The 72089-nt window shown below is 37.3% G+C and overlaps 1 protein-coding gene and 2 long non-coding RNA genes across 4 annotated transcripts; 2 read left to right on the top strand and 1 right to left on the bottom strand.

The window, feature by feature from the left end:
* The first annotated feature begins 3507 nt into the window (after nucleotides 1-3507).
* LOC149640706 (uncharacterized) lies at nucleotides 3508-4701 on the top strand. Of its 2 annotated transcripts, XR_016372220.1 has the most exons (6): nucleotides 3508-3600; nucleotides 3674-3729; nucleotides 3882-3927; nucleotides 3976-4085; nucleotides 4179-4275; nucleotides 4358-4701. It is a non-coding gene; the product is annotated as an uncharacterized LOC149640706 (long non-coding RNA). The 2 variants fall into 2 exon arrangements; XR_016372219.1 differs by having other exon boundaries at nucleotides 3976-4275.
* Nucleotides 4702-40852: 36151 nt separating this feature from the next.
* Nucleotides 40853-41320, bottom strand: LOC149640705 (uncharacterized). Its single transcript, XR_016372231.1, has 2 exons — nucleotides 41265-41320; nucleotides 40853-41198 (listed from the first exon to the last, which is right to left on the bottom strand). It is a non-coding gene; the product is annotated as an uncharacterized LOC149640705 (long non-coding RNA).
* An 11200-nt stretch (nucleotides 41321-52520) lies between these two features.
* LOC149640704 (uncharacterized) lies at nucleotides 52521-57583 on the top strand. The gene is made up of 6 exons (XM_089850690.1): nucleotides 52521-52670; nucleotides 52751-53037; nucleotides 53269-53385; nucleotides 53445-53726; nucleotides 57439-57447; nucleotides 57490-57583. The coding sequence occupies exons 1-6, from the start codon at nucleotides 52521-52523 to the stop codon at nucleotides 57581-57583; spliced, it is 939 nt and encodes a 312-aa protein (XP_089706816.1).
* The last annotated feature ends 14506 nt before the right edge of the window (nucleotides 57584-72089 follow it).

The following is a 72089-nucleotide window of genomic DNA, read 5'->3' as shown; positions in this document are numbered from 1 at the left end:
CACTATTGTTTATCTTCAGTTCGGTAGAACCACATTGCACTCCGTTCAGTTAGCTAGAACCTCTGCCACAAAGATTCAATCTTCGCTATCCACAGTGGATCTAAGGAACGTTGCAAGGATCTGTAACCCAATGAGGTCGCCCTTAGAGAAGTTCTTACTCAAATCGAGGTTTTTATTTTTTTTATGGTTTTTATTTCAAATTTGATTTAGTCAAACGATCCGCACGTGTGTATGTAACTATGGTGTAGTGGTTATTAGTCCAGGGTTCATACAAGCCTGGAAAATTAAGAAAATAAATAGTTGACAAAAAAAACCTCAGTTAAAATTGGAATTTTTCGTAAAATTCAGCGAAATTTGTGAGATTTGAGAAAGTTTGCTCTGATAGGGATTGCTTCATTTATGAAAAAAACCACTCGTGTTCTTATTTCTCCATGGCGAAAAAAAGCCCTTTTAAACTCGGGGATATGAGGGCTGCTTTCAGTAACCGGCATCAAAAACAATTCAAGTAAGATTTAGTCAAACGATGCACACTTGTATATGTTTCTGCTGTGTAGTGGTTATCTCATGCGCTACACACCCGGAAGGGCCTGGGTTCGAGACCCCGTGGGTGTGGATAAGTTCTTTTAAGCTCGTTAGTTTAAATTCACAACTAAATTAGCTCAAAGAAGGTATCATAGCGCAGTTGTTAGCATAGTGCAGTATCAGTGGTGTAGTGCTTTAATCATCCGTTTTACACCCGGCCGGAATGCCTCTGGTTGAAGATGTACTACCTCTAAGCGTTGTTAATTACGCATTTATCTCAACCATTGGTTTGTCTGCCTTGGAGGATTCATACAATTTACACAAGGAGGCCTGGCTTTTGACTACACCAGGGAGTGAGGCCTCCTTGTGTAAATTGTATGAATCCTCCTAGTCTGAAAACTATGTATAAAGAAGAGGGGCTGGCCAAAAATGGATTTCCGATGTGATTTACCCGTTGAAAAATATCATAAAACAGTTTTATTAATACTTTTATTACCGTATCTTTCCATGCATTGACACTGTATGTACTTGTGGTAAAAACCTGTTGAACTGTACACCTTTACTCCATGACGTCTAATTTTTTATAACCCCATAATAGCTTGCCGACGTGATATTGCAAAAATTATTCATTACATCGTAATTTCAATGAAAATGAATTTATTCTATCAAGGTGATTTTTTTAAACTGGAAGCGATCGCTATTTCTATTTTTGGTGACTAAACTCTAATTAGAGTAGAGGGTTTCCTGGGCCACCGTCATTCTCCCGAGGGTTTCATGGGCCACCGTCATTCTCCCGAGGGTTTCATGGGCCACCGTCATTCTCCCGAGGGTTTCCTTTGCCACCGTCATTCTCCCGAGGGTTTCCTGGGCCACCGTCATTCTCCCGAGGGTTTCCTGGGCCACCGTCATTCTCCCGAGGGTTTCCTGGGCCACCGTCATTCTCCCGAGGGTTTCCTGGGCCACCGTCATTCTCCCGAGGGTTTCCTGGGCCACCGTCATTCTCCCGAGGGTTTCCTGGGCCACCGTCATTCTCCCGAGGGTTTCCTGGGCCACCGTCATTCTCCCGAGGGTTTCCTGGGCCACCGTCATTCTCCCGAGGGTTTCCTGGGCCACCGTCATTCTCCCGAGGGTTTCCTGGGCCACCGTCATTCTCCCGAGGGTTTCCTGGGCCACCGTCATTCTCCCGAGGGTTTCCTGGGCCACCGGCATTCTCCCGAGGGTTTCCTGGGCCACCGTCATTCTCCAGCGGGTTTCCTGGGCCACCGTCATTCTCCAGCGGGTTTCCTGGGCCACCGTCATTCTCCAGCGGGTTGCCTGGGCCACCGTCATTCTCCCGAGGGTAGCCTGGGCCACCGTCATTCTCCAGCGGGTTTCCTGGGCCACCGTCATTCTCCCGAGGGTTTCCTGGGCCACCGTCATTCTCCCGAGGGTTTCCTGGGCCACCGTCATTCTCCCGAGGGTTTCCTGGGCCACCGTCATTCTCCCGAGGGTTTCCTGGGCCACCGTCATTCTCCCGAGGGTTTCCTGGGCCACCGTCATTCTCCCGAGGGTTTCCTGGGCCACCTTCATTCTCCCGAGGGTTTCCTGGGCCACCGTCATTCTCCCGAGGGTTTCCTGGGCCACCGTCATTCTCCCGAGCGTTTCCTGGGCCACCGTCATTCTCCAGCGGGTTTCCTGGGCCACCGTCATTCTTCCGCAGCGTGAAGCCGCCGTCGAAGGTCCGCCGCGTGAAGCCGCCGTCGAAGGTCCGCCGCGTGAAGCCGCCGTCGAAGGTCAGCCGCGTGAAGCCGCCGTCGAAGGTCCGCCGCGTGAAGCCGCCGTCGAAGGTCCGCCGCGTGAAGCCGCCGTCGAAGGTCCGCCGCGTGAAGCCGCCGTCGAAGGTCCGCCGCGTGAAGCCGCCGTCGAAGGTCCGCCGCGTGAAGCCGCCGTCGAAGGTCCGCCGCGTGAAGCCGCCGTCGAAGGTCCGCCGCGTGAAGCCGCCGTCGAAGGTCCGCCGCGTGAAGCCGCCGTCGAAGGTCCGCCGCGTGAAGCCGCCGTCGAAGGTCCGCCGCGTGAAGCCGCCGTCGAAGGTCCGCCGCGTGAAGCCGCCGTCGAAGGTCCGCCGCGTGAAGCCGCCGTCGAAGGTCCGCCGAGTGAAGCCGCCGTCGAAGGTCCGCCGCGTGAAGCCGCCGTCGAAGGTCCGCCGCGTGAAGCCGCCGTCGAAGGTCCGCCGCGTGAAGCCGCCGTCGAACTTCCGCTGGGGAAAGAAGCCGCGGCCTTTCGACGTCTCAAAAAATACCTCTGCACCTTCAAAAATATTAGAAAGATTAGTTTTATACAGTATGTAGTCCTTCAGAGGAGACTGTAAGCGTAAAATGGAACATAGTTTCAAACTTATAACAAGAATACGCTGCATTGATTGTATACCTTGACAGCCCATTTCGTGTCATGCTTAATGTCCCCACTTGAAATCTATCATTAAACCTCCTTTTAACTTACCACATTTGTTGGCTCATCTTCATTAAAAGTGCTGAGGTAAAGTTGGAAATCATCAGACTCTGAACTACTGAATGAAAAAGTCATTTCGTGTATAAGAAACAAGAGAACTGAATAAACTAGTGAATGCTTGCAGCTTACTTATACACCCGCCGAAATAGTTTTTTAACCCGTCGAAGTGATTTTTTTAACCTGTCGAAGTAGTTTTTTAATCCATTGAAGTCTGTTTTTTTTCTGCTGTAAGCTGCCGCCGTATTCTGCAGGCTTAGCCTTCCGCGCCCACTTGGATTCTCGTCGCTCATTGGTCCGTAAAGGAACTGGATTCTGGCTTCTTATTGGCGGCTTAGGTTTCGACTTTCAAGACGAAATTGAATTGCGGATGTCCACCAAATTTGAAATACGGTTTTTCGATTGGTAAATCGTTCAGCGTCATCAACCGGTTAACTCACAGGTGCTTTTGCTTTAGTTTCTGATGCTGAACGTAGCAGACTACACTTGATCATTGTTAGAGGCGACTTGGATACACCGGTACGGTTAATATTTTGCTAAGTACGGATGCTTATTTGAAGAAGAGCGATTTACTTAAATCGTCGCATTGGACGGGTATGCTTTTATTTTATCAATTGCAAATTATCTGTGACAGTATAGTTGAATAAAAGTAAAGGTTCATTTATAGTGTAAGACGTTTCAGCTCGTGATCGAAAATTATTTCAACCAAGGCTTAGGTGTTATGTAAGTAAGTCTAATCATTAATGTGACTTCATTTATCGTTCTGCGTCGTTATTAAATAACATGAGCATTGAATGAGCCAACTGACCATTATTAAAGCCATTCAATTCTCATAATAATTATATAATTAATGCAATATAGAATATTAATTATAGTATATAATAACATCCTACTGATATGCTGAAGTGGGTTCACTCAAGGGTAATGAGTCAAAAACGTCATTCAGTATAACCATTCAAAGTATCACAGCCCCATAGGCAATCCTACCCCTATGGGATACCATTGACTGTACGTGTGATATAATCAAAGAAAGACATGATAGATGGGTTTAAAAGTAAATGTTGCAGTACGTTCAACTGGTAAATATGGTTACTGAAGTGTCTAACAATATAAATGTGAATGAGTTTTTGTTGTGCTAAAGATTTGGAATAAAACAGTGGTTTAATTGACAGTGTCACACGAATGGGCTACTACAGTCAATATTGATGACGTCCACACTCCAATCTATAATACAAACTTGAAATTGTTATAATTAACATCAAATACCATGTATTTACCACTTTATTTAGAAAATATAACAAAAATTTAATAATGTTTAAAGGCTTCACAAAAGTTTGATCTTAATATACAGGATTTGCATATCTGGAGGAATCATATCATTTACACCAGGAGGACAGAAACCCGTCTCTTTTTGTCCTCCATGCAGCCCGGCCTTCAGGTGTAAGTTTCATTAATGCTCCATTTGTGTAAACTATCTATATACAGGATTTGCTGAACATCAGCCTGCTTGTGTAAAAGATAAGAGACAATATTTGAAGGTACATTTGGATGAAAAATGTTATAAGCAATTATATGACAACGGCAAAAATTTGCACTCTTGTCATGAGAGTAGCGACAACGTTTCTTCATAAAACTGGTCAAAATAAAGCTAAATGTTCTGAAATATCGTTCTGTATCAATTGATTATAATTATAATTTTAAATTAATTTTTTGGTAGAAAGTATGAATAAAACTGATTGAAACCGATATAATAGAAGAAGCTTCCTGTTTCGACTTTTTCGTTTGCCTAATTGACCATTTCAAACTAAAACATCTTAGATTTAAGTGATAGTAGAGTGTAAGTTTGCCTAATATAGAAGTGTGTCTGGAGAAGCTACAACGTTAGTTGAAAAGCCAAAATGAGTTGAACGCAATCGATAAGATTCGTTTCATTCAAGGTTATACCATAGAGTGTGCGACACTATCGAAACAGGGTGAAGTCTTAATGGTGTCCTTTCGTTCGAGCATTTATATGTCGAATGTCAATTCATGTAATTGGTAATCTTCACGATATGTATCACTTATTATTGGTAAAGTACTTGTATTGATATTCGATCGAGGTACTCGATACCAACAATTAGTACTCATCCAGGCCTAACAGAAATTACAAATGCCAAGATGAAACCCGGGAGTTATAACCAAAATCTATTGTTTTTGGTTTCTTCAACCTACAGCAGCGTTGTTACGCTCGTTTTTCTCAGCTTATTACTTGGTGACATGATACATTCTACTGGAATGGTATAGCAGAGCACTTATGTCTTCAATTTCTGTGAATTGGAATCTCTTTTTCATAAAGACAAATAGGCTCTCCAAAGCCTAACCAGTGTATTGCGCACAATATATCTTAGCCTTGCATGGTGCAGCTACACACGCCCCTTTCAATGATAAAACACCTCTGCTACACTATCGTTACACATTAAATACTTGAATAAACTTCCATTCCAGAGTCATGTTACCGAGATAAAGTGCACTAACCCTAAACATGTGAGAATTGGGGAAAATAGACTGCTGTTTGAAGGTTGAAGAAATAGATGGCGTGAAGAACATAAACATAGAGGTTAAAGGTTATTGCACTGACCTTTGACGATAACCGACACAAAATACTGACATTACACCGTACGTTCAGTGTCAATTGAAAAGCTAACTGAACTGAACCACTATCTTTCCTTGCTTGCATCATCATCCAATCTCAGCCCAGAATCCAATTTCGCCTCGAAACCTAAGCCGCCAATCAAAAGCCAGAATCCAGATATCTATGGACCAATGAGCGACGAGAATCCAAGTGGGCGCGGAAGGCTAAGCCTGCAGAATACGGCGGCTGAACGTGTTTACCTATAAGTAAAAAACAGATTGGGATAAATTCTACTGTTATGAACCATGTTCGACCCCCTCCTTCCCCTTAATGTCATATAACACACACCTGGGTGGCCAAAAGGGAATTTTGTAAACTATAGAGAGTCATTTCACTCCCGAACTCTGCAGAGAAAGGTTGGTGACTGAAATCATGTGTTTCCTCCGATGCACCTTACGTAATATGTAATTCTTGTTTTCGTAAAAATGTCCCTTAAAATGTGTGCTAAATAGAAAAACATATGAGACAGTCTAGCCATATGCGTGTATACTTTACTCAGAAATGTTAAGTTCGGTAAGTTCTTTAGCATAATAAGTAATATTCCGGTATATTTCAATCATCTGACCACATCTCTTACGGTATGGCCGAAAATGTTCATGAAAACCTCAAAAAACTAGGGTATGTCCCCATGCCACGTACGGGTCATCTACACTGCCCTCATTGTGATGGGACTTTAAAAGACGTGCCTGACTGCGGCCAATTAAATTATTTCTGCACATCACGTGACTGTGCGCACTTCAGACGTTGTGTTTTAGTTCAATCCAAAAACCTTATCCGTATGTCGACCCATAAAGAGCGAAGACATCTTCTTGACGAGCGAAACTTTTGTACTCTGTGCGGTGAGTTTAAACACTGGATTAAGGACTTGTGCCCGTGTTACAAATGGACAGATGATTCACCAGAGATTTAAATCAGGTACGGCAGTGATTTTTGAGATGAAATAGAATTGTGGAAGCATTATAGTTAATACAAATCAACTTTTGCTTCTATTGGTTTATACTTGTTACTCCTATGCACCATAATGTGCTATCCACATGCACCATGTTTAGGCTATCCACACGCACCCTATCTATCAGTCCATATCAGTCTGGGAAATAAGGATATTTTTTAAACTAGTCCTTGGGACCAGTGACCCCCTAGTGTCCTAAATAATAAACTGGTCTCCGGACTGGTCCGAGTCCTTGTTCTCCAATAGATTTGAAATTAATAAACTGGTCCTAAGGACCAGTGACCCCCACTTCTTGAATTAAAAAACTAGTCCAAGCAATTAATAAACTGGTTTTGGACCAGAGGAAGTGTGCTATTTCCCAGACTGGTCCATATCAATATATAGTTTATGTAATGTTATACCAGTATTTACTATTGAGATTAAAGTTAGTTCTCTCTAGTCCACCACGATGTAAAGTTAGATAAAGATTTCACGATAGATAGGTTATTAAATTCCTTGAGTTGTTATTTTAACATTAGTTATGTTTTAATACTTGTTAATAAATGGTTATGTTTGATTTTAATTGAGCCTGGTTATTTAAGTAGTATAAGTCAGCCTAAGCCTTGGACATTATGTTAATAGAAAGATACTGCCTACCCCTTCCCTCAACAAGTGGTAGCAAAGCGTGGTTAGGGTTAAGGTCGTGAAAGAGAACACGTGGTGAGACAAAAGAATTCGAAATGGCTGACGGGTATGGCTCAATACCATTTAGAAGACTGAACGGAGAAAATTATGAACAATGGGCGATTGATACAAGAGCATGGTTGTTGGACGGAGGATTATGGAAAATTGTCAGTGGAACAGAAGTTAAACCGGATGCAACTACAGCCAAGGAGGAGAAGATTGAGAGATACGAACAGAGATGCGAACAAGCTTTGTCACGTTTAACGCTAGCAGTGGATGACCAGCACAAGCGGATCATAAGAGAGTACGCCACAGCAAAGGAAGTCCTGGATGGATTGCAAGACCTCTATGAACCTAAATCACTGGCTCGCATAGGATCACTTAGGGCCGAGTTTATTAGCGTACGGCTTACACCACCTGAGATGATGGCGGTTTATTTGGCACGAGTTAAAGAGATTGCGCATCAGTTAGAAAATGCCAAGAAGGACGTGCCTGATGAGGAGATTGCGTTTCAAATGGTACATGATCTTTCGCCCGAATATGAAAACACCGTGCAGTTTCTATTCAACCAAGGACGAGCAAGTTTTACTTCAGCAAAGGTAAAAGATATTTTAATTGCGGAATATGACAGACAGAAGAGGATGCCAGGGCCTAGACCAGTAGAAGATTTAAGCACAAAAGCTATGGTATCACAGAGGGGTTCAAATCAGAAATTTAGAATTACAAGATCTCAAGAACAAGAGAATAGACAAGGCCCTTATTGTACAAATTGTAAGAAGACTGGACATATGAATAGAGATTGCAGGAATAATGATAGATGTCATTACTGTAATAGAAAAGAGCATTGGGCGAAGAATTGTAGAGGAAAGCGTAATAATTATGGGAATAGTCAAAGGCCTAGCAGCCGACCTCAAGAACATACCCTCTTATCGGCATTATCAGGGGGGAATAGAAGATTTTGAAATTCATGGAGTTAATAATGGAAGGGACTTATGTATAGTGCTATGGTTGCTTGTTTATCAAGTAGCAAGGAATTGGACGGATGGGTGTAAGATTCAGCCACCACACACCATTTCTGTAATAAAAGGGAATATTTTTACAACTACTACGAAGAAGAGACAGCGATTACGATAGCTCAAGGTACTGGAAAAGCAGTCGGTAGAGGGGACATAGTTTTAGAGTATAAGAAGATGAATCGTATAACACTGAGAGATGTAGTATATGTTCCTGGATATTGCAGAAACTTGATATCAGCTAGGTTAATTGACGAAACAGGATATAGAGCAGTTATCAATGATGGGAAGAGAGAAGTATTTGCAAGGACGGACAGGACGTTGATGATCTCATATTTAAGCCCAGAAAGTAATTTATATATAGCCAACATCACGGTTAATAACAGTCTACATACAGTGCCAAAGATAACTCACTATCCTGATAATAAGCGTGCAGAAAGTCAGATTAGTCATTTGAGCGAAATAGAGATGTGGCATAAAAGGTTGGGAAATCCGAATATCAGAAAATTACAAGAATTAGAGAAGAAAAACATGGCCATAGGCTTAGCAAATTTTAGAGGGGAGATGGACACATGTATCTCATGCTGGCTTTCAAAGGCAACAAAGTCAGTTTCAAAGGCTATCAAGGATATTAAATCTGATAGAGTACTACAGCTTGTACATTCGGATATATGGGGTCCCGCGCCTAAGAAGACTATGGGAGGATTTTCATACTTCATAACCTTTATTGATGCTTACTCACGAAAAGCAATGCTTTTTTAATGAATTCCAAGAATGATGCATTCAAGAAACATCAAGAATACAAGGCCTGGGCAGAAAGACAAACAGGGGAAAAATTAAAAAACACCTTAGAACTGATAATGGGTTGGAATATACGGCAAGGTATTTTGAAGATAAATGTACAAGGGATGGAGTTCAAGTCGAAAGGTCAAATATTTATTCTCCTGAGATGAATGGAGTAGCTGAAAGATACAATCGTACCCTAATGGATGGGGTTAGAACCTTATTAGAAGATGGGTAGTTACCGCAATCATTATGGAGTGAGGCACTGTGTGCATTTAACTATTTATCAAGTCGACTACCTCATTCAAAGATCAAAGATGAAGTACCGGAAGAAAGATGGTTACGACTAAAACCATCTGTAAGACACCTCAAGCGATATGGATGCTTGGCGTTTACCTATCTACCCAAGCACCATCGTAGTAAGCTGGAAAATCGAGCGAAATTGGGGATCATGGTCGGTTACGCGTTCCGTACTAAAGGTTATCGTATTTGGTTTCCAAGGGAGAGAAGAGTTATTGAAACCAAACACGTATCTTTTATCGAATCTAAATTGGGTGTTGAAGAACTTCGAGAAACTAAGAATGAAGAGTATATTTACAATTTCAACAAGTACTGGCCAGAAATTCATAGTACAGACAAGTCTGATAACGAGGGAACAAATAATGAAGATTCAGATAAGGAGAATATTGCAACGCACAGAACACTAGTACACGAAGACAGAACACTCGCACCAGAAGAACGAAGACCACCAGAAGGACGCAGAGCACCTGAAGAAAGAAGACCAGAAGACGATAGACAAGTTTACATACAAGAGCAGAAGATCAGAAGGAGAATGTTTGTCATAACACAAGATTACGTTCCAAGAAAGAGTTACCAGAAGAACGAAGACCATCTGAAGAAAGAAGACCACAAGTTCACATACAAGAAGCAGAAGACCAGAGGGAGAATATTTGTTATAACACAAGATTACGTTCCAAGAAAGATTTACAGAAATGTAAGAACATAGACAAGAAGTCCTTGTCCAAGTCTAAGGAATCAATAGATATAGAGGCGCCTAGACCCGAAAATATGGAAGCACATTGCATGGAAATTCCAAATTCGTTTGAAGAAGCAATCAGAAGTCCAGAAGAAATGAAATGGAGAGAGGCGATGACTACAGAGATGGATTCAATTACCAAAAGAGACGTTTGGGATGTAGTACCAGCTCCAGAAGGAAGATAGTCGGATGCCGCTGGGTGTATGTAGTTAAGACGAAGGCAACCGGTGAAGTAGCTAGATATAAAGCCCGGTTAGTCGCTCATGGTTCACTCAACAATATGGATATGACTACAATTCTAGGAGAGCGGTAGCTCTCTTAGATAAGACTTCATACTGACTTTAATGTATAAGGATGGTTTTTTGATTGGATATAACTTTTTTTGTATTGTATTAACTGTTTTGAAAAAATTCCGCAGAACTACAATTTGGACCCTGAATATGTGGTTAAAATTTCAAAAAGATTCATTTAATAGTTTATTTTATAAAAAATAAAGTTGCTAAGGGTGGTTTTCATTTCCATAAAACTTTTACGATATTTTGATGAAAAACATAAAATTTTCCCATAGAAATAACATGGGAAAATATTTTACAAATAACCATTCGGTTGTTTGACTTGAAAACGGTTTTAAACGAAAGCCTGGTATTTAAATTTTGTGCTTTCCAATTTTCATTAATTAGATTTAAGTTAAAGTATGTTTAATTTCACATTTTCAAAACCATTCCAATATGCGATATTTTACCATGGATAAGAGTCAGTTTATGATGTTAGCACGGTTAAGGCTATTTGGTCCAATTTTTCGTAGTGGTAAAAAACAAGAGAACCTAAGCTTGTAATAGCTAACAAGTTAAGTTGGAAAAGGACCCCACACATATATATTAAGTTACCAACTGCCTTAGAGACAGTAACAACAAAGGTGATTTAACAAGATTACCTACGACTGGTAATTAAGCTAGATTACCGACGACAGGTAATTAAGCTAGATTACCTACGACTGGTAATTAAGCTAGATCAGCGACGACTGGTAATTAAGCTAGATTACCGCCGACTGGTAATTAAGCTAGATTAGCGACGACTGGTAATTTAGCTACATTACCGACGATTGGTAATTAAGCTAGATTACCGACGACTGGTAATTAAGCTAGATTACCGACGACTGGTAATTAAGCTAGATTAGCGACGACTGGTAATTTAGCTACATTACCGACGACTGGTAATTAAGCTAGATTACCGACGACTGGTAATTAAGCTAGATTGGCGACGACTGGTAATTCTGCTAGATTACCGACGACTGGCAATTAAGCTAGATTACCGACGACTGGTAATTAAGCTAAATTACCGACGACTGGTAATTAAGCCAGATTACCGACGACTGGTAATTAAGCTAGATTACCGACGACTGGTAAATAAGCTAGATTACCGACGACTGGTAATTAAGCTAGATTACCGACGACTGGTAATTAAGCTAGATTAGCGACGACTGGTAATTTAGCTACATTACCGACGATTGGTAATTAAGCTAGATTACCGACGACTGGTAATTAAGCTAGATTACCGACGACTGGTAATTAAGCTAGATTAGCGACGACTGGTAATTTAGCTAAATTACCGACGACTGGTAATTAAGCTAGATTACCGACGACTGGTAATTAAGCTAGATTGGCGACGACTGGTAATTCTGCTAGATTACCGACGACTGGCAATTAAGCTAGATTACCGACGACTGGTAATTAAGCTAAATTACCGACGACTGGTAATTAAGCCAGATTACCGACGACTGGTAATTAAGCTAGATTACCGACGACTGGTAAATAAGCTAGATTACCGACGACTGGTAATTAAGCTAGATTACCGACGACTGGTTATTAAGCTAGATTACCGACGACTGGTAATTAAGCTAGATTACCGACGACTGGTAATTCTGCTAGATTACCGACGACTGGCAATTAAGCTAGATTACCGACGACTGGTAATTAAGCTAGATTACCGACGACTGGTAATTAAGCCAGATTACCGACGACTGGTAATTAAGCTAGATTACTGACGACTGGTAAATAAGCTAGATTACCGACGACTGGTAATTAAGCTAGATTACCGACGACTGGTAATTAAGCTAGATTACCTACGACTGGTAATTAAGCTAGATTGGCGACGACTGGTAATTAAGCTAGATTACCGACGACTGGTAATTAAGCTACATTAGCGACGACTGGTAATTTAGCTAGATTACCGACGACTGGTATTTAAGCTAGATTAGCGACGACTGGCAATTAAGCTAGATTACCGACGACTGGTAATTTAGCTAGATTACCGACGACTGGTAATTTAGCTAGATTACCGACGACTGGTAATTGAACTTGATAAGTATACGACATGTGTTGGTGCTCAGGTATACGGAATCATTTTGTGGTATAACTATGTACAGCTTCCTCTGTATTTGCATGTGAAAATGACGGGAAAGCAATTTGAGTTTGACCGGACGTTCATTGTCAAGTCAAGCAGTCAGGAATGACAGTTTTATAATAGATGGTTGGTTAGTTCAAACGAGTTAACTAATATATGCACAATGCCCTAATACTTTTACTCTCCTAAGGTTTCTGAACAATTTGAATTAATATTAAGACTGAAGTGACAGATATTAATAAAAACTGTCATTTTAGACAAAGACGGAAAAGTGTAAAAGATAAGTGTAGAAAATGAATTGCCTGAAGTAACAGATATTAAAATTTTCACTTTTGAAGACATGATCATAAAACATCGATTATTTGAAAAAAATCTTATCTTAGTTTTTTCACTAAATTTTCATTAAACTCAAAATATTTTTCTACATTATTTATACAAGTATTTTGCTCTAAATAGTAGTCCAGAAAAAATGGTATCTTCAAGTTTTTTGAGGGATACTGGCATGATACTAGGTTACAAATTACAAAGGCCGTTCTACTTTGATGTAGTTATTAATGTTCAAAAGATATTTTGGGAGCTATACATCACGTTAATTTTGATATTTTTAAAACTTTAAAATTAACCAGAGCTGTGCTAATTAATTAGTTAGCTAATTGAATTTCTAATTAATTGGCAACACATACTAATTGAAAATGGTAATTGAATTTTAATTACTTAGTGCTAATTGAGAAGTAATTCTAATTAATTAGTATGAATCGGAAAGGTAATTATCTAATTAAAATTTAATTAGATTTAGGATTAACTAATTAGCCAATTGGATTTTTAATTATTCTTTTACGCCAATTTGTTGTAAAAAAATCGAGGAATTAAATCTTGATTCTTCTATTTGAATATGAAAAAGCCTTATTATATCGATGAGGAAACCTTAGTGCTACTCTAAATTTTTCAGCTCCTCAAATATGAGAGAATACTAGTACTAGTAGAAAATTTCGTTGTTCGCAACTGCCCCATTTCGAAATTTCGACTTTTTTACCTAATCGAATTAATAGTAGTGCGCATGTATTTACTACTCAGGAGTCCATTATAGGAACTGTGGCAAGAAAATGAAGAAATGAGACAAATTTTAACATGACGGAAGGCTCGAGGCTTGTCTCATTTTTGGCTTCCGTACCCGTTTTTCAATGGCATTAAAACATTAAACTTTGCATTACCAAAGTACTAAATCCATGGGCACTTTTAAACTTTTATATTTACTTATGGTTTCTTTTTACCTTAATTAGAAAATGGTAATTCAAATTAATTAGTTTGATAAATAAATGTCTAATTTCTAATTGAATTGAATTAGTTTCTATGTCTAATTGCTAATTGGCTAATTAATTAGTTCATAAATATTTCCCTAATTGCTAATTGGCTAATTAATTAGTTCATAAATATTTCCCTAATTGCTAATTGGCTAATTAATTAGTTCATAAATATTTCCCTAATTGCTAATTCTAATTCAATTAGTTGTCAGCTAATTAGCACAGCTCTGAAATTAACGACTACGATTTTTCAAGATTTCACACAGTTTTTTGATCAACCATTTTCTGACTATTTAATTCTCCTTATGGGACCGAATACTCAAAACTAATTGTAAATTTTTGATATAAAATAAAATGTTCACGCGTACTACTTTTAAAACGATGCTCATGTTTCATGACAAAATATTTTGACTAATTTTGGTGAAAAAAACTAAGATAAGAATTTTTTAAAATAATCGATGTTTTATGATCATGTCTTCAAAAGTGAAAATTTTAATATCTGTTACTTCAGGCAATTCATTTTCTACACTTATCTTTTACACTTTTCCGTCTTTGTCTACAATGACAGTTTTTATTAATCACACTTATGCTTCAGTTGTAAACTTTGCTTTAATTCGATTGATGATCGCACTATTCGTATCGCGTCTTGGATGGCTACATAGACAGTTAGATGTGAAATGTGCTTATTTATATGGTACCTTGGAAGAAGATGTTTACATGCTGCAGCCGAAAGGATATGAAATACCTGGGAAACGGCAGCCGAAAGGATATGAAATACCTGGGAAAACTGATTACGTACTCAAGTTAAAGAAGGCTTTATATGGTCTGAAGCAGAGTGGAAGGCAATGGTTCGCCGAATTGGAAAACTTGCTGATAAAATTAAAGTATACAAGACTACGGGGATGTAATTGCATTTATCGATATAACTCTGATGCACTTATCATTGTATATGTCGATGATATAATCGTATTATCAAGAAATGAAGAAACCCAGACAGAATTAATAAATGAACTGAAAAGGAACATTGAAAGAATTGATTCTTGACCATTACATTATTTCCTGGGAGTACAGTTCGATTTTCAAGAAGACGGGAGAGTAAAGATTCACCAGGAAGCATACCTCGAGAAAATTGCAAAGGAGTTTGACGTATCTTTAGAACAGTCAACTGATATACCACTTCCAACAGGAGTTTTATTAACGAAGAAGGATTTGGCTGTAAACAATAACTTGGAGACTCCATATCGAAAACTGATTGGCACTTTATTGTATTTGGCACAAAGAACGAGACCGGATATAGCTTTTGTCGTATCTGCTTTATCAAGATTCTCAACGAGTCCAGAACAAATACTCTATAAATACTTGACCAACGTGTTGAATTACGTTTGTTCAACAAGATCCTATGGACTACATTATACATCAGCTAAAACACTTCGATTGGAGGTTTTCACTGATGCGTCTTATGGATCCGATCTGGACGATGGTAGATCGACAAGTGGCTACGCAGTTCTGCTAGGGGAAAATGTCATTGATTGGAGATCAACTAAACAAGAATGCGTTGCAAGATCAACGATGGAATCTGAATATATGGCATTAGCTGACGCCGGAAAGGAACTTATCTGGTTGGACCGAATACTAAATGAAATTCTACCGTTATGTTCACAAGTCAATAATCCTGAACTTTTACCAATCATCAAATGTGATAATCAGTCCACCATACATTTTGCTAAAAATAGAATTGAGAACCGCCGATCAAAACACATAGACATTAAATATCATTGGTTAAGAGAATGTGTTGAAAAGAAAATGTTTAAAATAACCTATGTTCGAACGGATGATAATCTGGCAGATGTTTTTACAAAATTGTTAGTTAAAAGAAAATTTGAAGATTTTGTATTTAAGTTACATTTAATAGAATAACATGTTGTAAAGAAAAAATATATGTTGTAAGGGCATAGAAGTATCAAGTAGGGAGAGTATTGGTTTATACTTATTACTCCTATGCACCATGTTCAGGCTATCCACACGCACCCTATCTATCAGTCCATATCAATATATAGTTTATGTAATGTTATACCAGTATTTACTATTGAGATTAAAGTTAGTTCTCTCTAGTCCACCACGATGTAAAGTTAGATAAAGATTTCACGATAGATGAGGAACGTGATGGTAGTAGGTTATTAAATTCCTTGAGTTGTTATTTTAACATTAGTTATGTTTTAATACTAGTTAATAAATGGTTATGTTTGATTTTAATATAGCCTGGTTATTTAAGTAGTATAAGTCAGCCTAAGCCTTGGACATTATGTAAATAGAAAGATACTACCTACCCCTTCCCTCAACAGCTTCAAAAAGGGGTATGTTAATGTTTCACTTTGCATGATAACAATGTTTGTATTTTAGTCCATATTCATGTGTTCTTTAGTATTATTCGTATGAAATTCAGTATTAGTTTCTAATAAGCCACTTGTGCAGGGTAAAATTGGTGTTTTTTAGGTAGTATTATATCAATGCCAGTATTTTAATCAATATTCATGTGTATTTTAGTAGTAGTAGTCAGCTATAACCTTTGCATGTATTTTATATAAATCACGTGTAATTTAGTATTGTTTGCATTAAGTTCAGCATTAGTATATAATAAGGCACTTGTGCATGGTAAAATTGGTGTTTTTTTAAGGTAGTATTATATAAATGCCAGTATTTTAATCAATATTCATTGGTATTTTAGTAGTATTCGAATGAAAAAACTGTAGTAATATTTCTATGATAAATCAGATTTTCGTGCTCATTAAATGTTCTAAACCTAAAAAAAACTCTGATTCTTCCGCCTATACAACTAAAATGACCTATCCTAGACCAATCATTTAGGATCTAACATAGAATAACTTAGCATAAGACTATATTTTTCAGCATTTACCAATTATAAGCCTAGCAAAAGCCTATGCATCAAGCTCTAATATAATATAAACCTACTACGATCTAGCATAGAATAACCTAGCATAAGCATATCTTTAACGATCTACCATAGAATAAGCGAAGCATAACCATATCTTTCACGATCTACCATAGAATAAGCCTGACATAAGCCTATCTTTTCAGGATCTACCATACCATAAGCCTAGCATAAGCCTATCCCTACAGGTATCAGCCACGTGACGTCATCAAAAATTAGCCGTGACATCATCAAGAAAACCACCACCAGGTGGCGCAACAATTCAAATTTCCCACCAACAACATCACGTGACGTCATGAATTCCCCCATCTCCTCCCCCCACCCCAGGGATGTCCCTTTTACACCAAATATTTTACCCCCTCCCCCCTGAAAGGGGGAAGGAAGGGGGGTGAAATTTTTGGTCTTATAGGGACATCCTTACTCTCTAACAAAGATTGGCTATGAAATGATTGAAACTATTTTTAGCTTCATCACATCCTATACGATGGTCCATTAGTTTTACTTGACCTCTGATGAAGTAAGCGGTATGTCTTACAAATTTCGCGCCTTTTTTTAAAGTAGGGCGTATTTTCCGCCATTCGCCATTCTAATTTCGCGTTTTTGACGTCAGAATAGATTACGCTACTCCCCTTCACATTACGTAGAATGTTTTGTAGCCGCGAGTTTCCGGTCACATGTTCTAAAATCTCTCTGTTACAAACGCATCATACCGGAAATCGACCTGCCTAGATAACGTTTAGCAGACGACGTTGCGCTACATTCCAAACCACCCCTTCCACTCCCCTTCTAAATTCTCTCTGGAGCTAGCCGAAGCTGCTGCCCTGCTCGCGCTCCTTCAATCGGGAGAAGGTGGTACGCACAGGGGCATCGTCGGCGTTTTTGTACCGCACGACCCTACCGAAATGCTGGGAGGATTTCGTTCCAACTCCGTCTCACCTCTTTCCTCCAAGGTTTTTTGAATTAGCGGAAACACGACGCGTTACCAATTCCATCCCGCAAAAAATATGACTTTCACGCCTTTTTGGCCTATTGACGCTATTAGGTCTATTTTTCGGTTTGCCCCCTGGCGGTCGATTCCTACAGCTCGTAAGAAATGCCTTATAGAAATTTTATTCTTTCTCGAACGAAAGAAAATATACGTGTATCTTCTTTGCTCGAACGTCTGAACTGGTAAGTACAAGCTTTCTTTGCAACAATATTTTATAATCGTAATTAGGGTAATATTTGTATTTAATTTGAATTTAAACAGTGATTTGGTAGACTTAATTCGTTTATTAGTTGATAAAATACGGAATTCTTAAGGCTTTATTTGTATTTATTATGGGAAAGGTTCTATCGAAATTGGGGGTAATTTTTGAATTTAATTAGTATTTAAACCATGATTTAGGTTAAACCTAATTAGTTTATTAGTTGATAAAATACGGAATTCCTAGGGTTTTATTTGTATTTCTTGGTCTATTCTGGGAAGGATTGTATGGTAAATGTAGTGGCAAGTGGTGAATTGTCGCCTAATTTAAGGTTAGCCTTTTGGCCCATAGTATCGCGATTAGCGCGTATTGGCTTCATTCTTGCCTGGCGGCTCGCCATTTTTACCGTAGCAATCCGGTTCGACCACGTGATTTAGGTTTAGCGTTGGCTTTGGTTTTCCAATTAGCATTCCTACCCAATCATTTGAGACTGAATTGAACTAGCTTCGACGTAACAAAAGGGGGGGTGTAGGCAACCCTCAGCATCGGGACGTACAAGGGGGCTTGATTCATTGGCGTCTCTTCGCACTCTAAAAATCTCTTAGCACAGGCGCTAAAAAGCGAGATGAAAGGTAAATTTTTACCCCCATGTTTTCCCTCTTTATTCCGTCGAAGAGGCTCAACTGTTCCATCTTCAATACGAGTTTATTCTTGTCTATTAGTTGAGTCGGGCTAGTGATATGTCCGCGATGCGCGTCTTAATACGATTGTTGCCGCCTAGCTAGGATTGTCTCCTCGGTTGTGTTCTGTCACTACCTCATAGGAGGTAATGGTTCTGTATATGAACTTTGTCGCTAAGCAGGGTAGTGAGGAGGATCGGTTGCAGTATGTTGGGTGTTAGATATGTTTTTTTTTCTTTTCTAATTTTTTTGCTTAGTCTAAACCTCTCCATCCAGTTTAGTTCTATATTAGCTTTGTCAAATGCAGTTGTTTTTTACAATTCCACCTTTCCTCGATCATATTTAGCGCAAATTCAACTGTCAACTTATTAGATCTGTCCTGTTGATCACGGGTTAGTTTATAGGGGAGGGTTATTCTTTAATTTTGGTCTTTAGTTTATAGTTTGTGTAGTTAGGTACGGCGCGAGTAACTTCTAGAGGATTGATATTTGCGCTATTTTTCATCCACTTTTATACATACGACGGCCTTTTAGTTTCATCTGGGTTGTAGAAGATTTAAAGCAATTTTTTGTTGGCTACTTATAAATACTACTCAGAACAGGGAAAAAAACTTACATTGATAATCAATGTCAATTTTTTTGCCTCTTTTTTATTATGTCGAGCTAGGGCTATAAAAATGTCAAGTGATGATTCAAGTCAAACGCAAAAATATATAATGTATGTACATCTGGGGTAAATAGGGACAGTGACAAGTGGTCTAAAAAGTACAATAATTTCAATTCCTCACGTTTATTAACTTCGTTCACTCAAATTTCAACAAAACGCACGTGGAAATAGGCAAGAATCATTTTTTACAAGCTTATCGGAGGGATTTTACTTTATCTAGCTAACCCAATCAACACTGGTTTCTGACTAATTAGAACACGGGGTGTTAAAAAATAATAGTGAACCAATCCCTCGCGCGTTCAGTAATAGAGAGCTTTCAGTTGGAGGAGGAGCCGAGTCTCGTGACATAATTTACGATGCCATATCGGGGAGGTTTAAAGCGGGAATGAAGCTGAGACCACCCAATATGGCTACCAGAACAGCGATAAGACTTGGAAGGGTGTGACGTACAACTATCCCATCTAAAAGCTCTCTATGAATGGTAATTAATTTTAAATAAGAGATTTTTTTTGACATATTCTTTTATTTTTAGAAAAAGGCCGTTATTTTAAGGGATAATGTTATGTTGCCTGATTTTTTCATTTAGTTTAGAGTTGTTTTCAAGGATATAAGTTTATTATGGAAATCGGGTATTTCTTTTAATCTCCAAGCATTGGAAGGACTAACTTCCGGCCAATGTGCTTGAAAGGAATTCTATTCGGGTAGAAATTTAGAGAAATGTTCGAGTCACGAAGAAAAGGCAAGCTAGATTCGGCTTTGAATGATATATTTGTAGTTTTTTTTCGACTTCGATCCTTCTTAGTGTTCATTTTACTATCCCTTTCATTTCAGTAATAATGGCCTCCACACTTGAAGAGAAATTTAAGTAAAACTCGCTTTCTTGTTACACGATTCGTTTACAAGTCAAAACCAATTTTTTATTTCGAAAAACAGATCCTCTTTTCCAAGAGCCGTTTAAACATTGTAAGAACGTAAACTAATCTAACCTAACTTCTTAACGTTAACTAAACGCTTCTTTATCGTTATATAAAGATTATTGCCGCGAAATATTTGAAAGGAAAGCTTAAGGGCATAAAATTGGAGATGTGTATTACTACACACCCGATGGTGGAAAACTCGTGAGTTCTTGCTCAAACTGTAATTTAAAGGCAGAGTTTCAGCGAAAAGGATTCTAGCTAACTGAGCTTAGAAACAAACAATGGAGCGACCTCTCAGATTTTGCGAGCGAAAGTTGTGAGAGTTCTAGCTGAATAAAAGCCGTGCAGGGCGGCCTTTAGCGAACTGAAGAAAAAAATTGAAACCGGTTTCAATTTTTACTTGCAAATATTTGAATTCCTCTGTAGGAAACTCTCTTTTGTTTATCTTCAATTCGCTAGAACCGCACGGCTTTCAGTCAGCTAAAACCTCTCAAATTTAGCCACAGCAGGGAAACTAAAGTCTGCGCGGTCGCTCCGTTGTTAGTCTCGATGCTTGCTTTTCAGTTCGGAACCCTTTCCGCCGGAACTAGTCCCTTAAAGGCAGAGTTCCAGCAAAATGGGCAAACTGATGGTAAATAATACAATGTTGGAGGGATGCAAAAATTCGAAACGACCAAACAAATTACTGGCTGATCTCCAGTTCTTTAAGACCGAATTTGGTTCCAAAATGGACACGTTCGGGCCGCATTGTTAGTCTCGATTAAGAGTGTGGAAGTCTTTTCACCTCTATCCTCCTAGGTCTCGATGTTCGTTACTCAGTTTGCTTACGTTTTGGAACTCGGCCTTGAATAGTCATTTTACCTCGTCAATAAAAGAGGGATTAAGTTTTGCTTTTCATTATAGCGGTCTATGCCCGAAATTGTAAGACACCGTAAGTTTATATTTAAAGCTGGGATTTAATCGAAATTTCTAATAATTGATCTTTATTTTGCAGTTAAAGAAGTCACAAATGGTCTAAACAAAGAAAATTTTTGCTTTCGGCCGTTTAAGATTTCAAATCACCCATTAGAGTGGTGCCGCCCGGAGGGCACCCAGCGTAGAAGAGAAGCGGTAGGTGTTAATTGGTTCGAACTTATGTAGCTGGCACCTTTGGAAAGAGAAAAGTTTGACCTATCACACCCTGAAGACACTTGTCCAATTATAGCAAGAATATTCCTGAATTTTGTAAATTACTTCTTCGAATATTCTTCTTACTTTCATTATAAGGATGTTGATGTAATTTTTTAGTTAGATTACCTTTACATTGATTCCGTTTGGTCTTATATTAAACCCAGCGAATTGTTTAACAATGCAACTAACGCTGCACGAGGTGTCTGAACGTTTTGTTTTGACAAATTCCCGTATTGCTTTTTATGATCGCTTGTTCGTTGTATCCTCTCTTATCAGAGTTCAGAATCGGAAGGCATTGCTTGCAATGCCTCTTTCGTCTCCCAACGATGAGTTCAACCGTTGCCTACGTTAATAAAGGCCTGTGCGCGGCGCCGATTTTTATTTTTCGTTTGGCAATTTAAGTTGCCAAATTCTCTCACCCGCTTTTACGTCGATTTTTAATCGCTATTACGTCGATTTTTAATCGCTATTACGTCGATTTTTAATCGCTATTACGTCGATTTTTAATCGCTATTACGTCGATTTTTAATCGCTTTTACGTCGGTTTTTAATCGCTTTTACGTCGATTTTTAATCGCTTTATCGCTCATTTAGCCTCCAGTTGATGAATCTTCATCATCCAGTACGTCATGGCCAAAAAACACGTCATCAACAGGCGCGATACAAAAGAAATACAGCCGCCATTTTGTTTGCTCGGCTAATAGTAACGCTATTAATACTGACGGTGCCGCTTCCGAATCATCTCAGGAAGACAGCAGTTCCTCTTAATCGTTAGATCAGCAAGTCAAACAAACCATATTAAACCTAGCTCCCTGCTTGCAAAACCCTCTTCTCGACGAATGCACTTCGCATTTGCAAGCTCAGTTATGCGGAGACGTCGTGAATGCCTTGCAAACTTTACCAGTTGATCAAAAGGTCTAGCGGTTTTTACGTAATCAATTGTTGCAAACGATGCAACAAACCTTGGCTAAGTATTTGGGGAAAACTATTGAGTGCTTATTTTCATAATAGTCTGTTAGATGTTAGAGCCGCAAAAGTGCAATTTCGGCAGCTCCGGCGTTGCATGTTACACCGATCAGTCCCCGTTTTCTTCAGGCTGAAAGTGAAACGCAACCGGAAGATGGATATTTAAATTCATTTTCGCGAGAGAACGAATTACTCCAACAATTTGACGGGGAAGTAGTTAAACTGCGAAATGAAGGGGCACTATTGCAGTTATCGAAGGAAAATGACCAACTTGGACGTAAATGTCAAATTCTGGAGGACGAGAACTCTAATCTTAAAGATAGAGTTGCATTACTCGAAAGTCAATTACGCAAAGTAAAAGTATTTAAAAGTAATTGATGGAGATAAAGACGTACGTTTTAATTTAATTTTTTTCTCAGTGCAATGATGCCTCATCCTCGTCAAATGAGGTCATTTCAAAGCTTACAAACGAAAGAAACGATGCCTTGAGAGGAAATGACCAATTACGGAAATGGAATAATTCTTAAGTTCAAGAGAGTCAAAGAGTTCGAGCAATTCTACTCAATGAAAAAGCCCCATTGGAAGAACGACTAAATGAAATGGAGGAAATTCCCTCGGAAAAAGTACTTATTTTATTTCTAAATCATTTAAAGGTTTTTTAAACCCAAACTTATATATAATAGGATGATTCTGTTAAGGTAACGGTACTTAAACCAAAAGGTCGCTTATCTATTGTTGAAACTGAGATGGTTGGCCTGAAATATAAACCCGTAAAAACCAAAAAGAGATTGAAAATTTGAAAAAACAATTAACGGACAGTGAAAGAATTATGGAGAGATTGCGTCATCAACTTTGGGAAAAGGATGGCTAGTTATAAAATTTCCAAAAATAAATTCACCAAATTATTTCATTTTCTCATAATTTTAATGAATCTTTTTTGTGTTTCAATAAATATTACGTAATATTCTTGAAATTTTCGCAATTGTACCAACTTGTACCAAAAAAATTCAAACTTTTAGCTTCTGCAGTTTTCGGCCTATTATTATTTATTTGCACTAACATTAGACCAGAACAATAGGCAAATAAAGCGTATTTTTGAATAAACAAAAGTTTATGTTTATAGAGATTAAAAGGGTTTGCATTCGTGAGAAAACACATTTCAGTATCAGTTTATTGCTAGAGGGTTCCAATCCCTTTAATATGATTTAGGGGTCATTCATAAATTATCTATAAATTTCAAGGAGGGGTACTCTAGAAATTTTATAAAACCAATCATAAGTGTAGCAAAGGGGTTCGAAAATTCCTGGAGACGTTTGACGTAATTTATGAACGGGCTGTTTTGTGTGTACGCAATGTTTATTACAGCTTTTAACATCATTATGTATACATGGATGGTATATTATATCAATTTTTAAGTGAATTTTATGAGGGTTAAACTTTTACTATATTTTCAGTATTTTTCGCGCGGTGGTCACCAGGCTACTCTCGCGTGATAGGATTACCCATGCGGGGGCTTAGTGTCAAGAAGCGTCTTCGCATCCTAAGAAGTTCTGGAGTTTTGTTAAAGGGAACCTTCGCGAGGATTCCAGATCCATTGCGTTGAAACTAAACAATAAACTGATATCTGACCCGCAGCGCCTGGCTGAAAGATTATATCGTTAAGTGATATCTATCGCGCCATTATGAAACTTCCAAATAAGTTTTCAACTGGGGTGGATCGTGTCCCTGCCTTCATTGTTAAAGGTTGCGGGGATATCTTTCTACCGATCTTGGAGCACATTTACGACTTGCCCATAAACAGGCGTACCTTTCCGAGTTATTGGAAGGGGGCCCTGGTCGCACCTATCTTTTAGTCTGGAGCGGCCTGTGAGCCGGGCAACTACCGTCCAATCTCTCTCTTGTGTGTCTTTGCTAAGGTTTTTGACATGACGATGCACGAGCTTTTGCAGAAATGGTTTGGGTTCTTCAATAACGATTGCCAGCATGGGTTCTCGCCAGGTAAAGGTGTGGATACCAACCATGCTGCCTTTATGAATTATGTGGCTCCGGAGGTTGAGAATCGCGGTCAAGTAAATGTAATTTACTTAGACTTGGCTAAAGCTTTTGATCGCGTACCCCACGGTTTTATGCGCGACAAACTTTGTTCATTGGGCATCAATGGCAACCTTTTGGAATGGTTTTCCGATTACTTAAAGGATAGGGTCAGTGTTCTCAAATGCAACGAAACGGTGACATCTGTAGAATACCTAGTAAACTGCGGGGTTCCTCCAGGGTCGTCTCTCGGACCCTTACTTTTAAATATTTACTTATTTGACCTTCAGTTTCATATTAAATATTCTAATCTTCTTAATTTCGCCGATGATAACAAACTTGGCAAAATCATCACTTCAGATGACGATCGTTCCCTTTTGCAATAGGACATTGACTCCGTATCCAATTGGTGCAATAAAAATAATATTCCAATCAATCTATCCAAATCAGTTCACGTGACCTATACTTGGCGCACCACTCGTATAGTCACACTTCTTACACCATTGGGGAGCAGACCATTGTTTCTGCAACGGGCACCAGGGACCTGGGAACCTTATTTGGCTCTCATTTACTTTTTCAAAATCACATAAGTAAAACGTTTAGTCTTTGCCGCCGTACACACGCTGTTTCTCTCAAAATTTGCCGTATATTAAAAACCCTCAGTCACTTTAGAACTTTCTATCTTAGCCTCGTATGGTCGCGCGTCCTGTTGGTTTGTCTGGGGTGGGTGTAGTAAGTACCTTCTGGATAAGTTGGAACGTGTGCAGCGTAAATTCATTGCATTTTCCCACACATTCTTTATACCTAAAGCTAAATATGACTACCATTTTTTTTTAAAAATTCTTGACCTCCCTACATTGTACAGTTTCTTAAAATTCCACGAGGTGAAATTTCTCTGCAAACTTATTAACAACACTATACGACTCTCGAATCTTCTTTGCCAACTGAACTCCACTTTCTAGTTCCCAAAGGGTTACGCCGTAAAGTAACTTTCTATAACCCTCGTAATAGCATTAATTCAATTATTAGAATGCAAAATACTTGTAATTTATATTCGGACAATTTTGATCTATTCACCATCACTCTAAACGACCTCAAAAAATGTATTCTAAATCAATATTACTAAGAAAAAAGAAAAACCCACCTTATTTAATATCAAATTATTGTTAAAGCCATTTTCATACTTCCCTGCTGGATTTAACTTTTGTATATATTTCATCTGTAACTGTGTATATTCTCGTGAGTCGCCTAAGGGACTTTTTATATGTCACAATAACACAATATTCAATTCTTGTAAAAACTTAAAAGCGAAGGGACGTTTATTATTTTTTTGGTGCTAAGATACTGCTGAATAATTTGTTTACTTTTTTCATTAATAATTATTTAGTACTTTCTTAATATAGTTTATAATTTTTTGTTGTTGTTGACGTGCGTTTAAATTGTCCTGTATGCGCAGTACAGGCATTCATTTATAATACATGTAAGCATTCATTTATATTACATATATGCATTCATTTATATTACATATATGCATTCATTTACATTACGTATATGTATTCATTTATAATACATACATGCATTCATTTATAATACATACATGCAATCATTTATAATGCATACATGCAATCATTTATAATGCATACATGCATTCATTTATAATACATACAAACATTCATTTATAATACATACAAGCATTCATTTATAATATTTAGATTCATCTATTTGTAATACGTCGAACATGGAAATGCTCTTACGAAATGCCTCGACTATACAAACGATGTGGCTTTAATATGGGCCTCTACCATCTTTTTTTTTAAGTTGGTCTTAGAAAAAAGCTCTGTGGGTCAATTTTTAAACGTGAAAATATCTAGATGGACATTTGGACCTGCTTATTGAATTGCATTTAGAGAATGCATTTTTTATGATTGGCTAGTTGCGACTTCAACTTAAGCAGGTGGATATTTTTGGGTAGGTTTTTTGACGGAAATTTTACTACGGATTGATATTAAATGTTGGATGAGTCGCGGTATTTACTTAACAATCTTGTTTTTCGAAAACTAAGACTGGTTTTAGAACATATAACAAGAGAGCTACCTCGAAACGATAAACGGGGCAACGTTTTCAATTGCGTCGTATTTCGGCTTGTGAAGGATCATCTAATTCCAATGTCCATCAGAAAATAATCACACTCATTAGGCGATTCTAATATTTGGTCGTCGCCTTGGTTTCTGTATATGCTAATTTAAGATCTCTATTTTCGTATCGGCAATTTGGTCAAAACTAAGATCCTCAACAAATAATTAAATAGAGCCTGTTTCATTAAGAATGCTGACTTTTTCGCCTTAAATATTGTAGGTTAAAATTTTCCTTACATATTCTATTTGGTTAGCCGGACATTTAGATTTACACTATAATCTAAGTCACCATTTATTTTTTACATATATAGAAAGTTAAATTTGGCAAAGAGTTTTCTGAGACTCCGTGAATGATATGAATATTTCCAAAACTCCTACAGTTGTCCTTTTAGTGGGTTAACCTTTTTTTCACTTGAAATGAATGAAATTGAAGGAATTGAATCAATTATGTCAAATTCAATGATATATAAAAACGTCTTGGTTTGGACCAAGGCCGAAAAAACAAACGATATGTGTGAGGTTTATCAATTGACTGAAGTTTCAGATATTGAAATTTTTTTCTAGCTATTTTTATCCAATCAATCCTTAATCAATATTTAATTCAATCAACTGATTTCATTGTTAATCGATCTAGTCCCTCTAAATAAATTGAAAAAATTACATTTTCCGAAAACATTTTATCATGAAATTAATTATTTTGAATGGAGTACCTGTTGAGGGTACAGTATTGAATATTTGAAATGTTCTACTGGATGTCTAAAAAGAGCAAGCGAACTTTGGCATAACTCGAATGGAAAATGTAAATATTTTATCGTGGATGCCAAACAAGGGTGTTATGCGAATTTATACATTTAATTTCGTATATCGAAATGCTATATTTCTACTGTCGCCTCTATGATGGTAAAGTTGCACTGGAACTTCCATTTCCGTACTTAAGAATTTCTTGGTCATAACTCAGTCTATGGTAATATTGGCTGAGTGTGTTGCGATGGCTCAGATGACCCATACACTGAAACCACTGGTGATTATAAAATGCCATATATTGCGAAAATAGAGGAAGGGAGGGGGTGTCGGAGTTAAATGTGACCTTCTTGGCATAACTAGTAATGAATGATGTGTTTAACCATATTATTTCCGCGGGAAATTAATATAACAAGTACTGAGAAGTATTTCTGTTTATGTGATCTTTACCCTTTCCCACACAGGATAAACTTTGTTGCTTTGTCTTAAGTAGACGACATTCACTGTAAACGACAGTCTTATCAACAACTTAAAACAGATATAAACTTCTTTTGGTGCAAACTTGAAAATTTGTCAAGCCAGCGACAATTAAAACTATGTCGGTCAAGGTGCTCGCAAGTTAGTGTGTATCGACACGAAATCCCTTCAAAATAATTAAATTCATGATAAAATGTTTTCGGAAAATGTAATTGTTCTTGAAAAAGCGTAGATATGTAATTTGTTCAATTAATTTAGAGGGACTAGATCGATTAACAGTAAAATCAGATGATTGAATTAAATATTGATTAAGGATTGAGTGGATAAAAAGAACTAGAAAAAAATTTCAATATCTGAAACTTCAGTCAATTGATAAGCCTCACACATATCGTTTGTTTTTCGGCCTTGGTCCAAACCAAGACGTTTTTATATAATATCTGTCACTTCAGTCTTAATGTAATTAAATTTTGAATAATTATGTTTGCTTTACCGTCATACATTTGCACTCTAAAATATAATGGTGCATTCAAACACCATATATGCTGTTTTTTCCAGTGCCAAAAAAGACATCATTTAGGGTGTACTTTAACCCCATTTCTATGATAAATTCACACCATTTACTAACATTATTTGGAATTATTAAGGAAATATTAGGCATTAAGCACCATTTACAGTGGCTTTTAACATCTTTTTTAAACAATCTGTTGAACTTCTAATATTTTTTAGTTTAATGGTTTTAAAAGTAGGGAAAAAGTACGCTACCTATGTCACATTATTAAACCAAGTGAAGTGAAATAATTGTTAAATATTTATTATAACCACTATACCACAGACACGTGGTAAGTCTAAGTTTTCCAAGAGATCTAGCTAATTATTATGTCCAATCACGATGGTTAAAACATGTATCTACCTGGGCTCGAACCTGGGACTTTCCGCGTGTGAAGCGGACGTGATAACCACCACACTACTAAAATGATGTGTATTTTAAATTTCCAATTTAGCTCGGAGTGTCTTTGTCGTATGCTTACAGTTAACTCGTTTTTAAAATCAACGATGACGTTTTAGATTTGAAAAAGCAATTTTTTATTTGAATGCACTGTTTCAACGAAATTCAAACTCGACATGTATCTTTTTCAATTATCTACCTTTATCTACAACCGTACTGTACTATTTATATTGTATATGTACATTTTAAGTGACGTTCAAGTGAGCCATTTTGTTGTTGGTGTGCTTGATTGAAATTTTTGAGATTTCCGAAACATTCAATTTCGTGTCGTGACGTGTTTAATGTTTAAGCAAATCCCTTGAAGAATATTTTGGTTGTGACCACGGCTACTGTTCCTGACAACAGCATGAGAAGTAAGTAGAAGGGAACGCTGACACTACTCAGGTCCAAATCAGCCGCGCTTTTCAAGGGTGTCCTCCAAGAGACCTGTTCAATTAAGTGACGCATTTCAAAATCCAGATAATCCAACGCTCGTGTTTCGAACAATGGTTCCATGCTGCAATAGAACAACGTTCCTCAAGGACCTTAATAATTTTACGATAAAATTCATACCGACATCAGTTGGATGGTCTCGTGCACAATGGGGCTGCTTTTCATCCAAGACGTGTTGAACATGAGGTGTAAGTATTCAGAGGCAACTTCTTGTTCCGAAAAGTAAAGTCCTCCATTGCTCAGAATGAATTCTTTATTCTCGGGATCAGATGTCAAGAATTGTCCGAAGAACCAAGTCATAAAAGTGTCTTTCGTGATCAGAGCTTTTTCTCCAGAAAGTAAAGGAAAAAATCCATCGAGAGTTAGATATTCCACAGGATTGGTGAAAATTTTGTCCTTGTTGAGTGCGTCTAGCCATTCCTTAACAACTGGGTCCTGCTTTGCCTAAAGATAAGCAACAATGACGTTGGAAAAATAGAATTATTTAGCATTTAAACGCCTATTTACTAATATTTTCAGATAGTCGAGAGTACCGGTTTCTTGGATCATTGTTGGTGCAATTCCCGATTTGATCAAGTCCGAAAGGGTGTCGATGCGATTATAGCTTTCCGCCGTGAACTCCGTCCGCAAATAACAACCCAAGAAAAACAGAACGAAAGTCACTCCGATCAGCCACGAGGCAGCCAGCAGACGACAAGTAATGTGGGGCAAAATGGAGGCAATCGCTGTAGGGACATAATTATGTTTGATTAAGGCGCTAGTCATCGTTCGTTACGGGAATGCAATCTCCGATATAATTGGGTTGTGGAAACTGGCTCGCGCTACGATCTGACGTAATGGGGAATATTATTTTCAAATGTAAGCGAGCACTTAATAGCTTACGTTCGGCGCACAAGAGGGACGCGTTGTCCCAGACATTTTCCAGGGTTTCTTGGGCCAGTTTCTTGACAACTTTCTTGGTGGACACTGATTTGTACTTGTTTGTTACGACGGAGTGAACGACGAGCAAAAGTGACAGAAGGACCAAGGTTAACCCCATTAAAATCACCACCTAATGGAGCGAAGAATATAATGCAATGTTTTGGGTAGTGAGTGGATCGTTATTAAGCAGTGTTTACTGGAGTGTCCATATTTAAGAAGGACAAGGAAGTGGACAAGACTCTCTTCGGGGCGGCGGACACGATAATTATCCTGGCCATTTCGAACACTGGAGACGGAGTGAAATATTCCTGTCGACCATGGAAGTATGAGAGTGGCGCAGAAAACATGATCAAATTTGATTTCTAAAACCGAAGTTACGAAGGATCATTCAAACTGGGTTTAATTTGTGTAATTAATTTCTGATTTCTCTTTCAGTTTGACTTACGTTGAAAGCATCAGGTTCGGTGTATATTTTGGTGAGATCGAAAAAGCTAACTTTATGCTCTTCGTAACATGCTCTAAAAGCATCGATAAAATTAAATAATAATGAGATATTAAAGTGAGTTTATAATTGTTCATAAACTAGCTGATATTTTTCATTTGAAAGTGTAAAAAGATGCACGCTTTTGGGAAGCTAAATTGTGAACTTCAATGATTATTAACAATTATTTTAATGTTGGTTGTGCTTCTCGATTAATGCTTGTCGATAGAAAAAGGCAAATTAAATTTCAATTCTCGAATATTCGTCCATTAATCAGATCGAAGTTCGAACGAGCTAGGTTTACAGCACGGCGCGTCGACGCCGCAAATAATTCTTGCTCAGCCCAATTAATATTTCAATCAAATTAAAAGTAGTATGAAAAATACTTTATGTTGAAGGATCGTTTTACATATTCCTCCATGATTTTGTAAGATGTCCCAGCGCGTTTCAAGTCCCACGTTTCCTGATAAGAAATATTGAAAGTATATTTTCCATTAAGAAATTCCACTCTCCGAGACACGCCACCAAATGAATCTTGACATAAACTCACCGCAATTGTTGACATGTTTATTGGAGTTACTTGGGCGTACCTATTAAAAAAATGTCATTTTTCAAATCGACGACAACATTAAGATCTGAAAATGCAAAAGATTACCTGTATTTAAAATATCGGTTATTTCCAAGATATTCAAATGGGTTCATTGTCATTTTGCGTTCCACTTAAATCCTAGCGAGTATTCAATGCCAAACCTTCGAAATCTATAAACAGTTGCTGATAGATTTGACGATTGTTTACTCTGTCATGCCGCGGAACACGAGTGAGTTTAATCGTAGTAAACTGCAAAGTAAGCGCTAAACTCAAACAGAAATGAAGTAGAAGCTATTTATTTTTTTTGTCACTTTTAATTCTATTCTACCCGGTAAGGTGTTAGTATTTAGCAAGAGGCTATATAATTGTTGGTTTAAGTTAGCGTTGAGAAAAAACCTTAATAGGGCGTGGTTTTAAGCTAAGGGTACTATTGTTGCTGGAAATCTTCGCTACGCTTTCTGCTAACCACTTCTATTCTCTCAAAAATGGATAATATGGCAACTTATAGAAGTCATTAAGTTTGTTTCGTTATAAAATTTAAGTGGAGTCCGACCACGAAAGTCTAATCATAATATTTTTTGTAATGAAATAAACTCAGTTAGAAAAGTCGAGCACGCGAATGTTAAACGTGGAAAACGCGGGTTTTCAACGTGAATATTTATCTTTTCTAAGATTGTATTGTAAACTTTTATTACGTATAGCATTGAAAAGCGCTGTACTCATTATGATTGGCCGGTTCTTCGTCGAGTTTAGAGGCAAATAATATAGGTCAGGTTTTACTTAATGATAAAAAGCCTTGGTATGATTTACTTTTAGAACTTTGAAAAGAATATTGGATAAAATAAAGAAAGGTTTGCTCAGGGAGTGCAATGCGATCCCTTCGAAGACTATAAAGAGTAACTGATAGATTTCCGATGGTTTATTTTGCCACGCAGCGGGAAAAGAGTTTGTTTAATCTTAGTAAATTAGGAAGAAAACGCTTAAACTCTCTTCACTCAAACAGAATGAAGTAAAAGATTTTAGTTCTGATTTTTAATTCAACTTCTACTCGGTTAAGTGTTAGTAGTTTAAAACGCTATAACTGTTGGTTTAAGTTAGCGTTTAGAAATGCTTCGAGGGCACTGTTTTACTCAAGTTTACTATTTCTATTACTAAGTTCTTTATTTGATAGGCGCCAATTAATTTAGCATAAATATAGCCAGAAAGTTAAGGATAAGGTTTGGACAAAAGTAACAAACCTATAATCAAATCTACAATCGAGAGTTGAAAGAATATTGTATACTACTTCTTTTAAGTGCAATCAAGGAATTCTCGACTCGTTCCATGGCTGAGTTTTGGTGCAAGGCGTCATTGAGAGCGCTTGAACCGCTCTCGTTCTTAACCACCGACTCCCGTTTACTAAACTGTTGCTGGGGTTTAGAAGGAATCGCGGAATAATTTGGCGAAATCATGAAGCTTGATACGACATTAAAATATAATTAATTTCTATTATTACATTAAAACGACGCCTTAAACCTGGAAAATCTGTTCAATATTTCTGAAAGTTTTGTGAACCCGAGATTGGGTGCAGTTGGACATGGAAGGGAATTACTTTGCTACGGGTATATTTGCCATTTTCAAGATTGAATTCCATTAGAGGCAGGTTCATATTACACGCCATTTAAATGATATTACGGTTGGATGATTTTTCTAACAAAGTTAGTTAAACACTTCGGCTAATTATTCTCGAAATGGATTTAGTTAGAGCTCGACATATCTTAATGCTTTCAAACCTTCGTTAAAATTTATTGTTTGAACTTTTAAGTGAGAAATTGATTCAAGAAACCAGAACTTTCTTAAGTCGAGCGTTTGTATTCCAATGTTCCCAGCGTTGACTGTTAGGCCAAAGTTTCAAAGAACTTTTTGAAGTTGAGGGGAGGAGGAGGAGGAGACTCAGGAGAGTGGATCTCACTGTGCTTGTGCTCGGATCACAAAATAGACATCTTTGCTGGTCCTCTTTAGATTTACGAAGTCCACTCTTAATTTCTCGTGTCATCTTTAATTAAGACCCAAAATTCCGATATTGATTGAGTATTCTTTCAAGAAAAAAACAAATACCAGGATAGTGAGATAAAAATTGGCAGCTCGATGAGGAAAAAATTAGAATGATAGGGCCATTTGATGTTGTGAAGAAAAATCCATATCAGAAAACTGAAATGTATTTTAAATTCCCAATTTAGCTCGAAATGTCTTTGACGTACGTAATTAACTAGTATTTAAAATCAACGATGACGTTTTAGATTTGAAAAAGCAATTTTTATTTGCATCTACCGGTCTAAAATAAATTAAAATTCAATATGTGCCTTTTTCAATTTCCAACCGGTAAAATACAACTGCTCCTTTTGTCTTCATTTCAAAACTGCCTTAAACACTTCAACCTATTCAATCAGCAAGTTTGTTAAAGAAAAACAACCAAGGCTATTTATATTTTTGACGGTTAAGCCATGTAATTTGTATTGAATTGCTAATTAATTTTACACTCGATTGCAATTGTGTTTATAATTAAGTACATAATTACACCTATAAATTAAAGGGAACATTTGAAGTGACGTTCAAGGGAGCAATTTTTTGTTTTATTGGTGCAAAATATTTTTTAAGATTTTCGAAACATTCAGTTTCGTCTCATGACGCATTTAATGTTTAAGCAAATCCGTTGAAGAATATTTCGGCTAAAGCCACGGCAACTGTTCCTGACAACAGCATGAGAAGTAAGTAAAAGGGAACGCTGACGCTAGTCACGCTACTCATGTCCAAATCAGCCGCGCTTTTCATGGGTCTCTTCCAGATAGCTTGTTCAATTAAGTGCCGCATCTGTAAATCCAGATAGTCCAACGCTTGCGTTTCGAACAATGGTTCCATGCTGCAATAGAACAACATTCCTCAAGATCATTAATAATTTTACGATAAAATTCATACCGACATCAGTTGGAGGAACTCGTGCACTATGGGGCTGCTTTTCATCCAAGAGGTGTTGAACATGACGTGTAAGTATTCCGATTCAAAGAACTTTTTACTCTCGGGATCGGATGTCAATAATTGTCCCATCATCAAAACCAGATATGTGTCTTTCGTGATCAGAGCCTTTTCCCCAGAAAGTAGAGGAACGTATCCATCGAGCGATAGATATTCCACAGGATTGGTGAAAATTTGGTCCTTGTCGAGTGCGTCTAGCCATTCCTTAACAACCGAGTCATGCGTTGCCTATAGATAGGCAATAATGACGTCAGAGGAATTGAGTAACTTGACAAGGAAACTCCTATTTACTAATAATTTCAGATACTCGAAAGTTCCGGTTTCTTTTGCCATTATGTGTGGAATTCCCGATTTGATCAAGTCCGCGAGGGTGTCGATGCGATTGTAGCTTTCCGTCGTGAACTCCGTCCGCAAATAACAACCCAAGAAAAACAGAACAAAAGTCACACCAATCAGCCACGACGCATCGAGCAGACGACCAGTAATGTGAGGCAAAATGGAGGGAATAGCTGTAGGGAAAGTAATTACGTTTCATTAAAGTCCTATCCAACTATCGTTACGGGAATGCAATCTCCGTTAATTGGATTGTGGACACTGGCTCGCGTTACGATCCGACGTAATGGGAAATATTATTTTCAAATGTGTCAGAGCTTACGATCGGCACAAAAGAGTGACGCGTTTTCCCAAAAATTTCCCAGGATTTGTTGGGCCATTTTCTTGACAACTTTCTTATTGGGCACCGACTTGTATTTCTTGGTCATGATGGAGTGAACGACGAGCAAAAGTGACAGAAGAACCAAGGCTGACACCATTAAAATCACCACCTAATTGATCGAAGAATGTAATTCATTGAATTGGTTTGTAAGTCAGCCATGTTTACTGGAGTGTCCATATTTAAGAAGGACAAGGACGTGGACAAGACTCTTTTCGGGGCAGCAGACAGGATAATCAACCTAGCCGATTCGTACACCGGAGACGGAGTGAAATATTCCGTTCGACCATCGAAATATGAGAGTGGCGCAGAAAACATGATAAGATTTGACTTCTAAAACCGGTTTTTAGAAGGGTCATTCAAACTGTGTTCAATTTCTGAAATTAAATTTGGATTTAATTTTTAGTTTCGCTTACGTTGAAAGCATCAGGTTCAGTGAATATTTTGGCAAGATCAAAAAAGCTAACTTCATGGTCTTCGTAACATACTCTAAAGCCATCGACAAAATTAATAAACGATGAGATATTATAGTCCATAAGCTTGCTGATGTTAAGGTAGTTGACAGTAGAAAGTGTAAAAGATCCACACTTTAGCGAAGCCAAATTATGAACTTAAATTATTATTCATCCATTATTTCAGTGTTGGGCGTGCTTCTTGATATATGGTTAGAAAAAATTGAGTGTAATGAAGTCAAACAAAGCAAATATAATTTAAATTCTCAAATATTAGCACACTAATCAGAGCTATGACTACAATAATTTATATAGTTCAATCAAATTCAAAGTAGTATGAAAAATACTTCATGTTGAAGGATCGTTTTAGATATTCCTCTATGATTTTGTAAGTTGAGAATAATCGTTTCAAGTCCCACGATTCCTGACAAGAAAAATAAAAGTTTTATCGAAATAATTCAACGCGGCCGAACGTTCATAAACTCACCGTTATTGTCGACGCGTTTATGTTAGTATCTTGGGCGTACCTGTATAAATAAAAGTCACGAAAATAAAATTTCCGTATTAGTTAAGTGCGGTTGGGGTGAGTAGAGCGTGCTAGTTTCGCAAGTGCTAATATAGCACTGTATTCATGTTTTCAAATTTGCTAAGGTAATATTCGACATGGACAACGGTTGCGGTATATTTAAGTTCTTACCACACCTAGCCAAAAAGGTCTATCTAACGTCCACACGCACAAACATACACACTAACAGATCATTATCGTAAAGAACGCAATCGTATCTAAAAACCTATTTGAACTATATATCCTATCAAAAACATTAACATGTACAAAAATGGGCCAAGTCTCGCCTCGTGCCCTCTCCGCCGTAAAACGTTCTGAGATCCCATGTAGAGCCAAGTCTGTCATCTTCTTCTCATTCAATCGCCAATTGAACAATTATGTTATATATTAAGTCTTTTTCCTAATTAATAACCAATATTCTTTGACTCTATCATTATTATACATCTTTGTTCGTATCAAAAATATCGTGACTTGCCAATCGCAGGTAGATAATGTTAAAAGGAAGTCGAGGGAATATTCACTAAAACGATGCCGATTTTAAAATAATTGAAGGGATATTCACTAAATCGATGCCGATTTTAAAATAATTGAAGGGATATTCACTAAATCGTTTATGGTCAACAAATTTATAAGAAAAGTCATGCATTACCCTATGTACTCGTTTAAAAGGTAATTAACTGCGATTGCCAAGTCACGATATTTTTGATACGAACAAAGATGTATAATAATGATAGAGTCAAAGAATATTGGTTATTAATTAGGAAAAGGACTTAATTTATAACATAATTGTTCAATTGGCTATTGAATAAGAACAAAAAGGCAGACTTGGCTCTACATGGGATCTCAGAACGTTTTACGGCGGAGATGGCACGAGGCGAGGCTTGTCCCATTTTTGTACATGTTAATGTTTTTGATAGGATCTCACTACTTTTTGTAGACCCTATTGTTATACTTCGTTTGCCAATATAATTACTAACGTTTGTCCATATTTACGCTGATTTACCCGTTTCGACCCCCAGAGAATATGCCGAAAAGATTGAACGCTATATTCTAATTAATAAAAACTGTCTTTGTAGACAAAGACGGGAAAAAGTAAGAGATAAGTGTAGAAAATTAAATGCCTGAAGTACAGATATTAAATTTTCACTTTTGAACACATGATTATAAAACATCAGTTATTTGAAAAAATTCTTATATTAGTTTTTTCCACCAAAATTACTTTTGTAAAAATATTTTAATATGACCCTTATATATCATTTTAAAAATAATACGCGTTTTCCATTTTTTCTCTCAAATATTCCAATCAGGTTGAGCCCTATAGGGAGAATAAAATGGAAAGAAAAACGTTAATAGCTGATAAAGTAAAAACCGTATCAAAACAAGAAGTGTTCGTTAATTTCTAAGTTTTCGAAGTTTCAAAAATTTACGTAATGTATAGCTCTCTAAAGATCACGATCAATCTACAGATCTTTTCGACACTAATATCATCATCACAATAAACTGCCTATGTTACTTTCCGCTTCGCAATATTTCTCATTTAAAAATATAAAAATTAAACTCGTAAATCTCAATTTTTTCAGATATGCAAGTATTTGAACCTTTTTAAAGACCATGTCAGTCTCTCCTCCCTGGTAAAACGTAGTATCAAGCTAGTATCCTTTAAAAAATTCTTGAAGAAGCCTTTTTCTAGAGCTACCCCAGTAGCACAAGCCTTCCGCATAGCAGTCGGTTAAAGGTCGAATAGTCGGTGTACGGTCCAGTCGGCTGTACCATGCTTATTCCGACACTTTTCCGACTACTTCTTTTAGTTGGCAATGCAGACATCTATCTGAAAGTTGGAACAGAGATGGTTTAAAGTAGGCTTGCCTACCGTCTAGAAATTTCCAACACATTTTTTGCCAATTGATTACCGACTCTCTCGCGCTAGTCGGTATTGTGACGTTTAAGAAGAGTAAAATTAAAAGCAAAGTTATGCTTAGGCCGTTTAGTAACCGACATTTATCCGACAGTTGGAACAGAGATGGTTTAAAGTAGGCTTGCCTACCGTCTAGAAAATTCCAACTTATTTTTTACCAATTGATTACCGACTCTCTCGCGCTAGTCGGTATTGTGACGTTTAAGAAGAGTAAAATTAAAAGCAAAGTTATGCTTAGGCCGTTTAGTAACCGACATTTATCCGACAGTTGGAACTGAGATGGTTTAAAGTAGGCTTGCCTACCGTCCTAAACATGTACATTTAGCCATGTATCATTTTAGCCAATTGATTACCAACTGCTTCCCACTAGTCGGTATGTTCACGTTTTAAAAGAGTAAAATGAAAAACGAAGTTGTTGTATAGGCCTTCTTTTTCCGTGGGACGGTTTTTTTGACTTTTACTATTCCGCATATGCCACCAAATTTTTTTTGTTATATATTTAACTTATACTATATTTCGACCCACAAGCAGAAGTTGATAATACTATATTTTTGGAAACACTAGAAACACAACGTTACAAAAAAACTGCAAAGCAAGAAAACACATCTGATTTTCTAGTTTGAATTTTCCAACCTGTAATTTCTTGGGTCAGGTGACACGCCTCTGTTCTATTGGCGTTACTAAGGTAACGCCATTCACGTCATCATCGAAGAGGGCGCTGCTAGTGCGAAAGCAAGTCAGACTTTCCAGTATCTCTGACGCGGCTGGGTCGTTAGAAGGTTTAAACGGATTTTTGTGGTCGAAAATGATTAGTTCTAGGCTTGCTAACTTTTAATTTCATCGCTAATGTTCTTTGTCACACTATATAAAGTAGAAACGTTTTCGTTTGTCACGTAAGGTTTGAATTTTGTTACTGAATTATCAATTTATCTTAGAGCCAGTTTTATGCATAAGCCTTTGCTTTTTTACCTAGCTTCTCATCTGCTGGGAACCACACCCATAGAAAGTGAAACCAAAACTTCAACGTTTATGTATACCTTCAGTTTCTTTGTTTGATTATAAAAGAAGCAAGTGTTCTGGGGCGCTTGGAGTTCAAAAACCTTATATATTAAGTATTTTAAACATTTTTGATTGTGAAATTAATACTGAATTCCAAAATAGATCTCAATTTGTTTTAATTTGAGAATTTTTATGCGGTTTGAAACATTTTAAGAGAAAAATGTGTCAAGTAATACCCTTTAGAATTGTATGTTTTTCTTTTTCCTTAAAAAATCTGTAAGTTTTTATTTTTCATTAAGATTTTTGTAATGTAAGAGATAGTAATTGGCCAAATCGAAGATATTAACAATGAATATTAATAAATGCTTTAATTGATGTAAATATTATACTAGCCCTGAAAAATTTTACTTTTTGTTAAAACCAATTAGCTAGGCAGCTAATATTTTCATTCGACTAGTCATGGCATATAGAATACATTGTTTAATATCTGAAATTGTTATAATTGATCTGCTTGTTACTTGAAATATAAAAAGTACAAATTCTTAAGTGTTGTTCATTGAAAATGTATTAAAGAAATTTCAATACTAGGTATCAGTATCCTTTACTATAAGCGAATGAAGCCTCGAGTTAAGGCTTGATCGTCGCAAAACCATCGGGCCTCGAGTTAAGGTTTGATCGTCGCAAAAGCGTCGGACCTTTTGCTGACAGGCGGTTAAGTCGACTCTCAAACGTGTTGGATGAGGGTCGTATTTCATTCGTGTCGGTAAACCAGTGGGCCGCGAAATCGTCGGATTGAGCGCGGCTTTAGGTAGGCATAATGACGCCGACATATAGTCGGCCAACAGTCGTTTTATAGTCGCCTCATAACATTCGGAAAACCGGCGGGCCGTCGTCCCGCGGGGCGGACATTTCGACTCTCAAACCCTTTCTCTACCAGCCCTTTACCGACGATTTACCGTTCCTATACTAAAAAGCCGCGAAATCGTCGGATTGAGCGCGGCTTTAGGTAGGCATAATGCCGCCGACATATAGTCGGCCAACAGTCGTTTTATAGTCGCCTCATAACAGTAGGAAAACCGGCGGGCCGTCGTCCCTCCAGGCGGACATTTCGACTTTCAAACCATTACTATCCCGACTTATTAGTGACTTTTTACCAACTCGTCGGTGACACACAAAGCCGACCATGTAGGCCCTACGTCGGCAGTGCTACTGGGGAATTCCCCCATCTTCTGTGCTAGAAGCTTTAGCACATTGCAACAAGTATGTTTACATAATTTAATCTTCAAATAATATCATAATTGCAATCAAGGTGATGTATGTAGAGAAATAAACAAGTCGGATGACAGTGCAACGGCATTTGCAGACTACGCTGCGAGTCTGTTAAGAGATGTAGAACCTAAAAAACGGCGCCGATGCGAACAAGAAGTCATAAACACTATTCTAAAATTCATCGAAGACTGTGAATGAAATCCAAACTCTTTATTTAATTTCTTTCATATCAAATAAAAATTCACTTCATTTCATTGTTTTACGTGTCTGGTCTATTTACACCCTTTAAATCCCATTGCCACTCAACGCTGCCAGGCCGTTCGAAGTATTTCGCGCAATTGTCTCTGATTGCAGCGACTTGTCGACTATAATTTCTTGCGGTTGTGGCCCTCGGATTTAGAAATCCATTGGCTGGATAATTTTTTAATTGCTCATGCCACTTTCCATTTACAACTTGCCCAGTTTCGTTATCTATGGCATCAGCAAAGTCATTTGGGCAGTAATGTTTTTTTCCCAGAATTTCTTCTTCCATCATCATGAAGTTGTGTAGCACCACGCAGGCTTTGATTACTTTGTCAACATTGCATGGCTTCAACATAAGTGGTCTTCTGAACACTCTCCAACCAGTAGCCAAAATACCAAAGGCGTTCTCACTACACCTCCTATAACAAAACAATATTTAAAATAATTTTGAAATTAATTGTAGAACAAAGCAATTGGTCGGCAGGCTTATTTTACAGAATATCGCAATGAGCGTTTACAAAGGGGTAGGGAAATAATTAAAAATGTACCTGGCTCTACTTAGTCGATAATTGAAAATTATTTGGGAGGTTGTAAGACGGCCTTCTCGAGAATAAGGCTTCATAAAATTGGTCATCAGTTGGAAGGCATCATCTCCGACAAGCACATAAGGGGAATTATGTTGGAATTTGGCAGGATGACTGGATGTGGAAATCCAGCTTTGTTATTTTCCACAGCTTGTCCAAATGTAGAAGACTTGAAAATGCCTCCATCGGAGTGGGATCCATAGCCACCGACATCTACGACAAGAAACCTGTATTTCGCATCTACCACTGCCATCAAAACAATGGAGTTGAAGCTCTGCCAAAATAGTCATCTTATTAAATTCTACACTTTGGGGTTAGATATTTTAATCCTATCAATTACTTTGTAATTATAATACAATGTTCCACTATTTGATGGTTGCTGTATCATCACGTGTTTCCCATCAACGGCGCCGCAAAACGTGGGATAATTCCATATTGAGCGAAATTCTGCTTCAGCCATTCTCCAAGACGTTTCATTTGGTTGCTAAAATTAAAATTGCATGATAAACAGCAACATTACCCAAAGTGGCCTAGAAACTAGCTATAAATATGACCCTTAAATACAAAGGCTGAAGGACCTTCCAAAGGATCTCACACGTCTCTTTAATGATGTTATGAGTTGTCATTTTTCCAAGACGAAAGGCGTATGCCATTGAATCAAACCCATCTCCAGTTGCCAAAAAACTGTAATTGATTGCATCAAATTACAGTCAATTTCATGATCACAATGACAGCTAATAATGTACTACTTATATACTTAATGCTATGTTTACCGTAGAGTTAGTACAAGTCTCTCTTCGGGTGATATTGGTTTTCGACCAGGTGGATTCTTTTTTAGATGAGGCCCAACTAATCGCAATAATTTATCAAAAAGTCCTGGTTGCATCCTCGTAAAGTTTGAAAATTTTTTGTGGTCTGTTTCCCTCATTTTTTTAAACTATTCCCAAGAAAATGGCATTGAAAATTCATCAATTGATACATTAGTACTCTGTAGACCGAATTGGTCTATTATAACTTTTTCAACAACAAAAAAACGGTCGTTCGTTTTCTCCAGATAGGGTGCACCCACCATCTCTTGCGTTTATATTTTTTCTTCCCATTTAATACAAGTTGATAATGGAGCTTAATTAAAAGTAATTGTCTCCGCAAAATAAATTTCCGACGTCTTCTTGGGGTAGTCGCCATATTTGTTTTGGCTGGGAGTGGGGAATCCACGCCTCCCACTATCACGTGATCTCAATCTCGCGCGCAATAGCTACTCAAACCGCGTATTTGAAAACGACTACGAAAGGTAAGGTATCTCAGGGTGAGTACTACGAATTTGAACTTGTATTATGAAATGGTTGTTTCGTAGACACTGTTGTTAACATGGAAGTAAGTACGAATTCCCCCCAACCAAGTACAAGTGGTTATCAACCTTTGCAAAAACAGCCAAAAAGGATGGAACAACAAAGTAAGTTTTTGGCTTTAAATAATTAAAGTAAATAGTAGTACAAATTTTCTCACAATTTCTTAAACTAGGAAAGGCTGAATCACAAATTTTTAATGTAAGTACGTTCGAAGATTTGGAAGGAAACGTAGCCAAAGGTAGGCCAACTCAGGGTGAGTACTATAAGTTTGAGCATGTATTATGAAAAGTGTTTATAGACAGTGGAGCTAACAAGGAAGCGCCTACTAATTCTATCCCACCGTGTACCACTAACTATCAAGCTAGTCAAAACCAGCAAAAAGGGAGAGGGAAAAAACGTAATTTTCTTCACTTTTAGGGGTTGAAATAATTAATAATTCTGAGTTGCTCAATTTTCTTTATCTTAGGAAAGACTGAATCCCAAAGTCATTATGAACGCGCGTCAGCCGCCCTTGAACTACTCGAAAATGCTAAAAATGATATATTTAAAGGCATAAGTGAATCTCTTGACAAAATATCTAAAGCTGAAGAAATAAAAGCTAATGCACTAAATAGAATTGCGGAAGCGAAAGAGCAAAGAGCTAAGGCCGCATATATTCTTGCTGATTCAGCAACTAAAATCTCAAATGCTTTGATTGCTCATTTGAATAAGAAATAAAAGTTTTGTTTAAAGACTCATCACAATGTCTCACAATCAGTATACTTTATTTATATGTTGTACCTCACAAATCTATGCAAGTCTTTGGACAATTTGCCTTTGAACCATTTGGCCTTGCACAAGATAAGGATTTACTCTAGGTCCTTCATTAGGAACATAATTTGGCACAGGTACAAATTGCCTCTCAACTCTTCGTTGACGAAGCCTAAGCCTTTGAGCTCTTGTTCTCTCATCGTCATCTTCACTATCCTCTTCTTCAGTACTAGAAAAATTATCATCTTCGGGCTGATGGTCCTTGCCTCTTCGCAAGTTATGAAGAGTGCAACATGCGTATACTATTTGACCCGCTGCGGTGGGGTGGTAATTTAGTGTCCTATGTCCCAATAGGCAACGAAATACTTGCTTCAAAACCCCAATGGCGCGTTCCACTACATTTCGTGTTTTAGTAAAAACAGTGGTATATTTTTCTTCTGGTGATCCCTCGGCAGCATTTAAAATCGAGGTCATTATCCATGGTCTTAACGGGTACCCATTCTATTCATTAAATGAAGGTGGAAAATATAAACTTACCAATCAACCATGAATTTCTTTGGCCGTTTATATATGCATTTTCCAAATGCGCAGAGACAGCCGAGGTTTTAAATACGTGGCAATCGTGCGCTGAGCCCGGAAAATTTGCATTTACATTGAGAAATCTCAATTGTTTGTCGCATATCTATGGAAAAAAAAACTATTTTAGATCAATGAAATATTGTTAATATAACTTCCAAACTTAACCACTTGAACATTTAGAGAGTGAAAACCTTTACGATTAACATAAAGGCATTCTTTGTGTTCTTCATTTTGTGATGAAGGGGCTATGATTGCAATGTGAGTTCCGTCAATAGCACCTATGACGCCAGGGAACCCAGCAATTTCACCGAATCTAGATATACTACGTGTTATCCAATATAATCGGACTTCCTTTTATATTCAAAATATACCCAATTTTAATATCCATTAAATCCTCCTCTCGTAATGGAAAAACGATTTCCCAAGGCATAATTAATTCATTAATCGCCTGACTAACTGCTTTTACACATCGGCTTACAGTTGGTTGACTAACCGACAAGAAGAAATCTTGACCAATGGCCATTTGGTAACATCCAACGGCAAAGAATCGCAAAGCTATTAAAATCTAGGTAGGAAACAATTTTAGTTACTTCTTTAAGTGTAAGAAAATTTAAACCTTACCTTTGTATCAACGGGTATGGCCAAGGCATGATTACCCGATAGCCTATCTGCAAGACGCTCCCATAGATGATATACTAACTCCTTTTTGAGCCTAAATAAACGTTTAATGCGGAGCTCATCTAGCTCAAATGCCCGCCCGACACCTATCTCTGATAACTCTTTGCCGCCTTAAATCTCTTTGAGGGGCATCTAAATCTTCATTCTCATCTGCCATTTGGGCTAACATTAAAATTTCTAGACGCACTATAGCACCGGCCATGTTAGAAAAATACTTAATTTCCCTCCTTCAAGCGGCTAAGGAGAGCACAAAACCTCTCCTTACGTTAAGGACAGTTTTTGGTCTTTCGAAAGGACAATCTTTCCGAAGGTGAAGGGTAGAATACGAAATATGTCTAGTAAGGAGTGCATTTCTACGCAAGGAACATTTTCGCTCCTTAGAGCCTCTAAGGATCGGAGTAGAATAGCACCCCATATTCCCTCTCATTTCCAATCGAATACTTGTTTTTTTTTCGAATTTAACCCCTTGGAAACGATTACTCGGTTTAAGGAGCTGTATTCATATTCAAATCGGTTATTTGAATTTCTTTTCGAATAATCGTTTTATAATTCGAATACTCGTTTTTCTAAAAATGGCAAATTCGATTCGTCGAATCGATTACTCGATTCGAATTAAACGAATACTATTCGAAAATTCGAGTATTCGCACAGCCCTAAGTTTTGATTCTTGTAGTCCCATGTTTTTAATCCACTGTTCCCTTAACGCATCATTTTTAGGAATGTAATGAAACGTAATTCCCTCCCAAAAACTATCACTTAAACAATTAGGCGCGACACAACGACATTTTGGGGATTTTTTCTTAAACATAATAAAAAACACCGCTTATACCTTGGTTTCGATCAAAACAAACACTGTCAATTGCGGCAGCGTTATTGCCTATAGTGGTAAGTTTTACAATTGCACAAAACTTACGTAAGATTAACTGTACATTATACGAAAACACGTTCAAACTTTCCAAAATATAATTTATATCACTAATTAAGAGTATAATACGGCCATCAAGCCAACCGTGTAGACGGCCATCAAGCCAACCGTGTAGACGGCCATCAAGCCAACCGTGTATTTTTAAATAGGAGACTGGCTGCACTGGCAGTCTAGCACAATCAGTAGGAGCCGAGATACTAACTGGTGGGAAAATATGGAAAGAAAAGTACCAATTTTACACTCGAATACCTCATCTCGGGTAATGGAGATAGCTACACAGATGTAGCCCACACCATGCATTACAACAAATTCCAAATCACCACGAAGATGGAAGTGATCTTCCCAATTCCGCCGTGGTAGCTTTCGTGAATAACGCTGGCCACGTATTGTGGAGAACTTGCGATGTTTTCTTGAACAATACCCGAGTTTCTTCAGCCGCTCAAAACTACGCGTTCACTTCTTTTATCAAACCTGTCTCAAAGTACGGACCCGCGGCCAAAAAATCTCACCTCATGATGGCCGGATGGGAAAAGATCGAAGCCGGAAAGTTCGACGATTTTTCAAATAAAGGTTTCGTCGCCCGAATGGCTAAAACTGCTAAATCGGCCGTGATTGAATTTTTCCCGAATATCTCTTAAACGGGGTGGGCCTTAAAGTCGTGTTTACTCGCTACAAGGACGAGTTTGCCATAATGTGCCAAGAAAGAGCCTCTCTCAAAAACTGTAAAGTCAAGATAATAGACGCTTCACTCGCAGTACGTAAAGTTAAACTCAGTCCTAAAATATTGTTAGCGCAAGAAGCCGCGATTAATAACGGTACTGCCAAATATAATTTTACGCACACCGAACTTAAAACTAAAACTACTCTAGCGGAAGTAGCACTGAGAGTTTTAACAATGTATATCTAGGGCCTCAGCTTAATCGCGTCATTATGGAAATAGTGCCCAACGCGGCGTTCAAAGGCAGTTACGCTCTGAATCTCTCTAACTTTAAAACTTTCGATTTAAATTTTTTGTCTCTGTACCTCGATAACGAACAAATACCCTCGAAACCGTTGACTCCTGATTTCAGTATAAACTTGTACATATAAGCTTATCAAATATTGTTCGCGGGTACCGGTATTCTTTATAAAGACGACAATAACGATATTACTCCCTAAGATTTTGCCAACGGGTTAACTCTGTATGCTTTTGATCTGACACCGGACCTATCTGCTAGCGAAACAAACCACTGGAATCCCGTTAAACAAGGACAATTAAGATTGGACATAGGATTCGCTGGCCCTTTGCCCGAAGCCGCAGTCTGCATTGTATACGCCGAATTTCAAAGCATGATTCAAATTGATAAAAATAGTAACGTAATTGTAGATTATTAAAATGTCAGCAACTACCACCGTAGATACGCCCAACTTTTTGGGTGATTTCGCGTCAATAAATTACCTAAGGTTACCAGATTTCCCTTATCGTTAATTATAAATTTAGATCAGCATTACGAAAACGGCTCTCACTGAGTCTTGCTTTTCGTAGACGGGGCTCGTGTAGGGTACTATTTCGATAACTCAGGTTTGCCAAAATTTCTGCCTAGTATAAGAAGATTATTATCCTCAAACTGCAGAAAATGGACTCTTGGTAAACGACAACTTCAGAGGCTAGAAAGTAGCGTATGCGGGCAGTATAGCGCCCTCTATCTTATTCATAGAAATAAGAAGTAGAGTACGAAGGCTTTCCTAAAAGCTTTTACCGCAAATCGAAAAATTAACGATATGAAAATTGCTAAACAATTTCAAAATCATATACGGCGACTAAAAAAGTGTAAAAGGAGCTTATTAAAAAACCGTGAGGTTGCCTGGTGGTAATGCGTCCAGCTCTGCGTTGTTTCAACAACATTTGAGTTTCCATTCCAGGGTTCGACTTCCTACCAACGGCGCTATATTAGTCCGGTATAGAAAAAAAAACATCTTCAGATACGGCTTGAATCAACTTTAGGCAGGTTTTTTAAATATTAATCCAATTTATTACTATTTTAACTTAATTATGTATGTTTAATTAAATGTTTTTGACTAAAATTCTTATTCATTTACAACTAGAATAAGCCTATCTTTTAAGGATCTACCATAGCATAAGAATATGCTTTTAAGGATCTATTGTAGCATAAGCCTATATTGACCACATCACAAAAACCCACCACCAGGTGGCCCAACAATCGACCACATGCACCGCCAAGGACGCTAAAAGACCCCGCCAAAAACCCACCACCAGGTGACGCCACAATTAAAAATTCCCGCCAACACCATCACGTGACCTCAAGTCCCCCATTGGGATGTCGGTTTAACCCAAAAAACTTAACCCCTCCCCCCTTAAAGGGGGAAGGAAGGGGGTAAAATGTTTGGGTTTATACCGTCATCTTTACTCTCTCACACTTGCTCTGGGTCCAAAACCAATTTTATAATTGCTTCGACTAGTTTTTAAATTAAAAATGTTTCGATTACTGGTCCTCGGGGCCCCTTTATTAATTGTTACTTGATAGGAAAACTAAGGGAGACCAGTTTATTATTTTGAACACTAGAAAGGAGGTTACTGGTCTCAAGGGGTAGTTAAGAATTCTAATTTCCCACATTGGTCTCGAAGTCCGATCCCATAAAATAGGTTTGGAGCTGTTGCCCATTAGGCTATCACTAAATACATTAAGGCACTGTTGTTAGCACTGTTGAATGCTTTAAGCCTGAGAAAGATTTGACAGACGTTGACTTTAAAATTGGACAAGAATAATTTCTCTGTCTTTATGACTAGGTTTTGTTATTTTGCTGGTTAATTGGGCTCGTCTCCTGTTAGGGGATAACGGCAATGCAGACACAGGGTTGATTGATTTAAATCAGTTGGATTAAAATCACTGATTTGAATCACTTTTTTAAAAAATAATCATTTAATTAAAATAAAATATTTATTTTCCAAAAATTTATTTGATTTATATTAAATATTTATTTATTAATATTAAAAAACTTCCATTTCTAAAATTCCAATTCTTGTCACTCATGTGGTCACTATAAGCTTCGAAATCTTTTTACAAGCATATGAATAGTAAAATAATTTTGGCATAGCTTTCAGGCCTACAATTCCAAATCATTACAAATTGCTGCTACACATTATTTTGACAGGATTTAGATTTTCTGGTTCCTTGTGTTCTATTTATCAAATCACCAAGATTTTGGACCGAGGCCGACGTACTTTCTTGCCTCCTTTCAACTGCACTATGATGTACGCCACTATAACTTCCGATATGAGAACAGCAATGCAAAGCAGATATCCAATAAATAAAATGTTGAAAAAGAAGGCCAACGAAGTCAAATCTAGTGTGAAATCTTCCTTTTGAGGTTTTCGCCAAGTCACGAAATCCACAGATGCGTAATTGAGATGGTACAAGTGCTCAAAAGGCTGGGATTCAAAGAATACCATCAATCTGGAATGCGTGTTTTAATAATATGTTGCGTATATAGTGATTTCTTTAGAGTTAAATAAAATGTATCTCTTTTAAAGCTATAAGAAAAGTATTTGAAATGATTCAACTTGAGGGGCGTTAATTTGGGGAAGACGTTTTGTATGGAGCGTTAGGATTTTCGATTCCTTACAATCTTGGAACATAGACTAACGCTTCTCGTGACTTACACATAAAGGATTGTTTATCGAGAATGAGAGCTTTCGTTCCGTCGCAAATTTGCATGAAATTATCCATATCACAAAAGTACATGATATCTCCGAAACAGGACTCATCCAATTTACGTAGCCAGTTTCTAATTTTATCATCTTTCAAAGCCTAATAGCAAAAAAAACCAAATGGTTCAGTTAACTAAAGGGGCTGTTCGGACCGTGGGTCAAACGATGATCTTCCTCAAAGAACTTAGCAATGTGGGTGTATAAAAAGTAGAGGGGGTTGGTCAGCCCCTTTAAACGTAAGACCAAAAGTAGTCGGTAAGACTGAGCCGTTCGATCTATTTTCATCGACATCGTAAGCCCTCTTTGATCATGAAATTATTCTACTTTTGACCACTAGGCTCATGGTGCAATGTGGAGTTCCTTCAAAAGAATGATTCTATCAATTTCACCTTTCTCTTTAAGTAATTGTGAGAAACACCACCACTCATAAGCCGTGGTTGAATCGAGTTCTCATCGATTAAATCGTATACCGAATCTACATAAGAATAACTCTCTGCCATTAAATCTGATTTAATGTAAGATTCCATGAAGATGACAATAATGACAGAACCCAAGAGCCAAAATAAGCAAATAGTGCGATCCGGAACTCTATTCCTGATTCGAGGATACGCTGCAATCGAGAATTAAATGACAATGCTGACTTTTGCCTCCTTTTTTTCATTAGGGTCCAGGGACTCACGTTCAGCAAAGAATACAGAAACAGTACTCCACAGATGAATGACGAAACGGTAAGTCAATGCTAGTAGACATTGTCGGCTAGCAGCCAATCGGTGGTTCTCGTGAATAAAGCAACTTGCCGTCAAAATTAAAGCCACTATCAACAGAATCGTCAAGATAACGTGTTTCACCTAAGTATTAATTTCGTTATTATGTTGGGGTTTCTTTAGGGATGAAGTTTAAACTCGCCGTCGAATCCATTGGCAGAATATTAAGATCGGTCGTAACGTATTTGCGAGGTGCACGTGACATGATGACTGTCTCTGACACTCTGATGATACTAGTTGCTCCCCAATATGTTTCTTTCTCGAATAGGCCTAGTTCCCATAGTACCGGCACGAAATGAATATGCTGAACCAAAGCAAATATATAGCATCTATTATCAGTCTAAACTGTGATTGCAAACTTACGCTATACTTTTCGGGTTTTTCATATATTTCAGGAAGGGTTTCTATACTAATTAATTCCCTTTTAAACCTAAGAGAAATCAAAGGTTATTAAGTTCTCACGTTGTACAAGCAAGGTTTCTTTCTAAAGAAATAATAAATTTTCTTAAAACTATAAAAACTACTTGATATTGTGCATTCTCTCCAAGTACTGAATTTTGACATCAACCTCCGCTTTAACAACTTCTATCAAAGTGGCTTCCTACAGTGAAATTAATCATTAATATATATATACTCCGTGCTACGGAAATTATGTGTTCTCTGGGTCAAATTGAGTGGCAATTGTCAAAGAAATGTGGTCCTAAACATGTATTTACGAAAATATGAGCTTCACAACATTGGCCTTCAGAAAATAGCCACACGTGGAGTATGACATCCACCTTCAACCTAAGAACGTTGTTCACCTTTATTTAGCAGAGGTGTACTTCTACATGGAAACTTTAAGAGGCCGTAGACCCCAAAGTAACATTTGAATGAAGTTAATAGGAAGGGCTTAAAACATTAATAAACCATCTACTCCTAATTCCTAGCATTTCATGACTGATCACATATATAAGAAAACTTTCAGAACACACAAAGAGAACTTGTTTAAATTCGAGTTCGATTCTCATAGGCCGCAGGATTCGCTGCATAGGTCGCTAGCTACGTCAATATCATGTGGTTTCTACGTTAAAAAACAGGGTGATAGTTTCCACGCCTCTCATTTAATTCAAGAAGAAATGCCCAGAAAATGACGATTGAAAGATTCCAAGTAGAAGAAATCTATGTAATCCTGAAGCTATCAAAGGGTTTCACCGACTCCTTCTCCTTTTCTACCCACCCGCTACACTAAGCTCTATTAGGAAGATCGTCGATTGTACAGTCTGTTATAAAAGTCTTTGCCCGTTCTTTTTTTTCGGAATTCGTCCATAATTCAAACACCGTTTATCGCAGTGAATTGAAACTTGAGACTATCATAAATTATGTTGTTTGCCATCAAATAAGACTCAACTTTCTGATAAAAGTTGAAGCACGTGCTTAAAAAGCCACAAATGTCCAAATTCTGAAATGTTTCATCTTTTCAAATATAAACTTTTGGAGAAAATGAATATGATTTTCGACATCAGCGGGGTCGGTTTATATATAGAAAGTGTCAATATTTTCTTATTATCTTTAATAGTTTACGAGATATTATAGTTTATTAAAAAGCATAACATTAGGATTGTCCGAATTTGCATATTATGTGACAATGCAACATGTTAAACCGGTGCCCCCATGTAGGGGGTTTCCTCCTATTATTTTCTTCATTAATGACACTGCACTCTCACCCTTTTTGCATAAACTTGGGGGGAAAAGAGAATTTGATGCGGTGTTTCAACTAAGCGCTATTTTCAGCGGAAAATTCTTCTGCAACCTGCAGGGGAGGCTGGGTGGAAATGGGAACCGTTTATTGGTAGGCCCACTTAAGATGTCTATCCCTTAGTAACATGGGCATTTCTATAAACCAAGTTCATAATTTTAAAATTCAATAACTTTAAATCACGTCTGTCGATACTTATTACAATGGGCACGTTCCATCGCACATAACACCTCAAAACTAAACCTTTAAAATTCGACAACTGATTACATCAACCGCCGTAACCTCGACAACAGCTATCCCTAAGACATAATCGGTAATACGGGATATACTGTTTAGATAAAAATAAATCGATTGAAAAAGCGCTACTTGGCTGCTTTAATTCAAAAATTGGTAGCGGAAAAATACGGAAAATGGTCCGGAAAAATATAGCTCGGTCATTTTCCGGAAAATTTTCCGAGCGGAACATCTTCGGCGGAAAGGTTTCCCACTTACAACCCTATTTTACCCCATGCAAAACCGGGGCGGGCCTGCTAGTATGACAAAGATGAATATGGGAAGCGAAATCTGTGAATTAGTTTATAATATTTACTTTTGCATTTGTTTCTGTTTAGACACGTGCGTTGTTAATTACTTAGTATGTTAACATCAAAAGCGAGAAAGATTTTAAATATTCGGGTGTTTGAAACAGACATTTAGTAATAATGTGGCGAAATAAATGACAGAGTTTACCAAGAATCAATTTATTGACATAAAAAACGTATGAAAATCAATACGGCAGTGAATTGCCCCTAACGCGCAAACACATTTGAAACCTTTTTCTGAACGACAGACATAGCTTTCTAATAAATTCAGGAGGCAAACCATGTTCAGAAGATCTTCTCGACTCGCCGGAATTCTCTTTTCCATGTTTTTAACCATGAGTGCCCACATGGTTTCAATGGGATTGAGGTTTAATTAGCGTATCTTTAGACCGAGTAGCAACGCCAAAAATTAAAAAAATCTCTACTTGATCTATAGATACTCTAAATTAAACCTACAGTAAAAAACATTGGTTACTCGCTATATAAATGATTGCGCATTGCCCAAAAGTAATCAGTTTCAATCATGCCTCGAATCACGGAAGGACAACGTGTCGAAGTTATCACGCTGAGAAGACAAGGATGGACTTGGGATGAAATCGCCAATCATGTTGGGTGTTCCAGTAGAGGTGCTCGTTACACTTTTTCTCGATATGAAAGGTTCCAAGGAATTCTAGTAAGGTTTTGTTTAGTAATGTCGTTCTATTCGATTACGTAAGGTTAGATGAGTCTTAAGGTGATTTGTCTAAAATGTAGGACTTGGATAGGACTGGTAAACCAATCGTTGGCAACGCTGGAGAGACTAGTGCTCTAATTCGGGAAGCAACTAGCAACAAACATCTTTCAATAAGAACGCTAAGGGATAGGTGGCACAACGACACTGGTGTCAACGTTACACCGCGAACCGTTTGGGACAAATTAAAGAAAGCGGGAATAAGGAGACGTGGATCGGCCAATAAGCCATTTCTAACGCCGGAACACAAGCACGCTCGTCGGGAATTTTGCCATGAAATGTTAACTAGGCCACGGGAAGATCAAGAAAGGTTCATTCTCTTTTCGGATGAAAAAGTAAACATAATTCATTGGTGGTATTATACGATTAATTGTAATTTATTTTGCTTTTCCATTTAATAGTCCTTTTAATGTTCGTCCTCTTCACCGGTGGTATGGGTCACGAGGAGGGCAAACCAAAGATATGACCCGAATGTCGTAAATCACACTAAAAGGAGCGGACGTTTTAGCGTCAATGTTTGGGGATGCATTGGCGATGGCAGGGTCGGCATATTCAACCCGATTGAGGGACGTCTGAACGGACACACCTATATTGAGGTGTTGAGGAACGCCATGCTTCCCTCCGTGGCAGCGATTTGTGATGTTGAAGAGCAAAACCGGTAAATATATTTACACTATGCTATGGAACTTGCTGATTAAGCTCCTATTTATATTTCAGCCTGTGGTTCCAACAGGACAACTGTCCGGCGCACAATGCCCGAATTGTGGCCAACTTTCTGGAGAACGAAGGCATCGACGGGTTGGAATGGCCTTCTCACTCGCCGCACCTCCATCCCATTGAAACCATGTGGGCACACATGGTTAAAAACATGGAAAAGAGAATTCCGGCGAGTCGAGAAGATCTTCTGAACATGGTTATGGCTTCCTATAACGCTTTGGCTTCCTATAACGCTTTGCCTCCTGAATTTATTAGAAAGTTATATCTGTCGTTCAGAAAAAGGTTAGAAATGTGTTTGCGCGTTAGGGGCAATTCACTGCCGTATTGATTTTCATACGCTTTTTATGTCAATAAATTGATTCTTGGTAAAGTCTGTCATTTATTGCACCACATTATTACTAAATTTTTTAGACAATCTGTTGAACTTCTAATATTACTTAGTTTAATGGTTTTAAAAGTAGGGAAAAAGTACGCTACCTATGTCACATTATTAAACCAAGTGAAGTGAAATAATTGTTAAATATTTATTATAACCACCACACCACAGACACGTGACAAGTCTAAGTTTTCCAAGAGATCTAACTAATTATTATGTCCAATCACGATTGTCAAAACATGTATCTACCTGGGATCTTCCGCGTGTGAAGCGGACGTGATAACCACAACACTACAGATACGTAGTAACACTGAGTTTTCCAAGAGATCTAGCTAATTATTATGTGCAATCACGATGGTCAAAGCCGTACTTCTGTAATTAACTAAAATTAACATACTTAGATTTAATTGTTTTGATCAAACTGGCTGATAGCACACCCTGAATACTTAATTGTTAATTTAAGATAATTACGAAAAGTATCTTCGCTGTAGTTTTTAAGTTATCGGTGGGGAAAAATCACGAAAAACCCATGTTAATCTCCATAGGAATTTAGCAAAAGCAGGTGAATATTACTTTAACGTTACAAAACGGTATCAAGTCATATCTACAAGGGCCTACCGGCCCTGTAGAATACAAATCAACTTTTGCTTCATATAATAACTTTTGCATGTATTTTATATAAATCCCTTGTAGTTTAGTATTATTCGTATGAAATTCAGTATTAGTTTCTAATAAGCCACTTGTGCAGGGTATAATTGTTGTTTTTAAGTAGTATTACATAAATGCCAGTATTTTAATAAATATTCATGTGTATTTTAGTAGTAGTCAGCTATAACTATAGCATGTATTTTATATAAACCCCTTGTAGTTTGGTATTATTCGTATGCAATTCAGTATTAGTTTCTAATAAGACACTTGTGCATGGTAAAATTGGTGTTTTTTTAAGTAGTATTACATAAATGCCAGTATTTTAATAAATATTCATGTATATTTTAGTAGTAGTCAGCTATAACCTTTGCATGTATTTTATATAAATCCCTTGTAGTTTAGTATTATTTGTATGACATTCAGTATTAGTTTCTAATAAGCCCCTTGAGCAGGGTGAAATTGGTGTTTCTTTAGGTAGTATTACATAAATGCCAGGATTTTAATCAATATTCATATGTATCTTAGTAGTATTCGTATGAAAAAATGGTAGTAATATTTCTATGAAAAATCTAATTTTCGTGCTCAATAAATGTTCTAAACCTAATACAACCTCTGATTCTTCCGCCTATACAACTAGAATAACCTAGCGTAAGCCAGTGTTTCAGGATCTATCATAGAATAACCTAGCATAGACCAATCATTCAGGATCTAACATAGAAAAGCTTAGCCTAAGACTATATTTTTCAGCATTTACCAAGAATAAACCTAGCAAAAGCCTATGTTTCAAGATCTAATACAGCATAAGCCTACCAAGATCAACCATAGAATAACCTAGCATAAGCATATCTTTCACGATCTACCATAGAATAAGCCTAGCATAAGCCTATCCCTACAGGTATCAGCCACGTGACGTCATCAAAATTAGCCGTGACGTCATCAAGAAAACCACCACCAGGTGGCGCAACAATTCAAATTTCCGGCCAACACCATCACGTGACGTCATCAATTCAACCCCCATCCCCCCGCCAACACCATCACGTGGCTTCATCAATTCCCCTATATCTCTCCCCAATGCAAAGGGTGAAGGTATAAACCAAAAAAATTTACCACCCCCCTGAAAGGGGAGAAAGAAGGGGGGTAAAATTTTTGGGTTTATACCGTCACCCCTACTCTCTGATGCTTTCACCGCCAGTTTGCAAGGATCAGTTTTCCGTCTAATTTCTGTTAATAGTAGTAGTGAGTTCCTGAAATAACTATCCTTTAGGCATTGAAACTAAGCAATTGTATTATGACAGAAAACTACTTCTAAAAAAATACTGTATAAATTGAGAGCACTTAAAATTTTATTTAAAAACTAGCAATATTTATTAATAATTGTATTATTTAAATGAAGACAGGTATAATCAGTTATAAATATTAAATAACTATAAATTTGTGAGAAATTACTGATACTAACAGTAACACTTTATTAGTGGAGGAGCTTCACCAATATTAGACATTTAACATTTAAGTTGAACAATTCTTACCTTTCCATTTCGAAGTTTACTTCAGTGCACTGAGTGATGAAGAAACTCTTTAAGGAAAGTAGATAATATAATGTTGCTAATATGAAAACTTTCACCAAATCTTCTAATTAGTAAAACCAATAAACCGTGTTACAACGTCAGGATAACGACCTTAATTCCTGCCATTGCTAATTGGCATCAATATTGTTTGAAAACTCCTACTTGCTTAATTGATAGAAATTACACAGAAAAAGCACAGAAATTATGATTTAAACGATTGTATCTTACTGTCGGTTCGTTTAAAATGCAAATTCATTAAATTTATCGAACGAAACTAAACTGAAGGAAGGGAATTTTTTGACAGAGGTCATTCAGACGCAAATAAAAATTCATTTCATTCGCAAAATCTCAACACCATATTACTTGCCTTGAAACAGGGGAATCGATATAAATCGTTATGTTAGACGGTTACACAAATAATTATTATAAATACATCATCGCTCAATGCGAAGATTTTTTTCCTACAAAATAAACTCCAATACATATCGACCAAGCGGAGCTTCTGCTACCTATCTAGGCCCGTCGATTTTTATGTGGGGAAATACCCAGTTTCATAGAGGAAATATTTCTACCAAATATATGTACAAGATGGGGAGTTTATTACGGTTGCGACAGGGGTCCTCCCTAAATTATCGTTGATATTTTAGGAGCCAATCATAAATATTTTATGAAAGAGTAATTTCACCCTTAAATTAACGTAATGGTTTTAGGGGCTATTCACTTTGTTCAATCTTTTGGTTATATTTTATGAACAACAAAATTAATTACGAGGTTTTAACATTGTTATTTATTTAGTAAAACAAAACTTCTTGAAGTTGCTAATTCACAGTTTTATTATACCATAAGAGGAATTTTTTTACACCTTCATAACCTTTCAGGTTTTTAATCTTTGAATTTCTATCCTTTACTTCTTTGGCATGATTGTTTAATAAAGGTCTTCAGAAATTTTCTGAAACATTTACTTACTATCCGCGACTGCTCTACGTCTAAACCTCGCCCTAATATTGTAGCATCTCTAGAAGTTTCATTGGGATCCTTGAAAATTGTATCGAAACATGTTATAGGCAAAATCAATATAATCTTTCCGAGCTTGAGCGAATGTCGGAAGCTAGAAATATGTCTCAATCAGTTACTAGGCACGTCAATTCAGAATATAACCTTCATAAATACTGCAGAGATAACTTAAATTTAATTGTGCCTATAGATTACATTCTTGGTGTAAAAGATATAATGATAAAATTTTTAAACAAAAGTATAGCTATGTCCCAATTCTGAAAATATTATATAATATGTTGTCTTATGATGATATTGTAGCGGTCGATAGCGTTATTGAGCCCACAGGCTAACTAATTAACGAGGTTCAAAGTTGTAACTTAATTTTGACTAAGTTTTAATAATAATCCAGCCAGTTGGGGTAAGTTTAAAAATAGTACACTTTATTGCGACCCTCTCGAAGGAGAGCCAAACCAAATCTAACGAAATATACAAAAAGGGGTAGCAAGGGCTTACAAGGTAAAGTCCCTTGCTCCGTGTTGACGATAAGCCGATAACAATCAGCTTCTTCCCATCTCTATTCAAAAGCTAGTTAGCCCCTTGCTCCAAAGGTGTGGGTTTTTAAGAATCATGGAAAATGTCCAAAACTAGAGAGAAGCAATCGAGCATGGAAAATAACCAGGGTTATGAAGGAATCTATATTACAACGTTACAATATTTGGACTGAAATAACCAAACCAAAACTTCCTAGCAAATATTTGAGAGACTACGATGATGGTTCAATTTGGAAAAATCACCCCATTTTTGGCAAAGATAGCTCTGCACTACGTTTGCATTTTTACTTAGATGAGGTTGAACTGAACCATCCCCTGGGGGCTAAGAGGGTCAAACATAAAATTTCCTTAATATATTTTGATGTTGGAAATATAAGTCCGGTTTTTAGAAGTAAATTAAGTAGCACCAATTTGGCTCTTGTTGTATGGTATCCTGATCTTAAACAATAGGGATATGAAAAGGTTCTAAAACCCCTTCTGGATGATCTCGAAGTTCTGCAATTAACAGGAATTTCAGTCCGTAACCAGATTCTAAAGGGGGCTTTATCTACAATATCTGCAGATAATCTTTCAAGCGATGGGTTGGGTGGATTTCAGCAAACTTTTCATCTGGTCGATTTTGTAGGGTGTGTATGATTAGCAAAGAGCAAATATCTGAAACTTTTTATGAGCATGACATGCTAATTAGATGTCCAGAGGTCCACCAGTATCATTTACAAGCTATACTAGAAAATACGGAAAATCATTCGATATATCGAGTCAAAGGACCGTGTCCTTTATTGGTTCTTCCTCATTTTGAAGTAACAGAGTCATTACCTCCCGATATAATGCATAATTTTTATGAAGGCGTTGTACCATTAATTCTTAAACTGGTTATTAATCATATGATAAATGAAAATATGATATCTTTGATTAGTATTAATTCCACTATTGAAAATTTTCCATATGGCGAGCTGATGGTGAAGGATAAGAGTATTCCTATTTCTAAAGAAGTTCTTCGAGGTACATGTCGACTTGTTGGCACAGCTGCCCAAATGAAGTGCCTTTTGTACTTCTTTCCCTTAATGTTTGGCAATGTTATTCATATTAAGGACGAATATTGGAAATTGCTACTTACGCTTATTGAAATAGGAGAAATAATAATATCCCCAGTAATTAACCCCACGTGGATGCCATATTTATACGAACTTGTAAAAGACTTTAATTTTATTATGAAAGGGATCCCAAATGGACGATTTATACCAAAAATGCACTTTATCACTCATTACGCGAGACTCATTTTAAAATATGGACCTTTAATTCGGTTGTGGTGCACGCGCTTTGAGGGAAAGCATCAGTACTTCAAAGAATTAGCTGCAAATTCCCGCAACTTCATTAACATTTGCGTAACACTTGCTAAAAGGCATCAGTTGTTAAAGTGTTATGAAAGAAGTGGAGATGTCGGATTAGAGGGAGACGATTTTGTTAAAACCCTCAGAATTAAGTTTAACACATTACCCTTGAAACTTCGTCAAGAATTAGGGACATAGGAGAAATAATAATATCCCCAGTAATTAACCCCACGTGGATGCCATATTTATACGAACTTGGAAATGACTTTAATTTTATTATGAAAGGGATCCCAAATGGACGATTTATACCAAAAATGCACTTTATCACTCATTACGGGAGACTCATTTTAAAATATGGACCTTTAATTCGGTTGTGGTGCACGCGCTTTGAGGGAAAGCATCAGTACTTCAAAGAATTAGCTGCAAATTCCCGTAACTTCATTAACAAAAAAATTACCAAGGCCCAACTATTCGGTATTCGATTTGGAATAAACTATTCGATTCGGTATTTGATAAGGAAATTTTTTGGTATTCGATAACCGGTTCGATACCCAAAAAGTGGTATTCGCACACCCCTGTTTCTAGTTTATATAGTGTGACAAAGAACCTTAGCGATGAAATTGAAAGTTAGCAAGCCTAGAACTAATCATTTTCGACCACAAAAATCTCGTTTAAACATTCTAACGACTCAGCAGCGTCAGAGATACTGGAAAGGCTGACTTGCTTTCGCACTAGCAGCGCCCCCTTCGATGATGACGTGCATGGCGTTAACTAAGTTACGCCAGTAGAACAGAGGCGTGTCACCTGACCCGAGAAATTACAGGAGGGAAAATTCAAACTAGAAAATCAGATGTGTTTTCTTGCTTTGCAGTTTTTTGTCAGGTTATGTTTCTAGTGTTGCCAAAAATATAGTATTATCAACTTCTAATTGTGGGTCGAAATATAGTATAAGTTAAATATTTAACAAAAATATTTTGGTGGCATATGCTGAATAGTAAAAGTCAAAAAAACCGTCCCACGGAAAAAGAAGGCCTACCAACAACTTCGTTTATCATTTTACTCTTTATAAACGTGACAATACCGACTAGCGGGAAGGAGTTGGTAATCAATTGGAAAAATATAAGTTGGAATTTTCTAGACGGTAGGCAAGCCTACTTCAAACCACCACAGTTCCAACTGTCGGATAAATGTCGGTTACTAAACGGCCTAAGAATAACTTTGCTTTTAATTTTACTCTTCTTAAACGTCACAATAACGACTAGCGCGAGGGAATTGGTAATCAATTGACAAAAAATGTGTTGGAATTTTCTAGACGGTAGGCAAGCCTACTTCAAACCACCACAGTTCCAACTGTCGGATAAATGTCGGTTACTAAACGGCCTAAGAATATCTTTGCTTTTAATTTTACTCTTGTTAAACTTCACAATACCGACTAGCGCAAAGGAGTTGGTAATCAATTGGCAAAAAATGTGTTGGAATTTTCTAGACGGTAGGCAAGCCTACTTTAAACCATCTCAGTTCCAACTGTCGGATAAATGTTGGTTACTAAACGGCATAAGCATAACTTTGCTTTTACTTTTACTCTTGTTAAACGTCACAATAACGACTAGCGCGAAAGAGTCGGTAATCAATTGGCAAAAAATGAGTTGGAATTTTCTAGACGGTAGGCAAGTCTACTTTAAACCATCTCAGTTCCAACTGTCAGATAGATGTCGGCATTGGCAACTAAATGAAGTAGTCGGCTAAATGAGTGGGAAAAGTGTCGGAATACGCATGGTACAGCCGACTGGACCGTAAACCGACTATTCGACCTTTAACCGACTGTTATGCGGAAGGCTTGTGCTACTGGGGAAGAGGAAAACCACTTTATTCCCTCTAAATCAAGACTTCCATTTAATCCTTTGAAAGAAATTTCTATCAATAACAAGAATGAAGTAGTTAATGTTAAACAGGCATCTCTACCATTAGGGTTATTAGCGTTAGATGAAAGCAATCTAAGACTTCTCGAAACTGTTATGAAGAAAACACCTGATACTTCAAACTTCATTTAAATGCTGCAATAATCCTGGAAGTAGAAACTAGGCAACAGTCTAACTTTTTGTTATGGAATGCCGAAAGGAAGGCCCGAATTACAGCCTCAAAATTTGGTCTCATTTACAAGCGTCGCAAAGAGATGAAGCCTTTCTTAAAACCATTTTTAACAAGGCAGATTGAAGAAATGGGAATATTTCTCTTGTTGCTCGGCTAAAAAGTGTTCTCGAACTCCAGGTTTATGGTTTAGTTTTTTAGTTTTTTCTTTGAGAGTTGACTCACAAGGAAGACTCAAAATCTGAAAACCCCGCAAAGCCTTGTAAGCTGCCGGACTACGGCAATACACCGCATGCGCAATTCTTAATGTAATGGCACTCCATTTCTTTTTTTTCCTTGTACTTAAAGAATTGGCCTGATCCAATATAAAGTTCTTCTGGTCCGACAGATGTTTCAAAGAAGAATCACGTTCCCATGATTACTTTAAAAGGCGTTTAGTAAACCCATCCGTTGAATCTAGGGTCTTGTCCAAATCTTCTTTGAATTCCTGGTTTATTTTTTCAACAAACTGTGACATTTCTTGAGAATGTGTACCAGACAATTCTAATTGTCGAATTTTCAATTCCTTATTGAGACTAGATATCTTTCGTTTCAGTTGAAACCTTCCTTTTCCAATTCTTGCAAGCCGATTTGCTTTGCTAGTAGGTGTTAAGAACTTAATGGGATAATTACTGCTTATTCTTTGCCGTTTGTACTTTCGAGTTGGAGTTTCACTGGCCTTCCGTTTTCGAGCCCCAAAAATCTGATTTGTAACTGTTGCACAAAATTGGCACTGCTTGCTTTTAGGACGCTTGGGAGTTGTTTTCAAGTAGTACTGGTAAAAACCTTGACACCTATTTTCAGGCCTACAATTCCAAATCATTACAAATTGCTGCTACACATTATTTTGACAGGATTTAGATTTTCTGGTTCCTTGTGTTCTATTTATCAAATCACCAAGATTTTGGACCGAGGCCGACGTACTTTCTTGCCTCCTTTCAACTGCACTATGATGTACGCCACTATAACTTCCGATATGAGAACAGCAATGCAAAGCAGATATCCAATAAATAAAATGTTGAAAAAGAAGGCCAACGAAGTCAAATCTAGTGTGAAATCTTCCTTTTGAGGTTTTCGCCAAGTCACGAAATCCACAGATGCGTAATTGAGATGGTACAAGTGCTCAAAAGGCTGGGATTCAAAGAATACCATCAATCTGGAATGCGTGTTTTAATAATATGTTGCGTATATAGTGATTTCTTTAGAGTTAAATAAAATGTATCTCTTTTAAAGCTATAAGAAAAGTATTTGAAATGATTCAACTTGAGGGGCGTTAATTTGGGGAAGACGTTTTGTATGGAGCGTTAGGATTTTCGATTCCTTACAATCTTGGAACATAGACTAACGCTTCTCGTGACTTACACATAAAGGATTGTTTATCGAGAATGAGAGCTTTCGTTCCGTCGCAAATTTGCATGAAATTATCCATATCACAAAAGTACATGATATCTCCGAAACAGGACTCATCCAATTTACGTAGCCAGTTTCTAATTTTATCATCTTTCAAAGCCTAATAGCAAAAAAAACCAAATGGTTCAGTTAACTAAAGGGGCTGTTCGGACCGTGGGTCAAACGATGATCTTCCTCAAAGAACTTAGCAATGTGGGTGTATAAAAAGTAGAGGGGGTTGGTCAGCCCCTTTAAACGTAAGACCAAAAGTAGTCGGTAAGACTGAGCCGTTCGATCTATTTTCATCGACATCGTAAGCCCTCTTTGATCATGAAATTATTCTACTTTTGACCACTAGGCTCATGGTGCAATGTGGAGTTCCTTCAAAAGAATGATTCTATCAATTTCACCTTTCTCTTTAAGTAATTGTGAGAAACACCACCACTCATAAGCCGTGGTTGAATCGAGTTCTCATCGATTAAATCGTATACCGAATCTACATAAGAATAACTCTCTGCCATTAAATCTGATTTAATGTAAGATTCCATGAAGATGACAATAATGACAGAACCCAAGAGCCAAAATAAGCAAATAGTGCGATCCGGAACTCTATTCCTGATTCGAGGATACGCTGCAATCGAGAATTAAATGACAATGCTGACTTTTGCCTCCTTTTTTTCATTAGGGTCCAGGGACTCACGTTCAGCAAAGAATACAGAAACAGTACTCCACAGATGAATGACGAAACGGTAAGTCAATGCTAGTAGACATTGTCGGCTAGCAGCCAATCGGTGGTTCTCGTGAATAAAGCAACTTGCCGTCAAAATTAAAGCCACTATCAACAGAATCGTCAAGATAACGTGTTTCACCTAAGTATTAATTTCGTTATTATGTTGGGGTTTCTTTAGGGATGAAGTTTAAACTCGCCGTCGAATCCATTGGCAGAATATTAAGATCGGTCGTAACGTATTTGCGAGGTGCACGTGACATGATGACTGTCTCTGACACTCTGATGATACTAGTTGCTCCCCAATATGTTTCTTTCTCGAATAGGCCTAGTTCCCATAGTACCGGCACGAAATGAATATGCTGAACCAAAGCAAATATATAGCATCTATTATCAGTCTAAACTGTGATTGCAAACTTACGCTATACTTTTCGGGTTTTTCATATATTTCAGGAAGGGTCTTCTATACTAATTAATTCCCTTTTAAACCTAAGAGAAATCAAAGGTTATTAAGTTCTCACGTTGTACAAGCAAGGTTTCTTTCTAAAGAAATAATAAATTTTCTTAAAACTATAAAAACTACTTGATATTGTGCATTCTCTCCAAGTACTGAATTTTGACATCAACCTCCGCTTTAACAACTTCTATCAAAGTGGCTTCCTACAGTGAAATTAATCATTAATATATATATACTCCGTGCTACGGAAATTATGTGTTCTCTGGGTCAAATTGAGTGGCAATTGTCAAAGAAATGTGGTCCTAAACATGTATTTACGAAAATATGAGCTTCACAACATTGGCCTTCAGAAAATAGCCACACGTGGAGTATGACATCCACCTTCAACCTAAGAACGTTGTTCACCTTTATTTAGCAGAGGTGTACTTCTACATGGAAACTTTAAGAGGCCGTAGACCCCAAAGTAACATTTGAATGAAGTTAATAGGAAGGGCTTAAAACATTAATAAACCATCTACTCCTAATTCCTAGCATTTCATGACTGATCACATATATAAGAAAACTTTCAGAACACACAAAGAGAACTTGTTTAAATTCGAGTTCGATTCTCATAGGCCGCAGGATTCGCTGCATAGGTCGCTAGCTACGTCAATATCATGTGGTTTCTACGTTAAAAAACAGGGTGATAGTTTCCACGCCTCTCATTTAATTCAAGAAGAAATGCCCAGAAAATGACGATTGAAAGATTCCAAGTAGAAGAAATCTATGTAATCCTGAAGCTATCAAAGGGTTTCACCGACTCCTTCTCCTTTTCTACCCACCCGCTACACTAAGCTCTATTAGGAAGATCGTCGATTGTACAGTCTGTTATAAAAGTCTTTGCCCGTTCTTTTTTTTCGGAATTCGTCCATAATTCAAACACCGTTTATCGCAGTGAATTGAAACTTGAGACTATCATAAATTATGTTGTTTGCCATCAAATAAGACTCAACTTTCTGATAAAAGTTGAAGCACGTGCTTAAAAAGCCACAAATGTCCAAATTCTGAAATGTTTCATCTTTTCAAATATAAACTTTTGGAGAAAATGAATATGATTTTCGACATCAGCGGGGTCGGTTTATATATAGAAAGTGTCAATATTTTCTTATTATCTTTAATAGTTTACGAGATATTATAGTTTATTAAAAAGCATAACATTAGGATTGTCCGAATTTGCATATTATGTGACAATGCAACATGTTAAACCGGTGCCCCCATGTAGGGGGTTTCCTCCTATTATTTTCTTCATTAATGACACTGCACTCTCACCCTTTTTGCATAAACTTGGGGGGAAAAGAGAATTTGATGCGGTGTTTCAACTAAGCGCTATTTTCAGCGGAAAATTCTTCTGCAACCTGCAGGGGAGGCTGGGTGGAAATGGGAACCGTTTATTGGTAGGCCCACTTAAGATGTCTATCCCTTAGTAACATGGGCATTTCTATAAACCAAGTTCATAATTTTAAAATTCAATAACTTTAAATCACGTCTGTCGATACTTATTACAATGGGCACGTTCCATCGCACATAACACCTCAAAACTAAACCTTTAAAATTCGACAACTGATTACATCAACCGCCGTAACCTCGACAACAGCTATCCCTAAGACATAATCGGTAATACGGGATATACTGTTTAGATAAAAATAAATCGATTGAAAAAGCGCTACTTGGCTGCTTTAATTCAAAAATTGGTAGCGGAAAAATACGGAAAATGGTCCGGAAAAATATAGCTCGGTCATTTTCCGGAAAATTTTCCGAGCGGAACATCTTCGGCGGAAAGGTTTCCCACTTACAACCCTATTTTACCCCATGCAAAACCGGGGCGGGCCTGCTAGTATGACAAAGATGAATATGGGAAGCGAAATCTGTGAATTAGTTTATAATATTTACTTTTGCATTTGTTTCTGTTTAGACACGTGCGTTGTTAATTACTTAGTATGTTAACATCAAAAGCGAGAAAGATTTTAAATATTCGGGTGTTTGAAACAGACATTTAGTAATAATGTGGCGAAATAAATGACAGAGTTTACCAAGAATCAATTTATTGACATAAAAAACGTATGAAAATCAATACGGCAGTGAATTGCCCCTAACGCGCAAACACATTTGAAACCTTTTTCTGAACGACAGACATAGCTTTCTAATAAATTCAGGAGGCAAACCATGTTCAGAAGATCTTCTCGACTCGCCGGAATTCTCTTTTCCATGTTTTTAACCATGAGTGCCCACATGGTTTCAATGGGATTGAGGTTTAATTAGCGTATCTTTAGACCGAGTAGCAACGCCAAAAATTAAAAAAATCTCTACTTGATCTATAGATACTCTAAATTAAACCTACAGTAAAAAACATTGGTTACTCGCTATATAAATGATTGCGCATTGCCCAAAAGTAATCAGTTTCAATCATGCCTCGAATCACGGAAGGACAACGTGTCGAAGTTATCACGCTGAGAAGACAAGGATGGACTTGGGATGAAATCGCCAATCATGTTGGGTGTTCCAGTAGAGGTGCTCGTTACACTTTTTCTCGATATGAAAGGTTCCAAGGAATTCTAGTAAGGTTTTGTTTAGTAATGTCGTTCTATTCGATTACGTAAGGTTAGATGAGTCTTAAGGTGATTTGTCTAAAATGTAGGACTTGGATAGGACTGGTAAACCAATCGTTGGCAACGCTGGAGAGACTAGTGCTCTAATTCGGGAAGCAACTAGCAACAAACATCTTTCAATAAGAACGCTAAGGGATAGGTGGCACAACGACACTGGTGTCAACGTTACACCGCGAACCGTTTGGGACAAATTAAAGAAAGCGGGAATAAGGAGACGTGGATCGGCCAATAAGCCATTTCTAACGCCGGAACACAAGCACGCTCGTCGGGAATTTTGCCATGAAATGTTAACTAGGCCACGGGAAGATCAAGAAAGGTTCATTCTCTTTTCGGATGAAAAAGTAAACATAATTCATTGGTGGTATTATACGATTAATTGTAATTTATTTTGCTTTTCCATTTAATAGTCCTTTCAATGTTCGTCCTCTTCACCGGTGGTATGGGTCACGAGGAGGGCAAACCAAAGATATGACCCGAATGTCGTAAATCACACTAAAAGGAGCGGACGTTTTAGCGTCAATGTTTGGGGATGCATTGGCGATGGCAGGGTCGGCATATTCAACCCGATTGAGGGACGTCTGAACGGACACACCTATATTGAGGTGTTGAGGAACGCCATGCTTCCCTCCGTGGCAGCGATTTGTGATGTTGAAGAGCAAAACCGGTAAATATATTTACACTATGCTATGGAACTTGCTGATTAAGCTCCTATTTATATTTCAGCCTGTGGTTCCAACAGGACAACTGTCCGGCGCACAATGCCCGAATTGTGGCCAACTTTCTGGAGAACGAAGGCATCGACGGGTTGGAATGGCCTTCTCACTCGCCGCACCTCCATCCCATTGAAACCATGTGGGCACACATGGTTAAAAACATGGAAAAGAGAATTCCGGCGAGTCGAGAAGATCTTCTGAACATGGTTATGGCTTCCTATAACGCTTTGGCTTCCTATAACGCTTTGCCTCCTGAATTTATTAGAAAGTTATATCTGTCGTTCAGAAAAAGGTTAGAAATGTGTTTGCGCGTTAGGGGCAATTCACTGCCGTATTGATTTTCATACGCTTTTTATGTCAATAAATTGATTCTTGGTAAAGTCTGTCATTTATTGCACCACATTATTACTAAATTTTTTAGACAATCTGTTGAACTTCTAATATTACTTAGTTTAATGGTTTTAAAAGTAGGGAAAAAGTACGCTACCTATGTCACATTATTAAACCAAGTGAAGTGAAATAATTGTTAAATATTTATTATAACCACCACACCACAGACACGTGACAAGTCTAAGTTTTCCAAGAGATCTAACTAATTATTATGTCCAATCACGATTGTCAAAACATGTATCTACCTGGGATCTTCCGCGTGTGAAGCGGACGTGATAACCACAACACTACAGATACGTAGTAACACTGAGTTTTCCAAGAGATCTAGCTAATTATTATGTGCAATCACGATGGTCAAAGCCGTACTTCTGTAATTAACTAAAATTAACATACTTAGATTTAATTGTTTTGATCAAACTGGCTGATAGCACACCCTGAATACTTAATTGTTAATTTAAGATAATTACGAAAAGTATCTTCGCTGTAGTTTTTAAGTTATCGGTGGGGAAAAATCACGAAAAACCCATGTTAATCTCCATAGGAATTTAGCAAAAGCAGGTGAATATTACTTTAACGTTACAAAACGGTATCAAGTCATATCTACAAGGGCCTACCGGCCCTGTAGAATACAAATCAACTTTTGCTTCATATAATAACTTTTGCATGTATTTTATATAAATCCCTTGTAGTTTAGTATTATTCGTATGAAATTCAGTATTAGTTTCTAATAAGCCACTTGTGCAGGGTATAATTGTTGTTTTTAAGTAGTATTACATAAATGCCAGTATTTTAATAAATATTCATGTGTATTTTAGTAGTAGTCAGCTATAACTATAGCATGTATTTTATATAAACCCCTTGTAGTTTGGTATTATTCGTATGCAATTCAGTATTAGTTTCTAATAAGACACTTGTGCATGGTAAAATTGGTGTTTTTTTAAGTAGTATTACATAAATGCCAGTATTTTAATAAATATTCATGTATATTTTAGTAGTAGTCAGCTATAACCTTTGCATGTATTTTATATAAATCCCTTGTAGTTTAGTATTATTTGTATGACATTCAGTATTAGTTTCTAATAAGCCCCTTGAGCAGGGTGAAATTGGTGTTTCTTTAGGTAGTATTACATAAATGCCAGGATTTTAATCAATATTCATATGTATCTTAGTAGTATTCGTATGAAAAAATGGTAGTAATATTTCTATGAAAAATCTAATTTTCGTGCTCAATAAATGTTCTAAACCTAATACAACCTCTGATTCTTCCGCCTATACAACTAGAATAACCTAGCGTAAGCCAGTGTTTCAGGATCTATCATAGAATAACCTAGCATAGACCAATCATTCAGGATCTAACATAGAAAAGCTTAGCCTAAGACTATATTTTTCAGCATTTACCAAGAATAAACCTAGCAAAAGCCTATGTTTCAAGATCTAATACAGCATAAGCCTACCAAGATCAACCATAGAATAACCTAGCATAAGCATATCTTTCACGATCTACCATAGAATAAGCCTAGCATAAGCCTATCCCTACAGGTATCAGCCACGTGACGTCATCAAAATTAGCCGTGACGTCATCAAGAAAACCACCACCAGGTGGCGCAACAATTCAAATTTCCGGCCAACACCATCACGTGACGTCATCAATTCAACCCCCATCCCCCCGCCAACACCATCACGTGGCTTCATCAATTCCCCTATATCTCTCCCCAATGCAAAGGGTGAAGGTATAAACCAAAAAAATTTACCACCCCCCTGAAAGGGGAGAAAGAAGGGGGGTAAAATTTTTGGGTTTATACCGTCACCCCTACTCTCTGATGCTTTCACCGCCAGTTTGCAAGGATCAGTTTTCCGTCTAATTTCTGTTAATAGTAGTAGTGAGTTCCTGAAATAACTATCCTTTAGGCATTGAAACTAAGCAATTGTATTATGACAGAAAACTACTTCTAAAAAAATACTGTATAAATTGAGAGCACTTAAAATTTTATTTAAAAACTAGCAATATTTATTAATAATTGTATTATTTAAATGAAGACAGGTATAATCAGTTATAAATATTAAATAACTATAAATTTGTGAGAAATTACTGATACTAACAGTAACACTTTATTAGTGGAGGAGCTTCACCAATATTAGACATTTAACATTTAAGTTGAACAATTCTTACCTTTCCATTTCGAAGTTTACTTCAGTGCACTGAGTGATGAAGAAACTCTTTAAGGAAAGTAGATAATATAATGTTGCTAATATGAAAACTTTCACCAAATCTTCTAATTAGTAAAACCAATAAACCGTGTTACAACGTCAGGATAACGACCTTAATTCCTGCCATTGCTAATTGGCATCAATATTGTTTGAAAACTCCTACTTGCTTAATTGATAGAAATTACACAGAAAAAGCACAGAAATTATGATTTAAACGATTGTATCTTACTGTCGGTTCGTTTAAAATGCAAATTCATTAAATTTATCGAACGAAACTAAACTGAAGGAAGGGAATTTTTTGACAGAGGTCATTCAGACGCAAATAAAAATTCATTTCATTCGCAAAATCTCAACACCATATTACTTGCCTTGAAACAGGGGAATCGATATAAATCGTTATGTTAGACGGTTACACAAATAATTATTATAAATACATCATCGCTCAATGCGAAGATTTTTTTCCTACAAAATAAACTCCAATACATATCGACCAAGCGGAGCTTCTGCTACCTATCTAGGCCCGTCGATTTTTATGTGGGGAAATACCCAGTTTCATAGAGGAAATATTTCTACCAAATATATGTACAAGATGGGGAGTTTATTACGGTTGCGACAGGGGTCCTCCCTAAATTATCGTTGATATTTTAGGAGCCAATCATAAATATTTTATGAAAGAGTAATTTCACCCTTAAATTAACGTAATGGTTTTAGGGGCTATTCACTTTGTTCAATCTTTTGGTTATATTTTATGAACAACAAAATTAATTACGAGGTTTTAACATTGTTATTTATTTAGTAAAACAAAACTTCTTGAAGTTGCTAATTCACAGTTTTATTATACCATAAGAGGAATTTTTTTACACCTTCATAACCTTTCAGGTTTTTAATCTTTGAATTTCTATCCTTTACTTCTTTGGCATGATTGTTTAATAAAGGTCTTCAGAAATTTTCTGAAACATTTACTTACTATCCGCGACTGCTCTACGTCTAAACCTCGCCCTAATATTGTAGCATCTCTAGAAGTTTCATTGGGATCCTTGAAAATTGTATCGAAACATGTTATAGGCAAAATCAATATAATCTTTCCGAGCTTGAGCGAATGTCGGAAGCTAGAAATATGTCTCAATCAGTTACTAGGCACGTCAATTCAGAATATAACCTTCATAAATACTGCAGAGATAACTTAAATTTAATTGTGCCTATAGATTACATTCTTGGTGTAAAAGATATAATGATAAAATTTTTAAACAAAAGTATAGCTATGTCCCAATTCTGAAAATATTATATAATATGTTGTCTTATGATGATATTGTAGCGGTCGATAGCGTTATTGAGCCCACAGGCTAACTAATTAACGAGGTTCAAAGTTGTAACTTAATTTTGACTAAGTTTTAATAATAATCCAGCCAGTTGGGGTAAGTTTAAAAATAGTACACTTTATTGCGACCCTCTCGAAGGAGAGCCAAACCAAATCTAACGAAATATACAAAAAGGGGTAGCAAGGGCTTACAAGGTAAAGTCCCTTGCTCCGTGTTGACGATAAGCCGATAACAATCAGCTTCTTCCCATCTCTATTCAAAAGCTAGTTAGCCCCTTGCTCCAAAGGTGTGGGTTTTTAAGAATCATGGAAAATGTCCAAAACTAGAGAGAAGCAATCGAGCATGGAAAATAACCAGGGTTATGAAGGAATCTATATTACAACGTTACAATATTTGGACTGAAATAACCAAACCAAAACTTCCTAGCAAATATTTGAGAGACTACGATGATGGTTCAATTTGGAAAAATCACCCCATTTTTGGCAAAGATAGCTCTGCACTACGTTTGCATTTTTACTTAGATGAGGTTGAACTGAACCATCCCCTGGGGGCTAAGAGGGTCAAACATAAAATTTCCTTAATATATTTTGATGTTGGAAATATAAGTCCGGTTTTTAGAAGTAAATTAAGTAGCACCAATTTGGCTCTTGTTGTATGGTATCCTGATCTTAAACAATAGGGATATGAAAAGGTTCTAAAACCCCTTCTGGATGATCTCGAAGTTCTGCAATTAACAGGAATTTCAGTCCGTAACCAGATTCTAAAGGGGGCTTTATCTACAATATCTGCAGATAATCTTTCAAGCGATGGGTTGGGTGGATTTCAGCAAACTTTTCATCTGGTCGATTTTGTAGGGTGTGTATGATTAGCAAAGAGCAAATATCTGAAACTTTTTATGAGCATGACATGCTAATTAGATGTCCAGAGGTCCACCAGTATCATTTACAAGCTATACTAGAAAATACGGAAAATCATTCGATATATCGAGTCAAAGGACCGTGTCCTTTATTGGTTCTTCCTCATTTTGAAGTAACAGAGTCATTACCTCCCGATATAATGCATAATTTTTATGAAGGCGTTGTACCATTAATTCTTAAACTGGTTATTAATCATATGATAAATGAAAATATGATATCTTTGATTAGTATTAATTCCACTATTGAAAATTTTCCATATGGCGAGCTGATGGTGAAGGATAAGAGT

Source organism: Phalangium opilio, unplaced genomic scaffold, assembly GCF_054372755.1.
Source record: "Phalangium opilio isolate 3A_F unplaced genomic scaffold, DU_Popi_V2 ptg000093l_1, whole genome shotgun sequence".
In the NCBI taxonomy this organism is placed as follows: domain Eukaryota; kingdom Metazoa; phylum Arthropoda; class Arachnida; order Opiliones; family Phalangiidae; genus Phalangium; species Phalangium opilio.
The sequence above is the reverse complement of the archived record's forward strand: the minus strand, read 5'-3'. Positions and strand labels throughout refer to the sequence as shown.

What these genes read in the sequence shown, in the direction of transcription:
- LOC149640704 (XM_089850690.1), top strand. Translation starts at nt 52,521, where the DNA reads ATGCCTCGAATCACGGAAGGACAACGTGTCGAAGTTATCACGCTGAGA. An exon ending in CCACGGGAAGATCAAGAAAG is followed by an intron (nt 53,038 to 53,268) that starts GTTCATTCTCTT and finishes TGGCGATGGCAG; the next exon opens with GGTCGGCATATTCAACCCGA. An exon ending in GATGTTGAAGAGCAAAACCG is followed by an intron (nt 53,386 to 53,444) that starts GTAAATATATTT and finishes TTTATATTTCAG; the next exon opens with CCTGTGGTTCCAACAGGACA.